At 33.5% G+C, this 70,760-nt stretch overlaps 3 protein-coding genes across 3 annotated transcripts; all 3 read left to right on the top strand.

Annotated features, from left to right (window-relative positions):
* Positions 1 to 10,403: 10,403 nt before the first annotated feature.
* LOC141333440 (ataxin-7-like protein 1) lies at positions 10,404 to 38,059 on the top strand. Its single transcript, XM_073838455.1, has 10 exons — positions 10,404 to 10,419; positions 12,004 to 12,187; positions 15,258 to 15,697; positions 19,471 to 19,553; positions 19,642 to 19,886; positions 21,969 to 22,149; positions 24,211 to 24,332; positions 26,927 to 27,581; positions 37,503 to 37,680; positions 37,938 to 38,059. The coding sequence occupies exons 1-10, from the start codon at positions 10,404 to 10,406 to the stop codon at positions 38,057 to 38,059; spliced, it is 2,226 nt and encodes a 741-aa protein (XP_073694556.1).
* LOC141333503 (zinc finger protein 800-like) lies at positions 37,591 to 55,360 on the top strand. The gene is made up of 6 exons (XM_073838523.1): positions 37,591 to 37,680; positions 43,277 to 43,397; positions 47,888 to 47,983; positions 48,152 to 48,295; positions 49,567 to 50,797; positions 54,388 to 55,360. Coding segments are annotated over exons 2-6 (1,569 nt in total). The 5' UTR covers positions 37,591 to 37,680; positions 43,277 to 43,300; the 3' UTR covers positions 54,389 to 55,360.
* Positions 55,361 to 56,596: 1,236 nt separating this feature from the next.
* On the top strand, positions 56,597 to 62,799 carry LOC141333439 (metabotropic glutamate receptor 8-like). The gene is made up of 4 exons (XM_073838454.1): positions 56,597 to 56,701; positions 58,970 to 59,765; positions 60,309 to 60,476; positions 62,767 to 62,799. The coding sequence occupies exons 2-4, from the start codon at positions 59,253 to 59,255 to the stop codon at positions 62,797 to 62,799; spliced, it is 714 nt and encodes a 237-aa protein (XP_073694555.1). The 5' UTR covers positions 56,597 to 56,701; positions 58,970 to 59,252.
* Positions 62,800 to 70,760: the final 7,961 nt, after the last annotated feature.

The raw sequence follows: 70,760 nt of genomic DNA, 5'->3' as shown, positions 1-70,760 counted from the left end.
ATTCTGAACGAAAGCATCATCTACCTTTTAAGTGTCTGACCACGACACACACAAGCAGCTGGTGTTAATACAGTTCAGCTCAGTTTTTCTCACTGTTAACATCAGCTGTAGCTCTCAGTGTTAGCGTGTGCGTTCTCAGTGTGTACTAGCGGAAGTGCGCAGTGATTCTGCATGGATGGTGGAGGAAAGCTCAGCCAATCTGACAGGCTCCTCTGAACACCGACGTCACAGATCTCTACCGATCATCAGCTTAAAACAAAGCTGAGTGACATAAAACTGGAGTTTACAACTGTTTAAAAAAGTCATAATCATGTCAGCCTTCATTGGCAACCTTGGTTAATAATTTATTGGGTCAGATGTGGGAAGAAAATCCCTCACATGCACCCGGAATCATTTACATGTCGCTCACGGCCCGTAAAATGATTATTCCATAAATAGTTCACCCTAAAAATTGAGATTTGCTGACAGTTTACTCACTCTGAGGCCACCCAAGATATAGATGAGATTGTTTCTTCATCAAATTTGGAGAAATACAGCATTGCATCACTTGCTCACCAATGCATGTGAATGGGTGCCATCAGAATCAGCTGCTAAAAACATCACAGTAATCCACACCACTCCCATCCATCAGTTAATGTCTTGTAAAGCCAAAAGCTGTGTGTTTGTAAGAAACAAATCCATCATTAAGACATTTTTAACTTCAAACCGTTGCTTCCAGCTGAAATATGTCCTTTATTAGTATTAAAAAAGTTGATTTATCTGAATCAGGTGATAAATATGCATGAATCAAGCACTGTTTACAGTCCAAATGAGCTCGAAACAAATATGTGGGTGGATTTTGATGTGACAACAAGTATTAATATAGACTCGTATTTTGGTCAGAAGCAAGAATTTAAAGTTAAAATCGTCTTAATGATGGATTTGTTTCTTACAAACACAGTTTTTGGCTTTGCAAGATATTAATTGATGAACTGGAGTGGATTATTTGTGGATTATTGTGATGTTTTTAGCAGCTATTTGGACTCTCATTCTGATGGCACCCATTCACATCCACTGGTGAGCAAGTGATGTAATGCAGCATTTCTCCAAATTTGATAAAGAAACAAACTCATCTACGTATCGCGATCATTTGATTTGATCACTCTGACGGCACCCATTCACATCCATTGGTGAGCAAGTGATGTAATGCAGCATTTCTCCAAATTTGATGAAGAATCAAACTCATCTACATATCGCAATCATTTGATTTGATCACTCTGACGGCACCCATTCACATCCATTGGTGAGCAAGTGATGTAATGCAGCATTTCTCCAAATTTGATGAAGAATCAAACTCATCTACGTATCGCAATCATTTGATTTGATCACTCTGCTGGCACCCATTCACATCCATTGGTGAGCAAGTGATGTAATGCAGCATTTCTCCAAATCTGATGAAGAAACAAACTCATCTACGTATCGTGATCATTTGATTTGATCACTCTGACGGCACCCATTCACATCCATTGGTGAGCAAGTGATGTAATGCAGCATTTCTCCAAATCTGATGAAGAAACAAACTCATCTACGTATCGCAATCATTTGATTTGATCACTCTGACGGCACCCATTCACATCCATTGGTGAGCAAGTGATGTAATGCAGCATTTCTCCAAAATTTGATGAAGAAACAAACTCATCTACGTATCGTGATCATTTGATTTGATCACTCTGCTGGCACCCATTCACATCCATTGGTGAGCAAGTGATGTAATGCAGCATTTCTCCAAATTTGATAAAGAAACAAACTCATCTACGTATCGCAATCATTTGATTTGATCACTCTGACGGCACCCATTCACATCCATTGGTGAGCAAGTGATGTAATGCAGCATTTCTCCAAATTTGATAAAGAAACAAACTCATCTACGTATCGCGATCATTTGATTTGATCACTCTGACGGCACCCATTCACATCCACTGGTGAGCAAGTGATGTAATGCAGCATTTCTCCAAATTTGATAAAGAAACAAACTCATCTACGTATCGCGATCATTTGATTTGATCACTCTGCTGGCACCCATTCACATCCATTGGTGAGCAAGTGATGTAATGCAGCATTTCTCCAAATTTGATAAAGAAACAAACTCATCTACGTATCGCGATCATTTGCTTTGATCACTCTGACGGCACCCATTCACATCCATTGGTGAGCAAGTGATGTAATGCAGCATTTCTCCAAATTTGATAAAGATACAAACTCATCTACGTATCGCGATCATTTGCTTTGATCACTCTGACGGCACCCATTCACATCCATTGGTGAGCAAGTGATGTAATGCAGCATTTCTCCAAATTTGATAAAGATACAAACTCATCTACGTATCGTGATCATTTGATTTGATCACTCTGACGGCACCCATTCACATCCATTGGTGAGCAAGTGATGTAATGCAGCATTTCTCCAAAATTTGATGAAGAAACAAACTCATCTACGTATCGTGATCATTTGATTTGATCACTCTGACGGCACCCATTCACATCCATTGGTGAGCAAGTGATGTAATGCAGCATTTCTCCAAAATTTGATGAAGAAACAAACTCATCTACGTATCGTGATCATTTGATTTGATCACTCTGACGGCACCCATTCACATCCATTGGTGAGCAAGTGATGTAATGCAGCATTTCTCCAAATTTGATAAAGAAACAAACTCATCTACGTATCGCGATCATTTGATTTGATCACTCTGACGGCACCCATTCACATCCATTGGTGAGCAAGTGATGTAATGCAGCATTTCTTCAAATTTGAGGAAGATACAAACTCATCTACGTATCGTGATCATTTGATTTGATCACTCTGACGGCACCCATTCACATCCATTGGTGAGCAAGTGATGTAATGCAGCATTTCTCCAAAATTTGATGAAGAAACAAACTCATCTACGTATCGTGATCATTTGATTTGATCACTCTGACGGCACCCATTCACATCCATTGGTGAGCAAGTGATGTAATGCAGCATTTCTCCAAAATTTGATGAAGAAACAAACTCATCTACGTATCGTGATCATTTGATTTGATCACTCTGACGGCACCCATTCACATCCATTGATGAGCAAGTGATGTAATGCAGCATTTCTCCAAATCTGATGAAGAATCTAACTTTTCTGGGGTGAAAAGTTCCTTTAAGAAAGTGTTTTGGTTTAAGTCATTGACATTTAACACAGTGAGGTTTTTGTTTGCCTTGAGAGAAAAAGCAATGTTTGGACCATTTTTTTTTTTTTTAAATAATCTCCTCTCAAACATTTAATCATGTTGTCAGATGTGATATTGATGCTTAAATGCAAAACAAAACCAGTCATAATTTGTTGAAATTGACAAAAAAAAAAAAAATCTGAAAGCTGAATATTGATGTATGGTTATGTTAGGATAGGACAATATTTGGCCGAGATACAACTATTTAGGTGCAAAAACATCAAAATACTGAGGAAATCACCTTTAAATTTGTCCAACTGAAATTCTGAGCAATGCATATTACTGATCAAAAATGAAGTTTTGATATATTTATAGTAGGAATTTTACAAAATATCTTCATGGAATCTGATCTTTACTTAATATCCTAATGATTTTTGGCACTAAAAAAAAAAAAAACGATAATTTTGACCTGTACAATGTATTTTTGTCTATTGCTACAAATATATCCCTGCTACTTGAGACTGGTTTTGTGGTCCAGAGTCACATATGTGAAGTGGTTTTAAGAGTTGTCATATTCACTGACTCTCTCTTTCTCTCTCTCGGCTGTAGATATGCTTTTGCATGGTCACGTCTCAACCCATGAGGATTTCAAACCCGTCGTTTGTGATGCCTGCATCAAAGTCGTTAAGCCTCAGGACGTCCTGACTCATTACGGTAAGTGTGTGTTGGCCAGAACGTGACTAGCTGACTAGCTGATGCTATCATTTGGACTGCTATGATACTGATTTATAAGGAGGATTTTATTCTAATTTAATGGTTTTATTTGAGTTCTCGTGTGCTAAAGTGCGTTATATTTCCGATATTCAGTTCAGAAAACCATTATGTGCTTTGAGTGATCTTTTGAGCATGTTTTGAGTTTATTGTGCATCTCAGTTCTTTTTCATTTTGAGAGAAATAAATGCAAAGAATGAGTTTTCGAAGCTGATATTAATGATTTAGAAAACTGTAAGTCTGATTGCTTCATTCACGTCTGGAGTGTTTTGAAAGTCTGTTCAAATCACTGACCTTGAGTATGAGCTGTAATAGTAGTTATGCTTGTCATAGTAGACAAACATAATTAAAGCAAAACCTTAATCCTATGGCTAGAGCTAAATATATAGATTATGTGCAAAGGGTATAATAGAGGTGTTTACTGATGTACAGCAAGAATCATAGAGTCATTTGCTGTTTACATTATTATATGTGTTGCATACCATAGTCTTACACCTGAGGCGTGTTAAAAAACAAGGCTGCTTTAATTTGATCAAAAAACAGTAAAACTGTAAGATTGTGAAGTATTACACTAATAGTCAAAAGTTTTGTAATGGTATAATTTGTAAGGTTTTTAAAGAAGTCTCCTCTGCTCACCAAGCTTGCAGTTGCTTGAACCAAAGTACAGCAAAACCTGTAAAATTCTGAAATATTTTTAGAAATGTAAAATACCTGTTTTCAATTTGAATATATTTTAAAATGTAATTTATTTTTGTGATCAAAGCTGAATTTTCAGCATCATTACTCCAGTCATCAGTGTCACATGATCATGATTTTTGTTTTTGGAAAGAAATTATAGAAATTAGTACTTTTATTATGCAATTATAGAAATTGGTAATTTTATTATGCAATTATAGAAATTCAAGGATGCTTTAAATTGATTATAATTTTTATTATAATTATAATTTATTGTAAAGACATTTATAATGTTACAAAAGATTTTTGTTTCAGATAAATGCTCTTCTTCTGAACTTTCTATTCATCAAAGAAACCTGAACAAATACTACTATTTAGCTGATTTCAACGGAATAATAATAATAAATGTTTTTGAGCAGCAAATAAGAATATTAGAGTTATTTCTGGAGGATCATGTGACACTGAAGACTGGAGTAATGATGCTGAAAATTCAGCTTTGAAATCGCACAAATAAATTGCATTTTAAAATATATTCAAATAGTAAACAGTTATTTTAAATAGTAAAAATATTTCAGATTTTTACCGTTTTTACTGTACTTTAGATCAAATAAGTGCAGGCTCTGTGACATTAAAAGTCTTACTGTTCAAAAACTTTTGACTGGTACTTTACAATTTGTGATAACTGTTTTATATTGAAATATATTTAAAAACATTAAAATATATTATATTTGTAAATCTTAATTACTCCAGTTGAAAAGTGTCATTGCAAATTGCATATTCAAATAATATTGTCATATAAAAAATATGTCATACGGATTTCTGAAGGATCGTGTAACGCTGAAGACTGGAGTAATGATGCTGAAAATTCAGCTTTGGTCACAAAAATAAATTACATTTTTAAAACATTCAAAGAAAAAATTGTAATTATATTTCATATTTTTTCTGTGTTTTAAAAACATTTTAGCTGTTTATTTTACCATTTATTCGATTTGAATAAATTCAAACTGTTTTTACTGTATCTATACTGTATTACAAGTAGGGTTGCAAAGAGGTGGAAAATGTCCATTACATTTCAGAAACATTCCAGAAATTGTGGAAACTTTCCAGGATTTTTTGGAATCTTCCAGGGATTTCCAGAAATTTACTAGAAATTTCCACCCCTTTGCAACACTAATTACAAGTACATTTATCTTGGTGTTTGTGGCTTTAAAGGGAGAGAGTTCACCCAAAAATTCAATTCATCAGTTTCTTTTTCCTGTTGAACACAAAATAAGTTATTTTACAGAATGCATGTAAATAAACTGTTTTCGGCAGCCATTGACTTCTGTAGTCTGGAAAAAAGTCAAATGGAAGTCAATGGCTGTTGGCAACATTTTTCAAAATATCTTCTTTTGTGTTACGATTTGATGACACTGTTTTCATCTTTAGTCTTTAAAAATTATTTTGCATGCTATTGTTCTGCTGAAAAACCATACAATGGCAAAAATTCTAAACCAAAAGATGTCTCTTTCGAAAAGCATCCTGTCCTGGGGCAGAAACGCTCCAGCAGTCCGTCATCACCGTTTTTCCAGCTCGTCTTGTTTACTTTCGTTTTAGCCTCGCTCGTCTTGTCTGCTCAGCTCAGATCTGTCTTTGGTCTTGTGCCCAGACCACGTGCGCTCACCGATTGAAGAGGTGTCTCTCTCGGCGGGAGGCGACGGTAATGCATGCTGGTTTACGGAAGGCCCGTTGGCAGCCCTCCCTCGCTCTCGCCCCCTTCTGACGCCGTTTTCACATAGCTGGCTTTCCTCTCTCATCCCTCTGAGAGAGTAGAGCTACGCGGCAGCTGCGGGGCTGCGAGGGTTCAGCGCAGGGGTCAACGACTCGCAGCTATTCAACTCAAAACACTGCAGCCAGAAAGAGAGGGCGGGATGCCTTCAGCCACACAGGAGGCATGCTATTCTATCGTGTTTTTCTCTTTCGCTTTCAGTTTTTTTTCTACTTCTATCCCCTCAACCGCCGCCGAGCAGACAGGCTGGGTAAGTGTGTCTCCCCCGACCAACATGCGAGTGTTATTCACAGCGGAAGCTTTTGATCGCCTCACATGTTTGCTTAGCTTTGGGTTTTGTGGGAATGTCGTGAGCAGAACTGGGCCCTCGCTAGTGGTCATCTTCCGGATGTAAACAAACGTAGCTCAGCTGCTGTCTGTGGATTCCTGTGGCCTGTCAGATACGGAGACGCTAATCTCAGACCACACACGCGCACATTGAGACATGTGTGAACCGGTTTTCAATGAGTGATGTCACTGCTACACACATTGTGTGTTATTTATTAGTTTTCGAAATGCTGTTTCATGCTGGGGCAATGTTATTAGACGGTGAAGTGTTTTGTAAGGTAATTATCGCTGTTGTTGTTGCATAGAGTTGTCGCAACTTGTTTGGAAGAGCTGTGCTAATGCTATTTCTGAGCAATCTGAATTTTATCAAACTTACAGAGTTGCATTGGAGGAGGGACCTGAGTCATATCTAGAGAGCAGAATATCACAGAGACTCTAGCTGCAGGACTCTTTTCACTTGGGCTGGTAACGAAAAAAAAAAAAGGTGTAGCAACCGCATAGCAACATCCTGAAAACCCTCAGAACACTTTAGAAGCTGCATAGCAACACACTAAAAACATTCAGAACGCTACAGTAAATACATAGCAACACACTTAAAAGCTTTTAGAATTCTCTGGAAACCTCATAGGAATGCACTAAAACACTCAGAACACCATAGCAACACACTAAAAATATTCAGAACACTACAGTAAATACATAGCAACACACTTAAAAGCATTTAGAACTTTCTTGAAACCTCATAGGAATGCACTAAAACACTCAGAACACCATAGCAACACACTAAAAACATTCAAAACGCTACAGTAAATACATAGCAACACACTAAAAAGCTTTTAGAATTCTCTGGAAACCTCATAGGAATGCACTAAAACACTCAGAACACCATAGCAACACACTAAAAACATTCAGAACACTACAGTAAATACATAGCAACGCACTTAAAAGCATTTAGAACTTTCTTGAAACCTCATAGGAATGCACTAAAACACTCAGAACACCATAGCAACACACTAAAAACATTCAGAACGCTACAGTAAATACATAGCAACACACTTAAAAGCTTTTAGAATATCTTTGGAAACCCCATAGGACTAAAACACTCAGAACACCATAGCAACACACTAAAAACCCTGAGAACACTTTAGAAACCGCATAGCAACCCACTACACACTAAAACCATTTGGAACACTGCAGCAAATGGATAGCTACACACTTAAAAGCATTTAGAAGACTCTGGAAACCTCATGGCTACACAGTAAAATCACTCAGAGCAGCATACCATAGCAACTGCATGGCAGCACACGTAAAACATTTAGAACGCTGTAGAAACCTCAGAGCAACACACTAAAAACACTAAAAACACCATAGCAGCTGCATAGCAACACACTTAAACCTATTTAGATCTCTGTAAAAACATCAGAGCAACACACTACAAACAATCACAACACCATAGCAACTAAGAACACCATAGCAACTGCATAGCATAGCAACACACTTAAACCCATTTAGAACTCTGTAGAAACCTCAGTGCAATGCATTAGAAACAATCAGAACCCCATAGCAACTGCATAGCAACTAAAAACAATCAAAACACCATAGCAGCTGCATAGCATAGCAACACACTTAAAATCATTTAGAGCACTATAGAAACCTCATTGCAACACATTAAAAACACTCAAAACACCATAGCAACTGCATAGCAACTAAAAATACTAAGAACACCATGGCAACACACCTAAATCAATTTAGAACTCAAGAAACACCATAGCAACGGCATAGTAACTAAAAACACTCAGAACACCAAAGGAACTGCATAGCAACACACCTAAATCCATTTAGAACTCTAGAAACCTCATAGCAACACATTTAAAAAATCTGATTAACACATTAAATCAACACATTAAATCAGAACACCATAGCAACTGCATAGCAACCATTAAAACCATTTAGAACACTCTGGAAACCTCATAGCAGTGCACTAAAATCACTCAGAACACCATGGCAACTGCATAGCAACACACTTAAAACCATTTAAAACTCTCTAGAAATCTCATAGTAGTGCACTAAAACACTCAGAACGCATAGCAACTGCATAGCAACACATTTAAACACTCAGAACACCATAGCAACTGCATAGCAACGCATTTGAACACCATAGCAACTGCATAGCAACACACTAAAACACTTAGAACACCATAGCAACTGCATAGCAACACCCTAAAACACTCTGAACACCATAGCAACTTCATAGCAACACACTAAAACCCTCAGAATACCATAGCAGTTGCATAGCAACACACTAAAACGCTTAAAGCACAATAGCAACTGCATAGCAACACACTAAAAAGCCCTGAGAACACTTTAGAAACCGCATATCAACACACTACACACTAAGACCATTCCGAACACTACAGCAAATGGATACCAACACATATAAAACCATTTAGAACTTTCTAGCGACCACATAGCAACACACTGAAACACTCAGAATGTTAAAGCAACTGCATAGCAACACACTACACAATAAAACCATTCAGAAGACTACAGCAAATGCATAGCAACTGCTTAGCAACACTTAAAAACCATTTAGAAAACGAATAGCAACACATTAAAAACAATCAGAACATCATAGCAACACACTTAAAGCCATTTAGAACTCTCTAGAAAATTTTAATATAACAATTCTGATTTTTTCTCTGAATTGCGTGATATAAACTCGTAATTCTGAAAATTCTGCATTTAAATCTCGCAAATTCTGTCTTCCTTTCTCAGAATTATGAGATATAAATGCGGAATTTTCAGAACTGTGAGTTTATATCACGCAAAAAAGACAGAATTGCAAGTTGTGCGATTTGATTTCTCGCAACTGCAGGATATAAATAATATTAAAAGTCGCAATTACATTTTCTATTTTTCGTTCAGTGGTGGATACAGGCTTCCATAGGCTGGCATGACCTCAGTTGATCTGAAAGAGAAAACTAACCACAGAATATAGCCCCTTGTGGCAGCAGTGAGAATTACACATTTGTGTTTGCATCCGTTTTGTATTTTGTGCATCGCAGCATCTTCTTAAATACACCATTAGTCTTCAGATGATTTTAGCAGCATCCGAACATCAGCATACCTGTGAACACGATGGACTTTGGTCTTTTTTATTTTTTTAGTCTCAGTCCACCTGCACGGGATACTCCTACAGCCGTATTGACACACCTGCTTCAAATTGAGACCAACCCAACGCTAAATTCCCCCTGCGCACAGAGCGGACGAGCCATTGTTTCTCTCTTTTGGTCGGCGGTCAGACTTTGTTGTGAGCGAGGGGTTCTCCAAACAGAGCCTCTGAAATCAGCTCTTTTGAGTCCTCGCGCACGGTGATGTGGCTCTTGGCTGAGTTTCCTCGGCAGACGAGACACAATGCAAAGGCCAAGGCCGGTTAGTGAGCTGCCAGATCCAGCCAGGAGCATTATTATTATTCACTTTGAAAATAAACAAGGACTTTTTATGTTTTTCAGTACAGTCATCTGGCTCAGTGTAGTGTTTTGAAACACTATACATCAATTATATGTTTGAAGGGCCCTATATTGTGTTGTGGAGTGTGTGATAATGAGTGTTTGTAATTGCAGGTAGTTGGGGAATAGTTGAACAGTGAGTAGAGAGGAGCGCGTCCACCTCGAGCCGCCAGAGCCATGCACAGCAAGAACCGTAAGTGCAATAACAGTGTCTTTTGTTTATGTGTGGAATCCAGTGTGTCAGTTTGAACTGGAAATGTACATTGAAGCAACATAAGTAGTGCAAAGATTTTAATGCACCACTGAGCGTGACGTTAAACTAGTTTCACAAACAGTTGTTGTCTCATGACTTGCTAGAGTTTTAGGAAGATAGCATTGATAGCATTTCTGAGCAAAAAATAGCGTTAGAGTTTGATTTATTGTGGTGGATCGGTTCAGATTTTCCATTTCAATGAATAATTTCAGAACTATTAATGTAGGTAAATAGTGCATAATAATAATAATAATAACAGTTTATTAATATTATTTAAATAAGATCACTAAATATTAATATTATTTTATTTTTTATTTTATTATTATTTTTTTTTTTTATTATGTAGTGCTATTGGAGCATATAAATTAAAAAATATTAGAGTTTGATTAATTTCTGTGAATCAATTCAAACTGTCCATTGTAGGTAAATAGTGCATAATAATAATAATATTAATAATAATTAATATTATGATTTAAAAAATAACTAAATATTATTATTTTTATTATGGCGTATGTAGTGTTTTGGTACATATAAATAAAGAATTATTTATTTAAAAAACAATATTAAACTAAACTGTGAAAAAAGTGTCTGTAATAATAATAATAATAATAATAATAATAATATATTTTACTACACACATGTAAGCGTGACTTTGTAGCTTATAAATAATATGATTATTTTAATAAAATAACAAAATATTTTATTTTATTTTATTTTATTTTATTTTATTTTATTTTATTTACTGTTGTACTGGTTCAAATAAAAAATGTATATGCTCCAGTAAAAGAATTAAAATATTATATTACACCAGTGAAAAACGGTGTGGAAAACATGTCTTGATTATTTTATTTCATTGTATTGAATTTTGCTTATTGGGAAAATAAAATAAAATAAAATAAACAAGTAGTAGTAGTAATAATAATAATAATAATCATTATTATTATTATTATTATTATTATTATTATTATTATTTAATTAAATAATTAAGTATTATTATTTTATGTGGCTTATGTAGTGTTATTAGTACATATAAAATAAAATAAAATAAAATAAAATAAAAATAATTAAAAAAAAAAACATAATGTGTATAAAAAAAGTGTCTGGAAAACTCTTATTTTTCATCTAGATTTTACTGTATTACACTTTAAAAAAAAATGTATTGTTATTTTATATTTTATATATTTTAATTTCACTACACCCCTTTGTCACATACTGTTTTCACTTCCTCGTAAACATGACTTAATTTTCACAGTTGGTTAACTTTCACTTTCATGCTTTTGAAACTACAGTTTCATTTTCAGCCTCGGATTCCTCAACACACATCCTACTAAAACTGTAAAAGTAAATCGGAAACCTCACAAAATTCTCATATTATTATATTATTGTTAATGTACTATGATTTAGGATGCACTTATGTTAATCTTTCATGTTGTATTAGATAGATAGTATATCATTTGGGACACAGCACTTCCTGTACAGTCTCCTGATCCTCTGACAGATGTATTGGTGTGTCCTGATCCTCAGAGAGGAGACACTGCTCACCCAGCAGCTCCAGGACGCCTCTGGTTCCTGTCAAGGCCAAGATGTCGGTGGGCCAGAGCGAGGTGGAGCCCCTTCCCTTCCGGGTTCCTCGCGATTACCCACACTCACGCTTCAGCAAGGCGCCGCTGGCCGTCTATCCGCCCAAAGGAGCCCGAGCCAAGGCCTGGTGAGCAAACATACAGTTGCAATCGAAATTATTCAGCCCCCCAGAGACTGCAGTATTTTACAAATACAAGCTTTTCTGAAGAAAATTGCATCTAGAGGAGTGTACTGGCATATTAAAAGTGACAATGTCAATATAAAGTGTAATGTTTTTGAGTTCTAGGATTTTTTGTCATAATTATTCAACCCCTATTCAACATTGCTGTTTTAAGTCACTTATTTTCATGACAGGGAACAAAATTCTCTTAAAACACAATTAAAACTTTAGAAACTTGAGCTGTTACACATACTGTACATGCATTTGTCTTGTTTCCAGCCAAAATATCTCAAAATTCTTAAATCAAGAAAAATTTTATAGACAAGTTTTCAGAAAAAAGTCAAAATTTTTGTTTAGTTTTTGCTTAGAACAAGCAAAATAATCTGCCAATGGGGTAAGCAAAAAAATATTATTTCAAACAGAAAACAAGGTTTTTTTTTTTAACCTCATTGGCAGATTATTTTGCTTGTTTCAAGCAAAAATGCATTTAATTTTGACTTGTTTTTCTGAATTTTTTTTACTCACTCATCTAGAATTTTTTTCTTGATTTAATTTTTAGATATTTTGACTGGAAGCAAGACAAAAAATCTAAGTAAGAGAAGCATTTCTTTCAGTTTATCAGTGATTTGAAAGCTTTTTCAGGCGAGGAATGGGTCAAGATTGCAGTAGAGAGGTGACAGAAGCTTCTAAGCACTTCTAAGCAGCGTTTATTGGAGGTTTTCAAGGATAAAAGATTCTGCACCAAATTTGACTTTTGGGGGTTGAATAATTTTGAACATGAACGTTTAGAGCCAATTAAATTTTTTTTTTCCCCAATATTCATCAATTTATACTCTCAGGATTACTCGAATGTGTGTTAATAAACTTTCTCCAATAGTAAACTGATGCCTTTGTTGAAATATTCTCACGAAATTTTGTTCTCTTCAGCAAAATGTCTTGCAGGTCAAGGGGGTTGAATATTTTTGATTGCAACTGGAAAATTGGAAATTGTACTCTATGCAAGTTCAATGCAAAAAAAAAAAAACTTTTCTTACTTAGATGTTTTGTCTTGTTTCCAGTCAAAATATCTAAAAATTCTTAAATCAAGGAAGATTTTCTTGACAAGTTTTCAGAAAAAACAAGTCAAAATTAAGTGAGCTTTTGCTTAGAACAAGAAAAATAATCTGCCAATGGGGTAAGCAAAAGAAATCTTATTTCAAACAGGAAACAAGATTATTTTTCTTACCCCATTGGCAGATTATTTTGCTAGTTTCAAGCAAAAATGCACTTAATTTTGACTTTTTCTGAAAACAAGACAATAATGTTTACTCATCTAGAAAACCCTTCTTTGTTTAAGAATTTTTAGATATTTCGGCTGGAAACGAGACAAAAAAAAGCTGAATAATTTCGATTGCAACTGGAAAATTGGAAATTGAACTCTATGCAAGTTCACTGAAAAAAAAAAAGCTTTTCTTACTTAGATGTTTTGTCTTGTTTCCAGCCAAAATATCTAAAAATTCTTAAATCAAGAAGGATTTTTTTAGACAAGTAAAAAATATTGTCTTGTTTTCAGAAAAAACAAGTCAAAATTCAGTGAGTTTTTGCATAGAACAAGCAAAATAATCTGCCAATGGGGTAAGCCAAAGACATCTTATTTCAAACAGAAAATAATATTATTATTTTTTTACCCCATTGGCAGATTATTTAGCTTGTTTCAAGCAAAAATGCACTCAATTTGGACTTGTTTTTCTGAAAACAAGACAATAATTTTTACTCATCTAGAAAATCCTTCTTGATTTAAGAATTTTTAGATATTTTGGCTGGAAACAAGACAAAAAATCTAAAAAAAAACACATTTTTTTGCAGTTTATCAGTGATCTGAAAGCTTTTTCAGGTGAGGAATGGGCCAAGATTGCAGTAGAGAGGTGACAGAAGCGTCTAAGCACTTCCAAGCAGCATTTTTTGGTGGTTTTAACGAATAAAAGATTTTGCACCAAATTTTACTTTTGGGGGTTGAATAATTCTGAACATGAACGTTTAGAGCCAATTTTATTTTTTTTTCATTATTCATCAGCTTACACTCTCAAGATTACTCAAATGTGTATTGATAAACTTTCTCCAATAGTGTACTGATGCCTTTGTTGAAAAGTTTTCACTAAATTTTGTTCTCTGCGGCAAAATGGCTTGCAGGTCAAGGGGGTTGAATATTTTCGATTGCAACTGGAAAATTGGAAATTGTACTATATATTTTTTAGACAAGTACAAATTATTTCAAAATTAGTCAAAATTAAGTGAGTTTTTGCTTATAACAAGCAAAATAATCTGCCAATGGGGTAAGCAAAAAAATATCTTATTTCAAACAGAAAACAAGATTATGTTTCTTACCCCATTTTAATAAAAATTCTTAAATCAAGGAGAATTTTCTAGACAGGTTTTCAGAAAAAAAACAAGTAAAAATTAAGTGAGTTTTTGCTAGAACAAGCAAAATAATCTGCCAATGGTGTAAGCAAAAAAGTATCTTATTTCAAACAGAAAACAAGTTTATTTTTCTTACCCCATTGGCAGATTATTTAGCTTGTTTCAAGCAAAAATGCACTTAATTTTGACTTGTTTTTCTGAAAACAAGACAATAATTTTTACTCATCTAGAAAATCCTTCTTGATTTAAGAATTTTTAGATATTTTGGCTGGAAACAAGAAAAAAAATCTAAAAAAAGAAAAGCTTCTAAGCACTTCCAGGCAGCGTTTATTGGTGGTTTTAACGATTAAAAGATTTTGCAAAAGATTTTAGAACAAGCTAAATAATCTGGCAATGGGGTAAGCAAAAAAATCTTATTTGAAACAGAAAACAAGATTATTTTTCTTACACCACTGGCAGATTATTTTGCTTGTTTCACTCTTTTTCATTTGCTTTTTTGCCTCTTCTAGAAAATCCTTCTTGATTTAAGAATTTTAGATATTTTTGCTGGAAACAAGACAAAAAAAAAATTACAAATCTAAGTAAGAAAAGCATTTTTTCCAGTGTTCAGGACTTAAAACACACGTTTTCTATTGTCCAGCGTGTCTTTACCTGTGGTGAGTCTGGAGAAGATGCCGTGTTTCAACCGATCGGAGGGAGCGCACATCAAAGTCAACTCCACGTCTCCCACGGCGGGTTCTTCTCTCTCTTTCTCTTCCACGTCTTCCTCTCCATCCTCCGCTCCTCTCAAGTCCTCCTTGACGTCACCAGCATCTCACAAGAACCAGGAGAAGTTCCTGAACGGTCGCGGACCCGTGACGCCTCGCTCCACCACGCCCCCGTCGCTGATTGACAGGCGGCCCAGCCCGTCACGGTCGCCCTTGGAGAAACGGCCCGCCTCCTCACCCTCCCCACAGGACAGGAGACCCGCCTCCTCCACGTCTCCATCCCTATTGGACCGGAGACCCATAGTCCCTCCTTCTCCACCGGACAAGAAGCATCAGAACGGAGCCAAAGGCGGGCGGCACCGGAGAGTTTCCGGTGAGTAACAAACGGATAATATGTCTTTTGTTCTGAGGCTTGTAGATTTGCAGTAGATTTAACTTAATTTTATCCAGCAGGATTTGATTGGTTAGGAGAAGGCGGGGCTTTGATATTATTGGTTGATTTTATTTTTCTCGGCCTGTATGGCCTTGGTGATGTCATCAGAAAAGAAAAGGCATTTCATTGAGTGGAATTTGCTTAAAAAATATGTTAAATGAAAATTAAAGAATAGATTTGTTTTCAGTACTATTGTTAATTTAAACTATTAAAATTATTTGTAATTAAATAAAGCTGAAATAAAATCAAATATAAATATTATAGGTAAAACATACATAAAAGTTCAAATTAAAAATGAATTTGCTTAATAAAGTATAATTTAAATGGCAATTTGTTATATTGTACTGTATGTTCTATGTGGTTATAAGCAATGCTTTTTTTTTGTTATTTTAAACTATTACAAATATTTTGTCTTAATAAAATATAGCTAAAATAATATACATACATATATATATATATATATATATATATATATATATATATATATATATATATATATATATAAATATTTGAAGGAAAACAAGGAAATTCATTTCTATTTGTATGTTTAATAAAACTAAACATTGGTATTTTTAGTATTGTCATGTATATTGTAAAGCTAAAAATATTTAAAAAATCATTAAATCATTTTCATTAATAAAAAAGTGAAATAAAATATACATTAATATTATAAGGACGACTTAAAAATGATAATGTGCAATGTTAAAATAAGCTGAAGTACTAAAATCACTAAAACTAACAATAAAATAAAATAAAGCTATATCAAAAACTATAATGAAATTAAAAACTGAATATAAAATAATTCTGTTAATTAAAATATAGTTAAAATAAAATATAACTATTATAAGAAAAACTTAAGCAAATTAATTTCTGTTTTTCGTTTTTTGTTTAATAAAAATTAATTTTAATGAAAATTGTTTTCCTTAAAATGCTAAAAATATTAAAAATGACTTTCATTTTCAAATTATTTCATTGATAAAAAAGCTGAAATAAAAATATGCATACATATTAGAAGGAAAACTTCAAAATTAAAATGTAAAATAATGTTAAAATAATAAAATATAGCTAAATTTAAAAATAAATCAATATTAAATAAATATATTCATATAAATATTAAATAAATATTTGAAAAAACGAATTACATAAATATTAGCAGGAAAACTTAATGTATTTTTTTTTAAATTAATTTTAAATATAGCTAAAATAACAAAAATATTAGAAGGTAAACTTACAAATTAATTTCTATTTTTCATTTTTATGTTTAATAAAAAATAATAATGTTAATGAAAATAGTTTTTCTTGATATTTTAGTACTGGCTTTAGTACTGGTTAACAAACTAAAAATATAAAAAAAATATTTTTTGTTAATAAAAAAAATTACTTAAAAAGGTGAAATAATGCTTAAAAGAAGTAATAAAATAAGCTGAAGTACTAAAATCACTAAAACTAATGCTGAATTAAAATAAAGCTAAAAAAAATGAATATAAAATATAACAATTAATGCCAATTACAAAAAAATACATAGCTAATTCAAAATAAATAAATGCAAATAAGTCCCATCATCTGTTTCCAAACCCAAGTTCTGTGGTTTATGGTCTGAAGCATGAATGTTTAATCATAACTAGCCTCCGCTAACTGATTATCATTGAGCAGAGGGTCAGTCGTCTCTCTCTCTCCGTGTGTTGTTTACTGGGCTCTCGCCCCGGCGGAGGTTTGATTTATGCTGTAATTGGCTGCTTTCGGGCGCCAGATCCTCCGCTGCGTCCAGCAGCCGCCACAGTCGCTCACGATCTATTACAGAGAGTTTGGGCTAGTTTCAAGTGTTTATGCAAGCTCCGGATAGCACCGTGAGCTGGACTGCAATGTTTGATCACGATTCTGCATTTTAAAACAGCCTTCACCACGATTTCTCAGAAACAAAAGCTCAGGTCTGAAATATGCTCCTAATCAAACTCACTGTCTGCATAAGAATGGAAATGATTAGAGTCTCTTGCGCAAAAGAGATATTGAGTGAAAGCAGTGATGTTTATAGTAATATACAACTAGACGAACTTTAGGTTGCTTGAGAAAGCCTAGCTTGAAAGTTTGAAGCGGCTGTAAAAGCTTAAAGGTTTTAACTTTATATAGAAATATTAGATGATTATCTTGTTGCTAACATGATTAGAATGTAGTTAGCATAACTCTAACATTTTCCTAGCATGTTTAGCAAGTTTCTAGCATGATTAACTTGTTACTTGCATTATTGGCATGTCATTAGCAAGTTGTTAACGTTTATAGCAAGTTATTAGCATGTTTCTAGCATGATTAGCAAGTTACTAGCATGTCATTAGAATGTTTTTGACATGATTTGCAAGTTGCTAGCATGTTTCTAACATGTTTCCAGCATGATTAGCAAGTTGCTAGCATGATTAGCAAGTTGCTAACATTTTTCTAACATGATTAGCAAGTTGCTAACACGTTTTAACATGATTAGCACATTATTTACATGTCATTAGCATGTCTGACTTACTAGCATGTGTCTAGCATGATTAACAAATTTTTAACATGATTAGCAAGTTGCTAGCATGTTTCTAGCATCTTTAGCAAGTTGTTATAATGTTTCAAGTATGGTTAGCAAGTTGGTAACAGATTTTTTTAGCATGATGAGTAAATTGCTAGCATGTTTCTAATGTGTTTCTAGCCTGACTAGCAAGTTGCTAGCATGATTAGCAAGTTGCTATAATGTTTCTAGCATGATTAGCAAGTTGCTATAATGTTTCTAGCATGATTAGCAATTTGCTAGAATGTTTCTAGTATGGTTAGCAAGTTGCTAGAATGTTTCTAGCATGATTAGCAAGTTGCTAGAATGTTTCTAGTATGGTTAGCCAGTTGGTAACATGTTTCTAGCATGATTAGTAAATTGCTAGCATGTTTCTAATGTGTTTCTAGCCTGACTAGCAAGTTGCTAGCATGATTAGCAAGTTGCTATAATGTTTCTAGCATGATTAGCAAGTTGCTATAATGTTTCTAGCATGATTAGCAAGTTGCTAGAATGTTTCTAGTATGGTTAGCCAGTTGGTAACATGTTTCTAGCATGATTAGTAAATTGCTAGCATGTTTCTAACATGTTTCTAGCCTGACTAGCAAGTTGCTAGCATGATTAGCAAGTTGCTAGAATGTTTCTAGCATGATTAGCACGTTATTTACATGTCATTCGCATGACTGACAAGTTACTAGCATGTTTTTAGCATGATAAAAAAGTTGCTAGCATGATTATCAAGTTACTAGCCTGATTGTGGTTGCTAAGCTAGGCTAGATAGTTAAATAGATTAGACATAGTTGAGAGAAGCATAGATATATATATATATATATATATATATATATATAAATATATATATATATATAAACGTAGATACCGCATTGGACCGCTCCAAGCACGTAGATGCGTCCGCCATATTGGAACAGTCCAAACGCGGCATGAGTCTCAAGGGATTCTGGCAGTTTAAATTTGAATTTTGACAGTTGGAGTTTGAATAGTGTTGGCTCATTTAAACAATCCCTCAATGTAAGTCTATGGGATTTCTATGATTTTTAATCTTCAGTTTTATGAAAACTACAAGTTGGATCAGCCTGAAAAGATAAAGCACACTAAGTGAGATCAGTCTGAAGAGCTAGGCTGAGTTTGGTGGTTCTCAAGTCAAACTAATACTCTTATATTGTGTTTTGTTGTACAGGGAGAGTGTTTGATCCTAATAAACACTGTGGGGTTTTGGACCCAGAGACAAAGCGGCCTTGCACTCGATCTTTAACTTGTAAGGTTAGTATCGTAACTCATTCGTCTGTTATTTGATTTAATCTGGTCATTGATGACTGGTGATGTTCATAACTGTTTGTGTTTGCTGTAGACTCACTCTCTGACCCATCGGCGAGCCGTCCCGGGACGGAGGAATGACTTCGACATCCTTCTAGCGGAGCATAAGGGACGGCCGAAGGAGAAGGACACGGGGCAGAAGAAGGAAGTTCAAGCAGGCAGCCAATCAGCACAGGTCACACAGTCACATGACACAACAGCCAGCCTATCCACAAGCTGTACCAATGCCAAGACCACGCCCACTCTCAAACTGCAGCTGGCCAATTCACACTTACACAGGTACAGGACGCTTTTGTTTTCTTTTATACTGAAGTGCTTTCATTCATAAGAATATATATCAGAAAATATATCTATAATAGACTTTTTTTATTTATATTTTTTCCCGACATATTTATACAGAATTTTTAAATATACATATTTTTAATATTAAATGGTAATAATACATTTTAATAATATTAATATTTTAAATAATAATACATATTTATTTATTGAACTTAACTGATTTTTGTTAAAATAATGTTAAAATAAAATATAAATATCATCACTATCATATATTATCATCATATTTTCAGTATTATAGTATGAAGATGAATAATTATTAGAGGGACAACTTAAAATAAAAATTGGCAGCTAAATAAAATAAAATAAATAATATAAAAATAAATAAATAAATAGTAAAATTACTAAAACTGGAAAAAAAGTTAAGGTAAAAGCCAATTCACAATATTAATAAATTAAATAAATAAAGTTAAATATAAAAAATGTGTATTAAAAAAACAAGAATATTTAAACAACCTAAAAAAAAACATTTTTATTGAATATTAAATATAAATATTTTTAATATTAAACAATGTAAATATATTTTATTAATATTAATGTTTTAATTGCTATTTTAATACATCTTAATAATATTTTTAAGTGATGGTAAACTTTGAATTGTCGAATGAAGTTCTGAATTTATTTATTGAACTAAACTTTAGTTAAAATAATAAAGTAAAAATATAAATAACATAAATAAAATAAAATATAAATATTATCACTATCATATATCATATATTTTCAGTATTATGGTATGAAGATGAATAATTATTAGAAGGACAACGTAAAATTGGCAACTAAATGAAATAAAAAATTCAAAATAAAAAAAATATTAAATGACTAAAACTGGAATAAAAATGTAAATATAAAAATAAAAGCCAATTATTAGTATTACATTAAATAAATAAAGTTAAATAGAAATATAAATAAGGCAAAATTACAAAACAAAATGGCTAAAACTTAAACAAAATTTTAAACAAAGAAACAAATTAAAATATATTGAATACTATAATGGTATATAAATAAGACTGCAAAATAATAATTTAAATGCGAAAATGAATAAAACTGGAAAAAATATATTTTACTATAAAATAAATAAATAAATTATAGTACAAAAATTATTAGAAAGGACAGCTTAAAAATAAAATTTTAATTTAAAGTTTAAATAATAAAACTACTAAAACTGGAAAAAAGATGAAACATAAAATTAAGAGCCAATTCAAAATTTTAATAAATTAAAAAAAAAATAAAGTTAAAAAGAAATATAAACAAGGAAAAAGTACTAAACAAAATTACTAAAACTTAAACAATATAAAAATGAATAATGTTATAATGGTATATAAATAATAATAATTTAAATGCGAAAATTACTAAAACTGGAAAAAAATCTAATATTTTAAGAATAAAATAAATAAATAACAGATAGTTTAAACTTGGGAACTAAATGAAATAAAATAAGATAAAATAATAAAATTGTTAAAACTGGAAAAAAGTTCGATTAAAATATTAAATTAAAGTTAAATTAAAATAGAAAAATACAATCCAATTCAAAATATTAATAAATGAAATAGATAAAGTTAAATAGAAATATAAACAAGGCAAAAGTACATAAAATTACTAAAATTTTAAACTAAGAAAAAAATTATTGAATACTATAATGGTATATAAATAATACTTCAAAATAATAATACAACTAAAGTTTAAACTGAAACAGCAAAAGATTGTGTAACTAGTATAAAGATGTATTTTACAGAAAATTATGCAATTATGCAATAAAAAATGCGTAAGTACTAAAAATACTAAAAACTAATACTAAAATAAAATAAATTAAAGCTAAATATACAAAAATAAAAAATGACAAAAGCACATTACACAATTACCAAAACAAATGAAAATTTAAATAAATACATAATTAAATTAAATTAAATTTAAAAATACCTTAATATTAAAGTATGTAAATAATGCTAAAATCTAACTCACTTGATTCTTTTTTTAAATCTGAAAAATGTTTTTCCTCGAGTTTAATGAGTGTTTTATTTTCAGAGCGTCTGGCGGTGCAGTCGTGTTCAGCTCTCCTCCCGTTCCTCCTCCTGAACCTGTGCCCAGCTGGCAGCGCTGCAGCGGAGACTCGCGTCTGTCCAGCGATGAAGGAGAAACCGACCCCCCTGAGGAGTCCGAGAAGCTGCTGTGCCACTATTCTCCACACCACCCACAACCCATGAGTGTGAGCGGAAACAAACCACTACAATACAACATTTGGGACCCTGTATATTGCTGTTTATGCATATAGCATTTAAAAAAATGGAGTAAGCCTCCAAAGGCAAAGCGCAGTAACTACACATTTGGTTAAAATTGAGTTAAGGCTTAAAATGGGCTTTGTGACAACCGTTTTGGCTTGTGGCAAAGTCTCCTGGTACAATTTTGTCCCGTTTCAGAGAAACGCGAGTGTCAAAATCGCAGTAACTACAAAATCCAAACTAATACCATATATGTGACCCTGGACCACAAAACCAGTCATAAGGTTAAATTTTACAAAATTGAGATGTATACATCATATGAAAGCTCAGTAAATAAGCTTTCCATGGATGTATGGTTTGTTAGGATAGGACAAAATTGGCCGAGATACATCTATTTGAAAATCTGGAATCTAAGGGTGCAAAAAAATCAAAATACTGAGAAAATCACCTTTAAAGTTGTCCAAATTAAGTTCTTAGCAATGCATATTAATAATCAAAAATTACATTTGGATAGGTTTACAGTAGGAATTTTACCAAAAATCTTCATGGAACATGATCTTTACATAATTTCCTAATGATTTTTGGCATAAAAGAAAAATCAATCATTTTGACCCAGGTTTTGTGGTCCAGGGTCACATATGTGATGCCAAAAATCATTAGGAAATTAAGTGAAGATCATGTTCCATGAAGTTTTTTTTTGTAAAATTCCTACTATAAATATATCAAAATGTAATTTTTGATTTGTAATATGCATTGTTAAGAACTTAATTTGGACAACTTTAAAGGTGATTTATATTTAAAATTTAACCTTATTGCTGGTTTTGTGGTCCAGGGTCACATATGTCTTAAGTCGCTGGGGTATATTTCAGTGTTGTTTTTGACAACCATCTTAGATTTAGTCTTAGTCTTAGTCTTTTGGACTAAAATGCTTCTTAGTTTTAGTCAAATTTTAGTCACTTCTATATGTGATAGTTTTAGTCCAATTTTAGTTGACGAAAAGTCAAAAAGGTTTTAGTCTAGTTTTAGTCAAAAAAAGGGAAAAAAGTAGTCTTTTAACAAATTAATGTAGGTCAGTAAGTATTTTGCAGTTGGGTAGTGTCACTTATAAGTTCTGAAAACAGCAGATCTATAGTTCAACACAATGTGAGCTTCCGGATCGACTATTTTCACCAATAATTACAATAATGAAGGAATGTTTTAGAACATAAAAGACAAACAAGGATGGAATGCTAAAACGGCTTGCCATACTAGTATAGCAAAGAGTATTTAATGCTAAAACGGCTTGCCATAGCATCAGATACATTTTAGGTTTTAATTGGCATGCACAATAAGCGGAAATGTCATGCATTTTAAACGTCTGACGGACCACCCACTAACATTTCCGTCTATTCTCGTCTCGTCAACGAAAACTCACACACGTCTCGTCATGTTTTAGTCATCAACGAGCCATTTTTATCTCGTCATCGTCTCGTTATCGTCATGAAAAAAAGTGGCGTCAACGAAATGATTTCGTCATCGTCATCGTTGACGAAAACAACACTGGTATATTTGTAGCAATAGCCAAAAATACATTGTATGGGTCAAAATTATTGATTTTTCTTTTATATCAAAAATCATTAGGAAATTAAGGAAAGATCATGGTCCATGAAGATTTTTTGCAAAATTCCTACTGTAAACCTATCCAAATGTAATTTTTGATTAGTAATATGCATTGCTAAGAACTTAATTTGGACAACTTTAAAGGTGATTTTCTCAGTATTTTGATTTTTTGCACCCTTAGATTTCAGATTTTCAAATAGATGTATCTCAGCCAAATATTGTCCTATCCTAACAAACCATACATCAATAGAAAGCTTATTTATTGAGCTTTCATATGATGTATATATCTCAGTTTTGTAAAATTTAACCTTATGACTGGTTTTGTGGTCCAGGGTCACATATGGTGTAAAAATTTTAAAGGCATTTTTCTCAGTTTCAGTGTTGCCGTAGTTACTGCACTTTGCCTTTGTAGGGCAGTATTGTGAAAATGCATTGTCTCTCGTCTTTAGTGTTGTGCGTTCAGCAGTCGGTTGATGGGACGGGGGCATTACGTGTTCGACAGACGGTGGGATCGGGTGCGGCTGGCGCTCCACTGCATGGTGGAGAAACACGTCAACTCTCTCATGTGGAGGTGAGCGTCCCGTATGAACCACAGTTATACGTTTGTCTGTCTGCTTGCACAACTATGGCTTCATTTGCTCAGAATTTACGTCTTCACTTGTTTTTCCGTCATTTAGGAAATCACAAATTAATTAAATATTGTGGTCGTATTTCACCACAAAATCAAGAGAATAAATAATTTGCGTTAAGATATATAAAAATATATTGCATTGGTATTAGGACAATTTATTATTGGCATAGAAATATAGCCACCTTAAATTGTTGCAATGCAAAAAACCTTACTGTTCCCTAAAATGGACTTGATTTTCTTTATGCAGATTTTTTTTTATAATTAAAAATATTTTAAATAAATAATTACATTTTGTTATAATAAATATTTTTAAATAATATTTTTAAAAGTTTTTTTTTTTTCTAGCATACAATATATTCTCTATATATGTTTCCATTAGATGTATTTTTCTGATTATAATAATAATAATAATAAAACTAAAAACTAAATAAAAAAACCTTACTGTTCCCTAAAATGGACTTGATTTTCTTTATGCAGATTTTTTTTATAATTAAAAATATTTTAAATAAATAATTACATTTTGTTATAATAAATAATTTTAAATAATATTTTTAAAAGTTTGGATTTTTTTTCTAGCATACAATATATTCTCTATATATGTTTCCATTAGATGTATTTTTCTGATAACAATAATAATAATAATACAACTAAAAACTAAATAAAAAAACCTTATTGTTCCTTAAAATGGACTTAATTTTCTTTATGCAGATTTTTTTTTTATAAATAACAATGTAATATAAAATGTTTTAAATAAAGTAGATTTTTTTCCCCCATAATAAATATTTTTAAATCTTACTGTTCCCCAAATAAGCTTAATTTTCTTTATGCTGATTTTTATTTCCACCCCAAAATCATAAGAAATTAAGTATATTAAATATATTCCTGATGTTTTATTCTGTCATTATTACACAAATATTTAAACATAAATAAATTATGATTCTAATTATAACATTTGTTTAAACAAATAATTATACATAAATGATTGTATTTTTTATTGATCATATTTAAATATTATTAAACTGAATAATGTCATAAATGTGATTGTTGAAAGACTTTTCAAATATATATATATATATATATATATATATATATATATATATATATATATATATATTATATTATTAAATATTTTCATTATGCTTAAGCAAATTCACAAAAAATATATGTATTTATAATAATTTTAATTATTCCATAATCAAGAGGAAAATATTTTTCATTAAAATATATAAAAATATATTGCATTGGCATGTGGACATTTGCATTAACAGTTATTCTGTTTAATAATAATTAAAAATATATATTTTGTATTGGCATTAAAATGTTACAATGCTAAAAAATCGTACTGTTTCAAAAATAGGCTTATTTTTTTACGCTGTATATTTTTTTCTTTACGCTTATAAATTAAATCTATTTTTATATACAGTATTCATGATGTTTTATTTTATAACATTACTAAACAAAAAAATAAATGTAAATTATTATGTTTTATTAATCATATTTACATATTATTACATACATATTATTAAAATAAATAATGTCATAAATATAATAAATAAAAATGATTATTAAAATGTAATTTTAAATATAATTTTATTCTGATTCACATATTTAATTTTTTTTTTTTTTTAATGTTTTACTGTTCTCCAAAATAAGCTTAATATTCTTTAGGGTACATTTTATTTTCTCCTAAAAATCATAGGAAATAAAATTAATCATCTTTAATTGTCTTTGTTTAATACTCTAATTTATTAATAATCATTTTAAACACTGTTACACTTAATAATGCCATAAATATGATGTTGAATAATGGTAAATAAAAATTTAAATAAATAAATATTGTATTAGTAAATAATTTATAAGGCAGTTAAGCACATTTACAAATAATATTTTTTTAATTCATTTTTTATTTATTTAACTACATTCTCTATAACATCTGACACAATTCATGTTTAAAAATGTATCAAAAATATATTCATAAATATATATACAGGGTGGGCCATTTATATGGATACACCTTAATAAAATGGGAATGGTTGGTGATATTAACGTCCTGTTTGTGGCACATTAGTATACTATTCAAGATACTAATGTGCCACAAACAGGACATTAATATCACCAACCATTCCCATTTTATTAAGGTGTATCCATATAAATGGCCCACCCTGTGTGTGTGTATATATATATATATATATATATATATTTTTTTTTTTTTTTTTTTTTTTTTTTTTAATTTTTTATGTTTTTTTTTTTTAATTTATTTATTTATTTATTTTTTTTTATTTTTTTTTTATATTTTTTTTTAATATAATGCAAATTTAAATGCAAACAAAAATATTTTTATCGGCATTGTTCTAAGGTGAAAAATGACCCAGATATTCTCGGTGAGATTTTGGGCTGAAATGAATAAAAATTAACGTTAAGGTTTCACAAAGGCACAGAACATTTCTTTCAGTTTGTAAATGCACGTCATTTAGGTTAACATGCCACATGGCTTCCTGCCACACACTGGTGATGTCATATCCTGTTTGTCACAGAAAAGTCCCCCTAGCCGTGGAGAGCATGACGAGTCCGACTGAAGTTTCTCCCCTCGGCTCTCCATTCGTCCCCAACCACGCGCTCGCGGCTCCTCTGGACGGCGTCTCCATGGTCTCGTATTCCACCTCTTTCTCTCATAACGGCGCTGGGGTTTTCTGCATCCGGGACCCCCAACCCGGACCCAGACCGCAGCGGAATAAACCGGCCAAACCGCCCAAAGCCTCAGGGGACGGAACGGCATCTAAAAAGCGGAAAGCGCCTCCCGCCTCTGAGTCACGAAGGAGCACGAGCAGCGGGAACAGCTACCATCTGCCATTGGGTGCGGCGCACATCAGTAACGGGACGGCGGCCCTCAGCGTTCGGGCCAAGCCTCGGCCGGGGGGCCAGGGGCCGAGAGACCAGGACAGGTACGGGAGCGTGGAGCTGTCCCTCCCGCAGGCGCTCACCGGGGATCACGGGGCCGTCTCGTCCCACAGCCCGCTGCCCCACGCATCCTCTGATGGGAGGAAGAGGAAGAGCTCTGGATCGAGCGCTGGCAGCGACAAACCCAGCAAAAGCACCAAATCCACAGCACTGGACGGGATATTCAGGAAGAGCAGCAGCGGTTTGCTGTCGTCCGTCGCCGAAACTGCCCACAGCGCCCTGCCCAGACAGGTAAAACACACTCCAGAGAGAATTTTTAGCAGGACATGATGATAAAAAATGCAGCATGTTTTTTCAAAAAAAAAAAAAAACCGAAAAAAGAGAAAAAATATTTTGCAATAGGTTATATAAAAATATATTGCATTTCATTTAGGCATTAACAGCTATTTAGTTATATATTATATTGTAGGAAGAATATATTATAAAGAAAAATATCTTATACAATGTAAGGAATTTCAATATTGTGATTTGCAGACCTGGAAAATATTTATAATATTTCAAAATTAGAATATAATTTTTTTTTGTATACTATAAACATTAAATTTAGTAATGTATAAATAAGTTTTAATGGAAATAAAAATATTTATATAAATTAGAAAAATGCTTATTTTTTTAGAAAAATATATTTTATTCTAAATTCATATATATTTTGTAATAAATAATAAATATTGTTAAAATATTTTGCAAAGTTCAGATTTGTGTAATGAGTGTTTTTGATAGCAAACATATATTCTCTATATGTTTTTATTATATGTTTTTTACTATTTTTTCTGTTTTGGAAAAAGATTATAATATTTTATATATGTATATATATAATATATTATAATATTATAAAATATGGGTATTATTTGTTTTATTTTTAGATTAATAATAAGTTATTTAAAATAGAGAATTTTTCTAGTGACCATAAATGATTTTTTTTCCCAAAAAATCCTGAAATTTAGAACTTTTCCTAGGAATAATATATCTGTTATATAATATAATATAATATAATATAATGTAATGTAATGTAATGTAATGTAATGTAATTTAATATAAAATAATATAATGTAATATAATATAATATAATATAATATAATATATATATTATATTTTTTCTATTATTTTGAGAATTTTTCCTTAATGTTTGACAAAAACCATGTATAATAAAAAAAGGTATATTTATTAATAATAATAATAATAATATAGCAATTTACATTTAATAATTTCCTAAAATATAACCACGTGCAAAAACTCTTTAATAAGAAATTAAATATATTACGATTTATTTGAATTATATATTTCTAACATTATTTTCAAACATTTAAAATTATAAGTTATTTAAAATCATGTTTTTTTTTAGACTAGCATAGACTAATAATATTTGTATAATTTAATATATATAATTCTATATATATTTTTCATGTTTATATTCAAAATATATATTATTTGGAAAAGTTATTTAAATTCAATGCATTTTGTGACTATATTTTTCTAGTGTTTTGTTATTTTTTTTTATCATTTATGTAATTGATTTAAAATCATGGAATTTTCTAATGACTATATTTTTTTTTTTTCTAATTTTGTGTGCTGTAGTTATAGTTATAGTTATAGTTCCACAGGTATAAGAACCTTGGAAATGATACTTTGATACTTCCTACATTATTTCCGTGCATTATTTGCATTTTACTTTCATCTCATGAATGTCACTTTCAGTCTTTGCCTGCAAATGTATGCAAACCTACTAACCACTGACCTATTTTGTAGCCCAAGGTCCCTCACTGATGCAGTGTGAGTTTGAGAAGAGCTCCGGACGTCCTGCGAGGGCTGCAGACGTGGGACGCCAGCACTGTGTCTGTCCTCCTGCCTTTATCCCACCGCTGCCTCTTATCTCTCTACGGTTGAGTCGAGTCCTCCTTTCCGGCTTCTTCCGTTCCGTTCCCATTAGGATTAAAGGCTTCATCTGCCAGTCTATCTCTCGTTTCCTTTCAGAATCACACGAATTTCAGTTTCTTGCAAATTCAGATTATGATTTAACCACGTTTCAGACATTCAGCGATACGGAGTTTTATTTTTGTTTTCACGTAGATGAAGGAACACCCTTCGGACTCAACCGTGTCGATCTAAAGTGCACTTAATTTCATGTGTGAACTACGTACAAAGGAACGTTTCAAACAAGGGAATCTTTTACAGACGCTTTTTCGGCAAGTTGTATTTTTCTAAATTGGATGAATTCAGGTTTTTGAGTATTTCTTTTTTTGTTTTTGTGGATTGAAAACAAACAAACAAAAAGCCAGGACTCGCATCCCCTGTTGTAAAGCGACTTTTGTATAATAATTTATCCTTTATTAATTTTCTAACTGACCTGATTTAGTGCTTCACACAAGTTGAGCAGACGTATATTTGTATGCCATTTTAAAGGTTTAAAGTATTATAGAGACCCTATTGTTGGAAATGTGTGTACATATCTTTTATTATAATTGTTTTGTTTTGTATTTATTGTTAGTGTCTCTCAGAGGTTCAAGGATTTAGTGCTTTCTATCTTCCTCAGTCGGATGTTTCTTTATAGACCTACAGATGGTTGCTTATGAAAGGGCCTTGTTTCATTTATTCTCTGATTCTGTTTTTAAGGAATACTTACTGAAACCATGATGTACCCGCAGGATCCCAGTCTTTTTTTAGAGGAAAGGTACATTGCTGTGAGCCAGTATTGGCAGTCGGTCGAGGTCTGTTGCCAATTTTGTTTTTGTAAAGATGTTGTTAGGTCATACATGCACCTTTTAGTGTTTAACCGTCGGAAAAGAAGACCTTCTCAAAGAGTTAATGAAGAAATGTTTTCTGTTTACTGACCATTTCCACTGAAGTACTAAAGGACTCAAGGATTAAATTGATCAAAAATGCTGTTCTTTTGAACTTACTATTAAAAAAAAATCATTTTCCAGAAAAAAAAAATTTTTCAAGCAGCAATTCGGCATATTAGAATGATTTCTGAGGGATCATGTGACACTGAAGACTGGAGTAATGATGCTGAAAATACAGCTTTGCATCACCGAAATTAATTACAGTTTAATTTATATTCACATGGAAAAAAGTTATTTGAAATGTTAAAAATATATCACAATTTTACCATTTTTACTGTATTTTTGATCAAATAAATGCAGCCTTGGTGAGCAAAAGAAACTTTTTTAAAAAGCGAAATATTTTACCTATCCCAAATTTTTTGAACAGCACTATAAGTGTTCCTGGCCTCATTTTGCAATTTTTTTTTTACGCATTATAATAAATTATATGGCAATAATATGTCACCATGATAGATTTTTTTTAAAGTCTCTCTGAATATTCAATTTGACAGCATTTCGTGTTGAGATCAAAGGTGAAGTGCGAAGAATTGCACAGAGTTGCCAAATAATGACTATTTCTGAACAGGTTTCTAGATCGTTTTGGTTTTGCATTGAGACATTTGTCATAATTTACTATTATGATCCATTTTATCTTGTTTGTTCTCTGAGAAGGTCTTCATCATAGCTTAAAAATCCTAGTATTTAAAGGAATGGTTAACCCGAAAAAGAACATTTTCTGAAAATGTACTCTTCCTCAGGACATCCAAGATGTAGATGAGTTTGTTTCTTCATCAGATTTGGAGAAATTTAGCATTTCATCACTTGCCCCCAAACGGATCCTCTGCAGTGAATGGGTGCCATCAAAATGAGAGCCCAAACAACTAACAAATCCACCATATGGACTCATTATGGACTCTATTAAGGGAAAAATGTCTTAATAATGGATTTGGTTCCTCAAAACACACAGCTTTTGTCTTCTCAAGATGTGAACTGATGGACTGGATTGGTGTGGATTTCTGTGATATTTTTATCAGCCGTTTGGACTCTCATTCTGACGGCACCCATTCACATGTATTGGTGAGCAAGTGACGCAATGCTGCCTTTCTCCAAACCTGATGAAGAAACAAACATTTACATCTCGGATGGTCTCAAGGTTTTCAGCAAATTTGTCTGAACTGTTGCTTTTAGGAGCCACAACTCCTGTAAAGATCTCTTTTGCACTTTTTGTTGTTTTTTTCAGGATAATTTTGGTTTTGCATTAAGACATTTGTCCTAATTTACAATTATGATCCATTTTTGCGTTTATTCTCTGAGAAGGTCTTAGTCTTAGCTCAAAAATATTAATATTTAAAGGAATAGTTCACCCGAAAAAGAAAATTTCCTGAAAATGTACCTCAGGACATCCAAGATGAAGATGAGTTTGTTTCTTCACCAGGTTTGGAGAAATGCAGCATTGCACTCTTAAAAACAAAGGTGCTTCACGATGCCATACAAGAACCTTTTTTGTCTAAATGGTTCCTTAAAGAAACTTTAACATCTGAAGAACCTTTCAGCTTCACAAAAGGTTCTTTGTGGCGAAAGAAGGTTCTTCCGATTATAAAAAGGTAAGAAAGAGATGGTTCTTTAAAGAACTTTTGACTGAATGGTTCTTTGTGGAACCAAAAATGGTTCTTCTATGGCATCGCTTGAAGAACCTTTTAAAGCACCTTTATTTTTAGGAGTGTATGTCACTTGCTCACCAATGGATACCATGCAGTGAATGGGTGCCGTCAGATTTAGAGTCTAAACAGCTGATAAAAGCACCTTAATATTATGGATTATAGATAGTTAAATATGTCTTAATTTGACTTGATTTGTTTCCTACAAGATGTTAATTGAAAGACTGGAGTAGTTTGGGTTACTTGTGAATTATTATGATGTTTTTATCAGCCGTTTGGACTCTCGTTCTGACGGCACCCATTCACATCCATTGGTGAGCAAGTGATCCAATGCTGCATTTCTCCAAACCTGATGAAGAAAAAACTCACCTACATCTCGGATGGCCTCAAGGTTTTCAGCAAATGGGTCTGAACTGTTTTAAGAAGCCAGAACTCCTGTAAAGATCCCTTTTTCACACTTTTAGTTTTTTTTTTTTTTCAGGATTTGAGTACTCTTTTATTTATATATTTTAAAAAAGTATTGCTATATGAATTTCTAAGGAGAAATAATTATGTATAGTTGTTCAGACTGTGCAAAGACAATACGCTCTGTGAACCCAGCTTGTGTTTGCTGTGAAGGCTCTTTACCCCTGATTATTACCGTGTTGCCTTGCTGCCAATGCGAAACTGTCCGTAGGTCAGCTACCAGAGCTAGAAACCAACCCCGGATCCCTTCCACACCATGTTTTATGGGTGAAGTGCTTCCATGTGGATTTGGCGCTGTAATGTTTCAAGGTCTTTTTATCGTCACAAAGAAGAAAACTGCCTGGATGCAGCTGTTCGGTTACATGTTTTGCCTTTTTCCCATTGCACGTCAATCGTTAGAGATTATTCTATGGAATTATTGACATAATAATATATATATTTTTTCAGAATAGCGTGAAGGACCACTTAAGTGAACCGAATGAATCAGAATGAAATTGTAATACAGTCATGATATAATCATGGTACCCCTTTTTGACCTTATGGCTCTTTTTTTTTTCCACTAGTGCCACAAATCTCTGTGTACTACAGTTCATCAACTGGAAATGTTGAACTGCAACTAAGCTATGAAGTATTATTATTATTATTATACAGAAACACGTCCCTCTTGTAGAAATTATTGAATGTCACCATTGGCATAGTAGTGCAATTTTTATTTATATATTTTTATTTCTTTTTGTTTGTTTTGTACTTTTACATTTTACTTTTAATTTTTAAAATTATTTGTATTTATTTTATTTTTATTTTTTTTATTATGGAAGTCTATTTCTTTCACAGAATTAAGAAAAAAAAATTGCAACTTTTAATCTCGTAATTCTGAGTTTATAGCTCACAAGTAGAATTTTGTTTCATGGAATTTTGAAAAAAAAAAAAAAAGTAAAAATGGCAAGATATAAACTCTTGACTTTAATTGCAATTCTGCAAGATGTTTTGAATTGCAATATGTATTGTAGAATTGTGACTTTATATCTCGGATTTTTCTTAAAATTTTCACAATTCTGAGTTAATATCTCCCAGTCAGATTTAGATTTTTTTTGCAATTTTGATACAAAAGTCAAACTTGCAAGATTTGCAATTGCAATTTTTACAATTATGAGTGTTTAATTGGAATTCTGAATTTATATCTCACAATTTGGATTTTGTATCTTGCAATTTTTGCTTTGTTTCTAAAAAAAAAAACACACACAATTCTGACTTTGTAATTGCAATTCTGAGTTTATATCTCACAATTTAGATTTAGTTTCCCGCAATTTCGAGGAAAAAAGTCAAAATTGCAAGATATAAACTCTCAGTTCTCACAATTCTGACTCTAATTGCAAAAACAAGAGTTTTATGTCTCACAATTTGGATTCAGTTTCTCACAATTTTAAGAAAAGTCAAATTTGCAAGATATGAAATCTCAATTTACACAATTCTGAGTTTATATTTCACAATTCAGATTTTGTTTTTCGCAATTCTCAGAAATAAAGTCAGAATTGCGAGATACAAACTCAATTCTCACAATTCTGAGTTTATATCTCACAATTTAGATTTTGTTTCTCACAAGATTTTGTTTCTTACAATTTTGAGAAAAAAAAGTCAAAATTGTGACATCTAAACTTTTTTGCAATTCTGGGTTTATGTCTCACAATTCGGATTTTGCTTCTCGCAATTTTGAGAAAAAAAGTTAAAATTGTGAGATATAAACTCAATTCTCACAATTCTAAGTTTATATCTCACAATTTAGATTTTGTATCGCAATTTTAATTAAAAAAAATGCCTATTTTTACAATTCTGACTTTTTAGTCGAAATTCCCGAGTCTCATAATTCGGATTTCTCCCAGTTTTGAGAAAAAAAGTACAAATTTTTACATTCAGAGTGTATTTCACAATATTCGGCAGAATTGTGAGAACTGAATTTATTTCTCGTAGTTTTGACTTTTTTTTTTTTAGTTGCAAGATATAAATTCAATTCTCACAATTCTGACTTTAATTGCAATTCTGAGTTTATATCTCACATTTGGATTTTGTTTCTCACAATTTTGAGAAAAGTCAAAATTGCAAGACATGAAGTCTCAATTTTTACAATTCTGACTTTTTATAGTCAATATCTGTCAGAATTGTGAGAACTGGATTTATGTCTTGCAGTTTTTTCTTTTTTATCACAATTGATTTTATTATTGCAATTCTGAGTTTATATCTCACAATTTAGATTTTGGACCTTTTAATTGCAATTCTGAATTTCTTATTCTTATTTCTATATTTAATTAAATTTTTATTTGTTTCGTAGTTTTTAATTTTACTTTTCTTTATTCGGTATTGTTATTATTTATTTATTTTGGTTTGCATTTTATTCCTGTATTCATTCAACTTTTTTAAGTAGCTTAATGGCTGATTTTTCAAGAAATGGGGTGTGATTCCAATCATCATTGTTTTAATTTGAATAACTGTATATTGTAAGCTACATTTTCGGTTACACATTGAACTCAGAATCACACGCAGAGTTTTCTGTGAAAGACACACTCTTGCTTCCACGTCAAGCGATATGAATTAATTCTGTAATGTTCTCCATTCTGTTCAGTTGGTCTACTGATGTGTATTGTTGGATGTGTGCATACTACTACTTTGCCATTATTAGTGAATGTCACTGCTATCTAGATGGTTTGTCATAACACTGCACAAGCTTATTCCCAAGCACATCACATCTCCTGTCCACAGATGCGTATAATGTAGATGTACTCTAGAGCCACACCTTCAGTGCTTCGATGTGACCCAGCCATAACAATTGTAAAGATTTCTAAGGCCTTATTTTTATACCTGGACTCTCTAAATCTGACATAAGAGGTGTTCATAGGCATTTATCTCATTCCTAAGACGAGCTCCTGTGTCCTTTATACAGTTTGTGTCCTGTTGGCCCATGTGTTCTCAATGATATAGATGTGTATTTTCAGGTTTGATGATATTTTGCATTTCAGCTGTTACAGAAATACATTTTTCTTACCTGCTGACTTGTGTTCTTCATTTGAGATCTATCTATCTATCTATCTATCTATCTATCTATCTATCTATCTATCTATCTATCTATCTATCTATCTATCTATCTATCTATCTATCTATCTATCTATCTATCTATCTATCTATCTATCAAAAAACTTAAAATAATAAATTAACGCTATTAGTTATAATGATATATAATATCTATCTATCTATCTATCTATCTATCTATCTATCTATCAAAAAACTTAAAATAATAAATGAACGCTATTAGTTATAATGATTATAATATCTATCTATCTATCAAAAAACTTAAAATAATAAATGAACGCTATTAGTTATAATGATATATAATATCTATCTATCTATCAAAAAACTTAAAATAATAAATTAACGCTATTAGTTATAATGATATATAATATCTATACATCTATCTATCTATCATTCAAAAAACTTAAAATAATAAATTAATGCTATTAGTTATAATAAATATATAATATCTATCTATCAAAAAACTTATAATAAATCAACGCTATTATATAATAAATAAATAGTTAATATCTATGCTATTATAATAAATCTATCTATCATCTATCTATCTATCGTTCAAAAAAACTTAAAATAATAAATCAACGCTATTAGTAATAAATAAATAGCTATTAGTTATAAATAAATAGTTAATATCTAGGTTATTAGTTATAATATATCTATCTATCTATCTATCTATCTATCTATCTATCTATCTATCTATCTATCTATCTATCTATCTATCGTTCAAAAAACTTAAAATAATAAATCAACGCTATTATATAATAAATAAATAGTTAATATCTATCTACGCTATTAGTTAGCCTATAATAAATATATAATATCTATCGTTCAAAAAACTTAAAATAATAAATCAACGCTATTAGTTATAAATAAATAGTTAATATCTAGGTTATTAGTTATAATAAATCTATCTATCTATCTATCTATCTATCTATCTATCTATCTATCTATCTATCTATCTATCATCTATCTATCTATCTATCTATCTATCTATCTATCTATCTATCATCTATCTATCTATCTATCTATCTATCATCTATCTATCTATCTATCTATCATCTATCTATCTATCTATCTATCTATCTATCTATCTATCTATCTATCTATCTATCTATCTATCTATCTATCTATCTATCTATCATTAGTTTTGCGGCCTGCGTTTGACGTGCACGAGCAGGAGTTTATAAGTTTATAAACAACAGAGAAGCGCGTTCTCATATAAAAGAATTTTCGCGCGGGAACTCGGGTGGCGGTTTCCTAGCAACGCAGGCACCTGAGGTCAGTGTTTACATTATATTCATTTATTTTTTCGGATCCGATTAATGTGCATCTAAATATTGATCATTGATCATTGATATAAAAAAAAGTTCGTTTTATTAGGCTAAATAACATCTTAATATTATAAATATCGATAGGCCTACTACATGCCTAGTTAATTAGCTAAGATTTTATAGCAGTCATAAAATCTTACATTTATGGAAGATATAGCCTACATTTCAGAAAAATCAGTATTTAAAATCTTTAAAATGCACTTTAATTGGGCTATTATAACTTAAAACTAATATATATATATATATATATATATATATATATATATATATATATATATATATATGGTCGTACAAATAATAATAATAATAATAATAATAATAATAATAACTGAAATAAATTTAAAGTTGATTAAAAAACTGCAGTGTTTATATACAGTACAGACCAAAAGTTTGAACACACTTTCTCATTCATTTGAATGACAAGGTGTGTCCACACTTTTGGTCTGTACTGTACATAAACACTGCAGTTTTTTAATTAACTTTAAATTTATTTCAGTTAACTTTAAAATGCATATGCATTAACGTATAATGATTAAAAATAGATTTAATACAAATATATAAAGAAACTTTTTGAGTTCGTATGCATTCATAAAAAAATCAACTTCTGTCAAAAATGTCCTTTATTTTTTAGAAACTTTACATTTTGTTACGTAAATGTATTTGCATTGGCATTTGCATGATGGTCAAAGTGATTTACTGTAAACCTATTAGTCCTGGATTAATCTTTTTAAAGTTTAAATGTCTTCAGTGATAGTTCGCGAATCAACTCTTACGCGACTCGAACACGTAACCTCTCAGAGCGGCCCAGATCTCGAAGCACTAGGTCACGGCACCCAGATAGATCTCCAGTGTTTGCTCAGTCGGGCACGTGCATGTGCTGGAGAGTCACATTCATGCGCGTGGAGGCGTCACACACCATCCAAGAGCTCTGAGAGTCAAAGTCGAAGTATCTTCCGGGAATCTACGGATTATATCGGTAAGAACAGTCAGAGGCTTCGTTTAAGCTTCAAAAGCTTTGATGAAACGCGTTTTAAACACGTAAAAGCGTCGCGTTTCCTCTCCGAACGCGGTTGTTTTGCAGAAAATGGCGTCTTGGTTTTGTTGTTCGGTGTGTGGATGGCGAAGAGAGGGCTCGGTTTCGATTCCGCGTGTGATTACGAAGGCTTTCGAAGGCTGATTAGATTCGCATGACGGTTGTTAACCATATTATTTGTGTTTGGTGCTGATTTTCAGCTTATGTGAGGCAGGAGAGTGCGCGCAATGGCGCAAGGCTCTCCAGCGCTGCGCGCAACGACGAGCAAAGCGCAGCGGTTCGAAACTCACGGTCGGCTTGTTTGGGTGTCGATGGATTGTAAAGTTCATTTTGCGTGTTTGGTGACGTCTTTTAAGCTTTTTCACATGCGTCATCTCCCTTTGTGGTTTTCAAACGCGTTGTAAGAGGTTCTTCCTTAATTGTCTCTTGTTCGTTCGCGTCAACTTTAGTTTCAAGAGCGTTTGTGGATGAATACTAAAAATTGACTCAAGTCAGAGTTTGGATACCGTGACAACACTTTAATCAAACAAAGCTCGGAGTAATGCGCCAAAACATACGAGTTAAAGTGTAAAACTAGTTTTCCACATGAATATACGTGCTTTAGAAGTAAGTTGTAAAACTAAACTTCTTAGTGTCCTCATTACGTAGTTTTGGAACAAGCCAAATGCTAAATGAAAACGACAATCAGGAGCTGATTTATTATAAATGTTTGACACGTGAGTAGCCTACAGTTGTTTATAGATTGATTGATTGATTGTCAGCTGTGTTCACGCTTAAGATCTGCAGCAAAGTGTTAATTATTGTCATTTAATACAGAGCACATTCTTTAAAGTAATAATTTAAGTAGAGTAATGAAGGACAACTTTTCTTGGACTCAACAGTATGCAAGTCTTCAGGAGATTTTGGGCATTATGTGTTCACAAGTTAGTAAATATGCAGATTTAAAGTGATGTAATCACTCATGTGATGTCTTAATTATGGAACTATTGTTATATTAGATTATTTTATATGAAAATGTCAAAACATACAAGAATGCTTAATGAATGGCAAGCCATTGATTTTTTTGTATTTGTTAAAACTTTTGTTTCTAAACAAAACAGTTTACACAACTCTCAAAAATTTCATTATAAAGATGAAAAACAGCTAAAAATAAAAACTTACTAAATATTTAAATCTTAAGTGATGTAATGACTCCAAATGTGCTTCAGTCATGAATCTATTATATTTTGGTATTATTATACTATGTTGTATTAAAAGACAAAACATTTAAGTATTTTTAATGAATGGAATACCAACGTTTTTTTATTTATTTATTGAACTATTTGTTTATAAACAAAACACTTACAATTTCATAATAAAGATGAATCTAAAAGTAAAAAGTTAGTAAATGAGCAGATGTTAAGTGATGACTCATTATGTGCTTCCTGTGATGTTATAATCATGAAACTTTTATATTAAATATTATATTTTATTAAAATGTCAAAACATGTAAGTATGCTTAACGAATGGTAAGCCAGTGATTTTTTTGTTTATAAACAAAACAGTTTACAAAACACCTAAAATTTCATAATAAAGATGAAAAACATCTAAAAATAAAATGTTAGAAAATAAGAGGGTGAAACTTTTATATTATGTATTACAAAGTCAAAACATTTAAGTAAGCCAGTGACTTTTTTTAGGCATTTATTTGACTTTTTATTTATAAACAAAACATTTTAGACGACACTTAAAATTTCATAATACAGATGAAAAACCTTTAAAAAATAAAAAAAAGTAAATAAACAGGTGTAAAGTGATGCGGTGACTCATAATGTGCTTCATGTGACGTCATAATCTTGAAACTTTTATATTATAATACAAAATGTCAAAATATTTAAGTATGCTTAATAAATGCTAAGTCCATTTTTTTCAATATTTATTGTACCTTGTGTTTATAAACAAACAATTTACATGACGCTTAAAATTTTATAATAAAGATGAAAAACATCTAAAAAATAAAATTTTAGAAAATAAGAGGGTTTAAGTCATGTAATGACTCATTATGTGCTTTCTGTGATGTCATAATCGTGAAACATATTATATTAAAATGTCAAAACATTTAAGCATGCTTAATGAGTGGTAAGCCAATTATTATTATTATTTTGCATTTATTCGTTTGTTTGTTTATAAACAAAATAGTTTACAAAACACTTAGAATTTCATAATAAAGATATAAAACATAAAAAAATAAAAAGTAAGCAAATAAACAGATGTAAAGTGATGTAATGACTCTTAATGTGCTTCATGTGATGTCATAATCATGAAACTTATGGAGCCAATATTTTTTTTTAAATTTATTGGACCTTTTGTTTATAAACAAAACAGTTTACAAAACAATTACAATTTCATAATAAAGAAAAATAAAAACTTAAATACGCAGATGTCAAGTAATATAATGACTCATAATGTGCTTAATGTGACGTTATAATCATTAAAAACGGTCATATTATAATATATTATATTAAATTAAGTTGCAAGAAACATATTTTTGTTACAGAAAATTACAAATTTGGGTAAAATACAAAATAAAATTATTTTTTTTTTTTTTTCTTATTTTTCAATATATTTAGGTACAAGTTTGAAGTGCAATACTGTAAATCTGTTATACAATAGTAGTTAATATGTGGTCCAATAGAAAATTCAATCTATTTCAATTTTTTTTTTTTTTTTTTTTTTTTAATGAGGAAAAGTCATTTTTAAGACCGTTTAAAGTTATTGTACTCTTTAATAAATAAAATCTAAAATGATTTTTTTTTTCTTGTTTAAATCACCCAAGGGGGCAGAAAAGTTTCCATAAACAAATCATCCAAACAATGAGCAAAATCTGACAGTGTAGGTTGACAGATGTTGTTGAGACGTTCAGAGCTTATTTTTAAGGATGTTAATAATTTCAATACGGGCTCTGAAGGCTTGTGAAGTGGATGCTAATTGACTTCTGATTGTTTAAAAAGCTTTAGTAAACTGTAAACAACACTAATATTCAGATTAGTGGTTGATCAATATGGGCTTTTCAGTGACAGATGATTAACATTTTACTCCTTGATTCTGGCTAGTTCTTCGTTATTGCCTCTTTGACATCTTGACATCTTTCAGTTTTCAGTTGCTTTTCAATCAAACTCCAGCAGAGGGAGACACTTAGAGATCTTGTTTAAAGGGATAGTTCACCCAAAAATGAATATCCTGTCATCATTTCCTCACCCTCATGTCGTTCCAAACCTGTTTGACATTGGTTCTTCTGTAGATCACAAATGCAGATGTTTAGTAGAATGTTCATGCTGCTCTTTTTCATACAGTAAGAGTGGATGGTGATCTTTTGAGCTCCAAAAATGACCAAAAGAGCAGCATAAACACATCTTTACTAATTGTTTGCTGCATTTCAAGTCTTCTGAAGCCATATGACAGCTTCGTGTGAGAAACTGACAAGAACTGAAGAAGTCATGTTCACTCAAAATCAGCATGATCACAATTTTGGATCTGATTTTAAACTTTTTTTCTTTTATTATATGATGTAAAATACCAGCAAATTGAATTAAATGATTAGAAAGATTATAAACACTATAAATGTGTATTTTAGCTCCCCATCACTCCACAACAAATCCCCTAAATGTAAGCGTATTATGGTTACAGTTATTCTAAAAAAAATATATAAAATGATATAAAATGTAAACTTCTTTTTTTTTTTTTTGTAAGTTTTGCATTAGTTATCACATCATGTTATTTATCGTTTAAAAACTATTATATTCTGGAAAATATGGTACAGTTTATTTATTTAAAAGATGCAATGTCTGACACTGCACATAGACTGATAAATAATAATTTTATTTAATGTAATAATTTGATAAATATACTTTCATAAAACTGTATTGTTTTAATAGATAGTGATTACAAGAAATTCCTAACAGTATAATACTATAACACTATAAAAAAACATTTTTTATGCTCATCTAGGCTGCATTTATTTGATCAAAAATACAGAAAAAAATAATATTTGAAATATAATTACGATGTAAAATAACGTTCTTCTCTTTTAAAATACATTAAAAATCTATTTTATTTCTGTGATCAAATCAGAATTTTTTAGCATCTTTACTCCAGTATTTAGTGTCACATGATCCTTCAGTAATTATTCTAATATGTGACCCTGGACCACAAAACCAGTCTTAAGTCGCTGGGGTATGTTTGTAGTAATAGCCAAAAATACATTGCATGGGTCAAAATTATTGATTTTTCTTTTATGCCAAAAATCATTTGGAAATTAAGTAAAGATCATGTTCCATGAAGATTTTTTGTAAAATTCCTACTGTAAATGTATCAAAATGTAATTTTTGATTAGTAATATGCATTGTTAAGAACCTAATTTGGACAACTTTAAAGGTGATTTTCTCGGTATTTTGATTTTTTTGCACCCTCAGATTCCAGATTTTCAAATAGATGTATCTCGACCAAATATTGTCATATCCTAACAAACCATACACCAATAGAAAGCCTATTTACTTAGCTTTCATATTATATATACATCTCAGTTTTGTAAAATTTAACCTTATGACTGGTTTTGTGGTCCAGGGTCACATATGCTGATTTATTATCAGTGTTGAAAACAGTGCTGCTTAATATTTTATTGGAACTTATGATACTTTTTTCAGGATTCTTTGATAAATTAAAAGTTTAAAAGAACATAATTTATTTAAAATTGAAGGGTTTTCTAACAATATACAGTTCAGTACATTTGTATTGTTTCTCTTTTTGAAAGAAATTAATACTTGAAAAAGTGAAAGCATAGATTTACATTGTTGGAAAATATTTCTATTTTGAATAAATACTGTTCTTTTTAACTTGTTACTCATCAAAGAATCCTAAAAAAATATCTCAGGATTCCCAAAAATATTAAACAGCACAACTGTTTCCAACATTGATAATTAAATTAATAAATCAACATATGAGAATGATTTCTGAAGGATCATGTGATGCTGAAGACTGGAGTAATGACTGATGAAAATTCAGCTTTACATCCCAGAAATAAATTATATTTTAAAGTATATTAAAATAGAAAACTACTATTTAAACTGCAAAAATATTTCACAATATTACTGTTTTTTTCTGTATTTTTAATCAAATAAATGAAGCCGTGATACGCATAAAAGTCTTCTTTAAAAAAAAAAAAAAACAGTTTTGAATGGAATTTTGAATTTAAATTTTAGAATTTTGAATTGCAATAATATTTCATAATATTCAAATAAATGGAACTTTGAAAAGCATGAGAGATTTCACACAAACATTCAAAATCTTACTGATCCCACAGTTTTGAGTGGCAGTGTATATATTACTATGTACAAAAAAGCCTGCTTTAAATGACATGACAGAATGAATGTATGGCTTTCTCAGTGGTCACTGTACTTTAATGCCTTTTTAAGCTGGATTTAAAGCTGTTTGTCAATATATCATATCGTTAGGGTATCTAGACTCCCTATTTATCGCTCTGCTATTCTCTCTTACTCCACAGAGACACATTTGAGGTGTTTTGGAGATGGAGGAAACCCCAGCCAATGAGAAGTGTTGTCAAACGGATGAGCTCACAGGTGAGGCCTTTGTTCCCGGACCTGACCATGCGAGCAAGACGCCAGGTAAGCATCCGCTTTTCTCCTGTCTATTAAATTTTAAATGAATGCTACATGTAAATGAAGTCTTGACCAATGGGATCCATTGTGAACGGTCCACATGAATGGACATAATCCGGACAAGAGTAAATGCATTTTAAAAGCGGCCCATCGGCTCTGATCCTTCCCTATTAGAGGATTACAGCAAATTCCTTCATGGCCTGCTATTGTCCTTCACTCAGTAGGGGTCACAAGAGTCTGTGACCCTAAAAGAGAAGAGGTCACGCCCCTCCCCCTCAGCCTTTTGCTGTAATGGAAGATAGGTTTACACAAATATACATTAACTAGTGTGAAATAGTAACTTCCATGTAAGCTTACTGAAAAGTGCAATTTGTGAAAAGCTTTATATTTTTTGTCTCATGTTCTGTGATGTTTGTAATTGTAGTATGATGCTGTGTTTGTGTGGGGATGGTGACTGAAGCATTGATTGAGCTGCTCTTTGCCCCATGATACTGGGAGGCCAATAAGCCACGCCCCCTGTGATGATGAGCGGGTTCAGGGGTGGGGCTTGGGGTTTGTCTGAAAGCAATAGGATGTAGCAGTTTCACTTCCTCTTTACTTTTTCATGCTTTGTTTTTTTACTAATGGCAGAAATGAATTTAACTCTTGTATGCTTTGAACATTAATTTTGAGCATGCAAAACTAAAATGAATGAATAAACTAACTTTTATATATTGTAACGAAAGAAAAATAAACTTTTTTCCCCTTTTCCCTCCAATTTGCATATCATTTAGCTGATTTGCTTGTATAATCTTAGCAGTGTTATATTAGTATTGATTATATACTATTATAGTGTTTATTGCTATTTTAATAAGCGTTTTATTTTTTATATTTGCACTTTTTTTCCCTTTTTTAATTTTAAAAACAAAAACTTTTAGTAATTTCTTATATTTTATTGTATATTTTGGATTAACGTGTAAATTCAAAATAATTAAACTGTAATTAAACTGGATTTATAATTATATCATTTTTAATAAAAAAAAAAATCTGAATTCTGAATTTATTGTTCTCATTAAATTTTTTATCTTAGCTTTTGCTTATTTATGTGTTATTTTATTTTATATTTTGAATTAACTTTTAAAATTTAATTTTTGATTTACGTTTTAGTATTTTTCATTTTTATTAGACTTAACATTTTTCAATATTCTTAATTCTGAATTTCTGAGTTCTTATTTAAATTTTAGCTTTTTTAAGCTTTTTTTAATAGAACATTTTAGTTCTCACTTTAATTTTAGCTTTTAAATTAGCTTTTTTTTTAAATATATTTTCTTTTTTAATTTTTATTTTAGTTTTGGAATTTTTTCTTATATAGTTTTTAGTAGTTTTGTCATATTTCTATATAGCTTTAACTATATACCAGTTGTAGTTTTAGTAATTTTAATACTTAAACATATTTATTTCAGTTTGCTGATAAGGTAATATTTTTTAAGTGTATAATATGTTATATATATTTTATTCTTGATCAATTTACAATGAAATTACTGAAATATTTAATACCAGCGAGTGAGTAAATCAAGTTTTATTTACCAGCCAAAAACAATTTTTCTATCATCTAGCAAAATGTGCAAAATTTGGAGCCTTGTGTACAGACCAAACGATTTATGGAAAACTGATGCACAGACCATCAAACCAGCAAACGTCAGTCAGCAGTATCCAAACGGCGTGTGTGTAGGTGTGTGTTGACTCCCACCTCCTCACCTAGCCGTCCTGACATTGGCAGATTTCCGGCCGTTCCTCTAGGAAATTCCCTCACACAGTCATAAAACACCTCCAATATAAGGCGAGTCTCTGAGGGTCGCTGTAAACACACCACTGGGCCCTGCTGGCTGCTCCAGCCATAAATTCACCAACATCCCCATCATCAATCTCCCCCTGATTTGGCCGCTTTATCCACAGCTGTGTTCATGCCCCGTATCTTCACACACGATTGATTTGTCACCTCTTCACGTAGTAAGAGTTATTGTCTCCCACTGGATATCTGTTCCCATATAGCTCTGTTGATGGAAAATGCTGTTTTAGAGGCATTTTAGATAATCGCTTTTGTATCATTTCTAGTTTTTAAAGACAATATAAGGGTTAGGGTTCGTATGAGCAATTATAGTGATATTTACCATTGCCATTTAGTTTAATTTTAGTTGTAGTGAGTTGTATGTGCTTTTTGTTTATTCGTTTTAAAAAATATATATATTTTGAATTGGCTTTTATATTTTCAGTTTTCATTTTGGTTTTAGTAATTTGTTAGATTTTGATTTTTTTTTTTGTAATTTGCTAGATTTTTTTTTTATTTTATATTTTGAATTAACTTTAGTTTTATAATTATTTTTTTTAAATTTCAGGTTTAGGCATTTATGTGCTTTTCTCATTTTTTCATAGTCTTAGCATTTTTTTTATATTCTGAATTTTTTTTGTTCACATTTAAATTTTATCTTAGGTTTTTGTCAAATTTTTCTTTTTTTTTTTAGATTTTGAATTAGTTTTTGTTTTTATAATAGTTTCCATTCTAGTAAATTGTATGTAATTAGATTTAGATTTAAATTATGTTAGCAAATAAAAAAAATCTTATTATAGTGTTTATTAATGTTTTTATTTTTCAGCCTACTTTTACTTTCACTTTACTACATTTCCTAATTAAAATGTATACTTTTACTCCGATACATTTCCCGAAGTACTGTATATTCGTAACTTACTACAAAATAGTCCGAAGTCAGGATCTCGAGATGTAAACTCCCAACTGTGAGAAAAAAGTTTTTTTTTTCTTAATTTTGCAAAACTGTATATAAAAAATGATCTCACAAAAGTATTGCGTTCTATCTAGAAAGTGTTTGCTCAAAAAGATTTTGCATTTGCATTAAAATCACCTCTTTATTTTTTGATTAGCTTTTGTTTTTATTTTAGTTCAGTTAGGGTTAGGGTTTAGTTGTAGTGACTTGTATGTGCTTTTTTAAATTCGTTTTGGCTTTTATATTTTCAGTTTTCATTTTGGTTTTAGTTTTAGTAATGTGTTAAATTTAGATTTTTTTTTTTGTAATTTGTTAGATTTTTTAATTTTATATTTTGAATTAACTTTAGTTTTATAATTTAATTTATTTCAAAATAGTCATTTATGTACTTTTGCCATTTTTTGTAGTCTTAGCATTTTATTTTTATTTTTATTTTTTTTGTAATATTCTGAATTTTTTAGTTCTCATTTTAATTTTATTTTAGGTTTTTGTCAAATTTGTTTTTTTTTTTTTTTGTTAGGTTTTGGAATTCCGTCACAAATGTTTTTGTGAGCAAACACAAAGTTTATAAACCCAAAAGAGATAAAAAGTCAGAATTGCGAGATAAAATTCACAATTCTCTGAAATGTGAGTTTGTATTTCGCTATTCTGATGTCATTTCAGGAAATTCTGGCTCTTTTTCCCAGAATTGCGTGATTAAAAAAACGAAGTATTCTGACTTTTTTCTCAGAAATTGTTGATATAAACTCGCAATTGTGAGATATAATTTTCCTCTCAAATGTGAGTTTGTATTTCGCTATTCTGATGTCATTTCAGGAAGTTCTGCCTTTTTTCCCCCAGAATTGTGTGATTAAAAAAACTCAATATGACTTTTTTTCTCAGAATTGGGTGACATAAACTCACAATTGTAAGAAATAAAGTCAGAATTGCAATATAAACTGATAATTCAGACATTTTTTCTCAAAAATGGCTGATAAAAACTTGCAATTGCGAGAAAAAAATTGACTTGTTCTTTTACTTTCAACACTTAAGTACATTTAAGATTAAATCAATATACATGGGGGGGATACACGAAAAAACAATTTCTGTAATGTGTGTATTTTTGTTTGGCTTTGGCTTCAGCCAAGAATTTTCATTTTGGTGCATCCCTAAATAAAAGTCCTTTCTGTAGTAGCCTCCACAAACTAGAGCTTCATTAATCACCACCTTGAAATATTGGCATACGTATCCCAAACACAAGAGATATTATCCGATTTATCCAGTGGAGAAATGGAGATGTGTATTAAATCAAAGCTTTTGTTTCAGAGCCAGACGTTTTCGCAAATACTCATCTAGACATTCGCAGGCAGCAGCCATCAATAATGCAAACTTTAATAAAGTCTCATTTAGAAAGCACAAGCTGAACCTCTGAATGGATATGACTCATATCGGCGAGATCTGCCATCCAAAACATACTGGCGTGAGCACAGCAAACTAGACTTCAGATCATCATTTCTGTATAATGAGTTTGTCTGGAGAGGATTATTCAAAGAGATTCAGCCTGACGGTCTGTCATAAGTGTTAATAAGAGAGATAAGCAGCATTGCAGCTGAGGTACGTGAATAATTGGTTGAGTTTTCTGTCATGCAAAGGAAAAGCTGTTAGTGTGAGTCATTTTAGAATGATTCAAATGTGTAGTATGCATACTGTAAATAATTCATTGATACATGAATACACTGTTTTTTTTTTTTATTGCAGTTCATTCCACAGAACCCGGAGATCCTCCTTTGCTCCAAACGCCGCTGCTCACCTCCAAATCTGGCATCCATCAGATCATTGAATGTTTCTGCACAGGTGCTGTGTCTGTTCACAATGTTACCTAACCTCTGTTTCCTCTCTTTATGATCGTAGCCCAAACTGTTTGAATGAAACGGAAAGTATGTGTAAAATTTAAGCCCTGTTGCCAAAGCGTTGACAGAATCCCAAAAAGTCTAACCACTGCCCTCTTGTGCTTCTTTGCAGGTACTGCACAGCTGAAACACATTCTCCTCAAAGAGGTGGATACGATTTTTGAATGCAAACTGTGCCGCAGTCTCTTCCGTGGCCTTCCCAATTTAATCAAGCATAAGGAAATTTACTGTTTCAGTCGAATGCCTGAAAATGATGGTTAGTATAGCAATGCATTTCTACTTTTCATTCTCTAAAAGACCATTGTTGAATTTGCCCTGAGAATTTTCATTGGCGTGTGGCCATAAAGTGGAACTGGTGATTGTTATTCTGGCTGTGTTGTTTATTTTCACCACTTAAACTGATTTGGGCCTTTAAGACTTTAAGATTTGGCCTTTTCACCTGAATCAACTTTATGTTGATAGTTAAGATTTCTTTCACTGATGAACAAAATACCATTTGTGCTACTGTGCCTCTAAGACCTCCATAAGTGAATTTGATTGGTTAAACTATGTATACTAACTGTGTTGAATGATCCACAGCTGTGTTTTTGTTTAGTGATAGTTGTTCATGAGTCCCTTGTTAGTCCTGAACAGTTCAACTGCCTGCTTGTCTTCAGAAAAATCCTTCAGGTCCCACAAATTCTTTGGTTTTCCAGCTTTTTTGTGTATTTGAACCCTTTCCAGTAATGATTGTATGATTTTGAGATCTATCTTTTCACACTGAGGACAACTGAGGGACTCCTATGCAACTTTTACAGAAGCTCGAAACGCTCAAGAAGGAAACACAATGCATTAAGAGAAATTTGAAGATCAGCGTAAATGTAACTTATTTTGTCTTCTGGGAAACATTTAAGCATCTTCTGTAGCTTCTAAAGGGCAGTACTAAATGAAAACATATGATATTTAGGCAAAATAAGAAAAATGTACACATCTTCATTCTGTTCAGAAGTTTTCACCCCCGGCTCTTAATGCATTGTGTTTCCTTTTGGAGAATCATTAGCGTTTGAACCTTTTGTAATAGTTGCATATAAGTCCCTCAGTTGTCCCCAGTGCGAAAAGATGGATGTCAAAATCATACAGTCATTTTTGGAAAGGGTTTAAAAACACAAAAATGCTGAAAAACCAAAGAATTTGTGGGACCTGAAGGATTTTTCTGAAGAACAACAGGCAGTTGAACTGTTCAGGACTAACAAGGGACTCATGAACAACCATAACTAAGCAAAATTAAGAATGAAGTGTATGCAAACATTTGATAATACATTTTTATAAACTCAACAATTTTCTGGACTATATGTAAACATATTTTATGTGAAATATATTATTCAGGTCAGTACTAACTAAAACATTACATGCATTTTGTATAATCCCTCTAATTTTGGAAAAATAATTAACATTTTGCACATTCTGCAAGGTGTATAAACTTTTGAATATCAAAAAACAAAGGAATTCCTATTTTCCGTGATAACTAAGATTTACTTCCGGTTCCAGGCCTTTCTGGAGATGGCAAAAAGAGCATGAAAGAACTTCTTGAAGCCATCTATCCCTCTGATAAAGAGGAATATGTCCTGAAACTGGAGCCCATTGCCGGAAACCAGAATGCTGTGTACCAGTACCTGTCCAAAGATGACGACTTACCACCTTCATCACGGACCAATAACCACATGACCACAGACGGCTGGAGACACTACCACTCCAACAGCCAAGAAACGTACATGGAGGAAGTCCGGTTGGAAGAGGAGGACAACAATAGCATTGATGAAGAAGATGAGAGTGAGAAAATTGGCAAGGGAGAGGATGATGCAGAAGAAAACAAGGGGCATCAGGATAGTGACCCTGAGGAGCCAGAAGAAGCAGGTCACAAAGACCTTGCCTCTTGCAAATGCAATCTCTGTAATAGGACGTACAGGGTTCCAGGACACCTTAGGAGGCACCTTCGTACTGTTCACAAGATTGCATCCTCCGGTTCCACAACCGGCGACTCCAAGAAAATGCCCAACGGTAAAGTTCCAGATAATCCCAACACTAGTCCCAGCTCTTCCTCTGACTCCCCGAGCCATAAAGAAGACAAAGTCCCATCCAAGGCTGCATTCTCGATAGGCTTTGACTTTAAGGCACGCTTCTGCAAGCTCTGTAGACGGACCTTCAGCTCCGTGCAGAATCTGGAGAAACACATTGAGTTGCACACAGACAACGGCACAGACTTCTTTGTCAAGTTTTACTGCTGCCCGCTTTGCCGCTACAAGACACGCCGCAAGAGAGACGTCCTACGGCACCTCTCAGAGTTACACAAGAAGAAGTCCTCCTACCTGAGCAGGATCTCCCAGTCGCTGGAGAGCTACGCCATCAAGAAACCAGCGGAGGTTGTGATTAACAAAGATGAGGCGAGAGATCAAGGTCGACAAGAAGAAGTGAAACTCCATCACAACCACACTTCGCCATATGTGACACGCAGGAACTTGCCTCCAAAAGCTCCTGGCATAAAGGGCAAAAAGACCTCGAAGACTGGCAATAAGGAGCGCCACAATGACAAAGTGACCCATAACAAAAAATTAAAGCCTACTAGCCCAAAAGGGAGTGCTACCAAGAAATCTCTGCACGTGTGCAACATCTGTGGGCAGAGCTTTAAAAAGACAAGGTACCTGGGGTTGCACAAGAGAAGCCACCTGAAATCCGCAACCAGAAGTGCAGGTATCAGAACAAGATCCAAGGTCATGCTTTGGTGAGTGCATCTGAATCAATATGCTACGCAAACTCTGTTACAAGCCCTAGGAATCAAAACCTCTAGGATAGGTTACTGTTTAAAACGTCACCTCATAACTTTTTGGCAAGGTTCTCCCCAAGTTAAGTTGATCACGTGTGTGCTTTCAGATAGAGCAGCATTTACTACACAGAGCCATTGATCACTGACAAGCGCAAGCTTGATGATATCCTCTGCATGGTTTTGCACAGCTTGTCAGTGAACAACAGCTCTGTGTAGTAAACGCTGCTTTATCTGAAAGCACACACATGATTACAGAACTGATTAATACTGATTACAGAACCGGCTTTACTGACAAGATGTACATGTGGTATTGCATGCGATTTATCCTGCAGCCCTACTAGAAACGTTTGAGTAAGGGATGCACCGATATCAGAGTCGGCCGATAATGGCTTTAAATGTAAATATCGGCATTGGTCCGATATGAAAAATGATGCAGATATGTCTTGCCGATAAGCATTAGATCACATTAGCAGTTTGGCTTATTTTTGATGCAAAGTTTTGCCTGAATGATGATTAGATTTACTGTTTTGGATCGCTGCATAACCAAAATTAAAAATAATTTGCTTATAATTTCCGCACAGGATAGACTTGGTGTTGTTTCCAAACAAAAGGAAATATATCGGTATCGACATTGGCTGTCGGTCAAAATGAGTTGGAAAAATATCGGCATATCAGATATCGGCAAAAAAACAATATCTTGCATCCCTAGTTTTAGTTGGATGTATGTCTAACAGTCTTTAAATGTTACTACTTTCAGAGTTCGGAATGTTCAGAGAACATTCAAAAGTAACATTCCGAAACATTCAGAAATGTTTTTTTAACTCAACGGGAAAGTTAGTAAAATATGTTCTTAGAACATATTTTGTTGGTTTTAGAGAAACTCAACTACGGACGTTACCAAGTTGCTAAGTTAGCAACTACATTTTGGAGCAATGCATAGCATAAACAAAGTATTATTTTCAGTTCTTCAAGATATTGAATAAATTACTAGTGTTTATTGTTGACATTTCTCCTGCATTGATCACCAACTTCCACTTTTCACTTCGCTCATCAATGCAATTTGCAGTTGCCTTCTTGGCCAAAGATACATCCAATTTTGACTTCCAATTTTGCCAAAACATCTTCGAAGTCAGTGTTATGCTACTTGCCTTTAGTCTCAATCCTGTTGCTTAGTTGGGAGTGAGTTTATGTTGCCTTAAAAGGCTGTTCAGGTAGACAGTTCACTAGTTTGTGTGCAGCTGTTTCCTGAAAGGAATTGTGCTTGGTTGGCGGATTGCTGCAACAGCCTTGCTGTTAATGAATGAGAGAAATCCCAGGGTGGACTTCCTGCACGGAAGAATGAAGCATGGATGCCACAGCAAGGCCCAGGAAATTAGACCGCCCCGGTCTCACCTCAAGGTTTAAAAAGCCCTTGGGTTGCCGGTTGAGCAGTGAGGGGGGCTTCTTTAAGAAGCAATTAAGATAACTCACCCGTGTCCTTGGAAACAGCGCTCGCCTCAGCCGGGTTGTATTAATCACGTCGCTCAGTCACAGGACCGGAGAGACAAGAAAAGCTCTCTGATCTTCAAATAAGGGTGACAGAGTTGCCTTGGGTATCTATGTCCATTTTTTGACTTGCTTTTTTCCCCATTAATGCCTCAGTGGTGAAACTCCATATGTCACTCTGACAGTTAGCATTTCACTTGTTCCTCTGGGTCCTTGTGTTTTTCCCTAGGTTGCAGTAATTTACATGTAACATGAAAACACATGAAGGCTGGATTACCGCCCGCTCCCTGTCGACATGTGGCAGAGAGTTACTTAAGTGATAATGAACTAGAGTCTGTGTGCATTGTGGCTGAAAACCATTCAGCGGCTCATAGCCTCTTATACCTTTTCCTAGGTATACACAGTATATCGGTAGCGTATCGGTTATTGACCGATATCATTTTTATTATAGATTTTTTACATTTTGTGTTTTTACATTTAGATTAACTTAAAATAAGATAAGGTGAAATTAAAGATTTATTAAATAATAATTCAGTAATAATAACAATGTTAAAAGTTATCTTTAGCCAATTTCAAAATGAATATTGGTTTTCATTCCTTGCTTGTAGAATTTTTAATTTTACATTTTAGTGTTGGATTTTTATTTTATATTTTATTAACTTAAAGTGAGATAAAAGGGAAGGAAATGTTTAAAATTAATTTAATAACGCTCTTAAATATAATCTTTAGCAAATCTCAAAATAGTTTTTTCTTTCCGTATTTGTAGAATTCAAAATGGTTAATTTTACATTTTGGTGTTGGATTTTTTAAATGTATTAACTTAAGGTGAGATAAATGGAAAGGAAATATTTTTAAAAATTTAATGACACACTTAAATATAATCTTTAGCAAATCGCAAAATAAATATTGTTTTTTCTTTGCGTACTTGTAGAATTCAAAATTTTAATTGTACTTTTTAGTGTTGGAATTTTGTACATTTATTAACTTAAAGTGAGAAAAGAGGAAAGGAAAAAATTTAAAATGATTTACAACACTCTTACATATATTCTTCAGAATATTGCAAAATGAATATCGGTTTTCATTCCGTACATGTAGAACTGAGAATGTTTAATTGTACTTGATAGTGTTGGATTTTTTTTGTTTATTAACTTAAAGTGAGATGAGGGGAAAGGAATATTTTTTAAAAAAATAATTGAATAACACTTTTAAATATAATCTTTAGCAAATCTCAAAATAAATATCGGTTTTCATTCTGTACTTGTAGAATTGAGAATGCTTAATTTTACTTTTTAGTGTTGGATTTTTTTTTTGTGTATTTACTTAAAGTGAGATGATGGGAAAGAAGAAAATAAAAAATAATTTAGTAACATTTTTAAACAAATTCGTTAGCATATTTCAAAATGAATATCGGTTTTCGTTCCTTACTTGTAGAATTGAGAATGTTTAATTGTGCTTGTTAGTGTTGGAATTTTTTAAAGTTTATTAATTTGAAGTGAAATGAGGGGAAAGGAAATATTTAAAAATAATTTAACACTAATAAAATCTTTAGTTTTGGATTTTTTGTTTTGTTTACTAATTTAAAGTGATATAAGGGAAAGTAAATAGTTAAAAAATAATTTAATTTGAATTTAATTTTTATTGAAACACTTTTAAATAATTTTTTTTAGCAAATCTCTAAATGAATATCAGAATTTAAAATGTTTAATTTTACTTTTTATGTTGTTTTACAAATAGTATAAAAAGTGTGTCTATACTACAACATTTAGTATTTAGCATATCAGCTACTTAGTATAACATGAAAGTAATTATCGGTTTACTACTAAAAGCCAGAATTTTTTTTATCGGTGCATCCCTACTATAAAATGGCTGTTTAAATCAGTTTAACTGACCATGAACTAACAAGGTACTCCAAAACAATTCAAAGAATATCATGGTATATGGTACATAGTATGGTATTACCATGGTACATGGTTGAGACATCTTGAGAACTGTGTACAAATCCTTAATAATATTATGATACTATTTTGTATCCCTTTCTATCACTTCCTATCTCTCTTTATTAGATATCTTCTGACAGCAAACTGGACTTGCAGCGACTGTGGAAAGACTGGACAGTGAGAGTGACAAAGAAAATCGAATGGTTAAAAACTAAAGGAAACAGTGCTGTACTACAAAACAGACTTTAAACCATATGTAGGGTATAAGAAACCCTCAGAAATGTGTGCTTGGGCTTTTAGGAGCTTTACCATCATCCACACAGGAGAATGTATGTCAATGTAACGGTACAGTATTTTCAGCGGCACCCTATTAACCATTTATGAGGGGTTCTGACCACTCTCAGATATAAGACCAAATACATATGCTTTCCATTCCCCCGCTGCCATCAATAAGATTTGACGTTTCCCTCCAAAACCAGCCAGACGATTGTTCAAGGATCCCGATGTAGCAGGTTTAGCCTCAGGTTGAGCTTCAAGGCACACATGCTCTTGGTGAGAGAGGGCACTGAACTCCTGCAGACGGCAGCTGAACGGCGGCTATTGACACCCATCAGGCTCATTGGTATTCAGTGCAGTCGTATGGGGTAAGATCTGGATGTCTTTTTCTATCACTGAGAAAACGGTGGACACCGAAGACCACTGGAACATCGTGAACTCAAAATCTACTTCAGTTATATTACGGGAAAGGGATCTTTTATGTTTGAACAAGCACATCCTTTGAAAAAGACGGCCAGTTGTCCTTAACTGGAGGCAAATGTTAAATGCTTTCTATGAGATCTTTTTAGTTCTTCAATTAATTAATCTCCTATCAGTTTTAAATGCTTTTTACGTTATGTATTTCTCTCCTTATTGTCTATTAACATTTTACAGAAAGGTTAACAGGTCTTCTCAAGGATTCACTGTGCAAATCTGTAGATCCAAGTTTCTTTTTTTTTTTTTTTGCCGTCCGGAGGCTTGACGGATAAAAGTTGGTAGAAGTTTTATTTCGAATTGTTAACATGAATGTATTTACCAACAATAAACTGAGAAAATGACTGTGCATTTATATATATATATATTTTTTTTAATGCATGTTATCATATGTGACTCTGGACCACAAAAACCTCTTAAGTAGCATGAGTATATTTCTAGCAGTAGCCAAAATTACATTGTATGGGTCAAAATTATATATATTTTTTATGCCAAAAGCCATAAGGATATTAAGTTAAGATCATGTTCCATGAAGATACTTTATAAATTTTCTATCGTAAATATATCAAAACTTAATTTTTGATTATTAATATGCATTGCTAAAAACTTAATTTGGACAACTTTAAAGGCGATTTTCTCAATAATTAGATTTTTTGCACCCTCAGAATGCACATTTTCAAATAGTTGCATCTCAGCCAAATATTGTCCTATCCTAACATACACCAATGGAAAACATATTTATTCAGCTTTTAGATGATATATAAATCTGTTTCAAAAAATGTGGCACTTAAGACCAGTTTTGTGGTCCAGGGTCGCATATAACATATAATGAAAATACAGTTTTACATGAAAAAATGAGTTTTTAAATGTATTATTAATTATAGAAAGGCTAAAGATGATTAAAACCCAAAGAGTGATGTAAATAATTTAGGTTGTGCTAAATGGCAGGGAATCCTTGTCATAATTTGGTGAGTGATCAAGTGTTTTTACACCACTAGAGGGCAATAGTGCACTATTTATAAACCTTATAATCTGTCCAAGTGAATTACAGCCAAAATCTGACGTTCACCAAAATCTGTTTTACTGTTTGGAAATACAAGTTCTATTTCTTTTGACTTGGATAGTAACAGATGGAGGATCCAAAATGGCTAAAATAATGGTTGAATAGATAAATATGTGCCATTACGCGCTGAAAAGTGTTAGAAACTATTAGTAGCTGTTTGCATGACTCACTGAATTAATAAACTGATCAATTAATTGTCCGTTGAGGTTTAGGATCTAAAAAATGATGCGTAAGATGACACCAGATATCATCATATTTTGGTCATATTTGACTGCGTTAGCATGCAAAACCAGTGTTAATGAGCTTTAATGCAGTTTGTAGAGGTAGGTAGTCTATTTATTGCATCTAAATATTCACGTTCCGGCGTTTACCCTTTCTTTTATTCATGCACTTCTGCGTCTATTTTTGTGCACAAGAGGGGGTGTTCCCTTAATCATCCTGAGCAAACGTTCCTGAGAATTTTCTTTTTGGAATGAGAGCATGTTTCATTTAAGATTGCATGTGATGCACGAAAGAGAGGGAGCGAGAGAGTGTGTGAGTGAGAGAGCAATCACATTCACAGGGAGGATTTTGGTGATGCGCTGTTCATTTCAGCACCACAAACCAGCATCTGAGAGCAGAAAGAAGGTAAGATCTCACATCTACTGCACTTCCATGTTAGTATGCTTTAAAACAGTACTCTTGTGCTACAAGTATCATACTGTTAAAGCAAACACGGGTTGAAATGCTGCTCATGAATATGTTTCGAAAACTGTCAGTGATCCAAAAGATAATTGTGCTTATTGTGAAACCTAAAGGAATGTTACAGTTGTTTCTGTAGAGCTTACTTGTGTTTTATTAGATGACAGCTGTCACTTAAAATCACTTTGTTTCAGAAACAATAGTTGCGCTTTTAATGAGACAATACTTGCGCATTCGTGATGTCTATAAAGAACGAGAATGCAGAGGCTGTGTTGATTAGACAGTGTGTGAATCATTGCATTGCATTGCATCAAAGGAATGTGCGTAAATGCACACGCATGCATGCATGCTGATTCATACACATGGACTATTGTACAGTTTATTTCTTTTAGAAATTCAGACGTGCGTGCTTAATGTATAGGCGGTGATTTTTTTTTTAAAACGTCTTTCTCTCATGAGCAAATTGCAGTCCATAAACTCCGGCTATATGTTTTTTTGAACAAGCATACGCTTGTTTTTTCCAACTACAGTTGTGAGAGAGAGCATGAGAGCATGAATTCCTATGAGACAGGTTCTCCTGGTGGAAATATAATGGGATCTCCAGTAGAAGATGGTTCTGCTTGACACATACTGATTCGTGTAAATTAAAAAGAGAAATGGGACACACAGCGTCTGCCAGGGTAATAACTCCATCTGTCTCTGATATAACGACAGAGGAGAGGGAAGACCCGAGCTCTCATATAGGGATTAATTCGTGCAAACTAGTGGAATATTAGGCTGAAACAAATCTAATTATGCATATGCACATATACTATCATATATGCAAATGCCTTTTGATTCGAACACGCTAGAGAAACCAATGCGCACTGGTCTTCCCCGAAAATAGCCATTGGAATAGAGCCGTATGAAATACAACCGAACAGAAAAGCAACATTAGGACTGTTAAGAGTGGGTGGGAAATGTTGTTTTTAGGGTCATATAAAGTTAAAAGTAATATCCATGGATAATGATAGGGTCTTTCCTGCGTGATCTATAGTGTCTGGGTTAGTGTGGGAATTTCAGTGGCATTTGTGACTCACCAGGAGGGCAGAATCACACTTGGATGTGTGTAACGGACTTCCTTTACGTTGTGGAGTGATGCTCTTGGCGCACGGAGGCGGCAGATTGCGCAGCATGTGTCTCTCGGAAGCGCAAGGCTGTGCGTAACCGCGCTCGTTGCGCGTAATTTAACGATGGCTCTCCAGTCGAGAGCGGGGATGTGGAGGTGTTTCACGAGAGGTTCTCTCTGTCTCGACTCTGTGAAATGTTTCAGGTGTTTGATGTGTGCCAACAACAGTGTAAATTAGCAGCCTTCGTTTTGGAGCTTAGTGGGGTTTGGGTAAAAAGAAAGAAATGTGGATTGATGTAGGATAGCCCACAGGGAAAGACAGAGTGCTATATTTACATCAAAAGCATATACACTTTTTTCTATGCCTAAGTACATTTTATGGGTCTGGCTTCTGGTCTCATTCATGTCCAGCTATTTTTAGCTCTATAAAACGGCTTGTTTTGCTGCTTGCAAATTGCAAATTGGTGTGACTTACCATGGTATTTTAATGTATTATCTTAATTATGAACACACTGGTTTGCAGTGCAAGCAATGAACTGGAAGTGTCACCCATAGGCTTACTTCCACCTTAACGAAAAGGTGAAAACTTCTCCCACAAAGTTAATGTCAAATGCTTTTAAATTGAAAAAATAAAATAAAATAATGCATAATATCAGTATTCTAAACATAACATTAAAATTATTACTGTCTATCTGCATTGGCCCACAGTCCTATATCCGTGCATTCTGACAAAAACTGTTGTGAGGATCAATCTGCCATAACTCCTCTTGATTACCCTTTGTCCCACTCCATTCCACAAAGCTGAACTGTAAAAATCAACCCGACAGCTCCATTGTCCACAAATAGACACATTTCCTCTCACTGGAAAATGTCTTTGGTTGTCTATGCAAATGTGAGAGAAGCCGTCCTTGATTTTTTTTTTTTTTTATTCAGTGAGGCAGAAATGAAAGACCACACTGAGCTCCAAATGACTGTGATGTAATTTCCTCCCTGTCAAGATGTCCGTATGTTTGATGAGTTTGCTTTGTTGCTTGCATATATTGTGTCTGATTCATGTTTGGTTTTCTCTTTGTGCAACCACTCACACAATGTTTTCTTTTCTTTAGATGCTTCTGAAGATGTGAGAGTTTTGAAGCTTGGCACTTGTTTACTTCTTGTCTGACGGTTTTGCATGTCCTTATATCACCTGTTACTTGTCACATGACATGTACGGCGGAGGTTTTTGCCCCATGAGAAATTCCTGTGGCCACACACCAAATGGTCAGAAGGCACGACTTCAGCTTTGAAATGGGCATGGATGTTCCCGTCCACCTGCTGCCCCATTAATCCTCAATCCCACCACCTGGAATTTTCGGAGCTACACTTTCTCACATTGTCCCCAACAACTCTATGGATATGGATCTTGTACGCATAAGTCGGACTCAATACCAGCTCCTCCTCTTTCTCTGCTACTGGTTACCGGTTTCCCTCCAGCGGGTGGAGACGCCACCTATTGAGTACGCCCACTCTATCCGTCTGGATGGCGATATTATCCTCGGTGGCCTGTTTCCGGTTCACGCCCGGGGTGAGCGTGGCGTTCCCTGTGGGGAGTTAAAGAAGGAGAAGGGTATTCACAGACTGGAGGCAATGCTGTTTGCCATCGACCTTATCAATAAAGACCCAGAGCTGCTGCCCAACGTGACGCTGGGTGCCCGTATCCTGGACACCTGTTCGCGGGACACCTACGCCCTGGAGCAGTCGCTTACCTTTGTACAAGCTCTAATTGAGCGTGATGGTTCGGATGTACGCTGTGCCAACGGAGACCAGCCCATATTTGCCAAGCCAGATAAAATCGTTGGAGTCATTGGTGCGGCTGCCAGCTCTGTCTCCATCATGGTCGCCAACATCTTGAGGCTTTTTAAGGTAAGCAGACTTACCTTGTCCTTCTTGGGATTGGTTTTAAGGTGCATCCACTGGTTCTTGTCAGTGGTGGATGTTGCACAGTAATGGATTTAGAATGGTGCGGGTCTGATTCCTAAAATAAAGACCAGCCCATACAGTTACTGCCAATGATATAACCTTCTGAGATGTAGGAGTGGGGAGTAGCCTGTAATTGTTGGTCAAATGGTCAATCATAGTGGTCAGTCGAGACAAGCCCATATTTGCCAAGTTCAACAAATTTGCTGGGGTCTTACCAACATTATAAGGCTGTTTGAGGTAAAAGGGTTATATAAGAGGTCTAACATTGCCCTTCTGGGGACTGGGAATGAGCGAAATGGGGTTACAGTGTAGTTTAGCAGCTAACAATCTGTTCTGGGCATTGAAAGGGCATAGGTTGAAAACTACATCCAAGACCAGCTCATATTTCCTAAGTTCCACAAAATTGTTGGGGACATCATGGCAAATGTGTCTTGATTGTGTTTGACAACATTATAAGGCTGTTTGATGTAAGCAAGGTCCCATAAGTGGTCTAACCTTGCCCTTGTTGGGCCTGGGAATGGGGCAGTCAGTGTAGTTGTTAACAGTGCCCAGCCCATATTTGAGACCAATCGAGACCAAGCCCGACACATTTTTTGGGGACACTGGGGCATATATGTCTCCATCATGTCTGATAACTTCATGAAGCTGTTTGAGGTAAGAAGAGTTCTAACACTGCTGATCTGGGGCTTGGGAATGGGGTGTAGTCTGTAATGGTTGTGAATACAACTACAACCAAGACCAGCCCCTATTTGCTAAGTTCCACAAAATTGTTGGAGACATCATGGCAAATGTGTCTTGATCATGTTTGCCAACATTATGAGGCTGTCTGAGGTAAGCAAGGTCCCATAAGGTCCCTTGGAATGGGGTATAATCTGTAGCTTTTGTGAATTGGGTTCGAAAGATGTAGGTTACAAAACTACAACCAAGACCAGCCCCTATTTGCCAAGTTCAACAAAATGGTTGGAGGTCATCACGACAAATGTGTCTTGATCATGTTCGCCAACATTAAAACCTCACAACATTATGAGGCTGTTTGAGGTAAGGTCCCATAAGAGGTGTAACATTGCCCTTCTGGGGCCTGGGAATGGGGCAGTCTCGTGTTTTCAATGGTAGTTATAGTACAGTGTAGTTGTTAACAGTCTGGTCTGGGCATTGAAAGGGTGTAGACTGAAACCTACAATCGAGATCAGACCATATTTGCCAAACCCGACAATTTTTGGGGACACTGGGATATATGTGTCTCCATCATGTTTGTTAACTTTATGGGACTGTTTGAGGTAAGAAGGGTCCCATAAGAGGTCTAACCTTGCCCTTCTCCGGCCTGGGAATGGGGCGAAGTCTTCAGCTGTTGTGAATAGGGTTACAATGTAGTGTAGCTGTTAACAATCTGGATTGGGCATTGAAAGAGTGTAGGTTGGAAATCTAGACAAAGAACAGGAGTCATTATGGCAAATGTGTCTTAATCATGTTCGCCAACATTATGAGGCTGTTTGAGGTAAGCAAGGTCTAACATTGGTAGTTTATAGTACAGTGTAGTTGTTAACTGGTCTGGGCATTGAAAGTGTGTAGATTGAAGCCTACAATCGAGACCAGCCCATATTTACCAAGCCTGACCAAATTGTTGGGGACATTGGGGCATATATGTCTCCATCAAGTTTGCTAACTTTAAAAGGCTGTTTATAGGCTGGGCATTGAAAGGATATAGATTGAAACCTACAACTGAGATCAGCCCATATTTGTCAAATTTAACCAAATTGTTGGAGTCATCATGGCAGATATGTCTCTATTATGTTTGCCAACATTTTGAGGCAGTTTGAGGTAAGAAGGGTCACATAAGAGGTGACCTTGCCCTTCTCCAGCCTGGGAATGGGGCAGAGTCTGCAACTGTTGTGAATGGTGGTTATTAACAATTTGGTCTGGGCATTGAAAGGTTATAGATTAAAACCTACAATCAAGACCAGTCCATATTTGCCAAGCTCGACAAAATTTTTGGGGACATTGGGGCATATGTGTGTCCATCATGTTTGCTAACATTTGAGGTAAGCAGAGTCCCATGAGAGGCGAACCTTGCCCTTTTCCAGCCTGGGAATAGGTTGTAGTCTTCAGCAGTTGTGAATGGTGGTTACTGACAGTCTGGTCTATCCAATGAAAGGTTGTAGATTAAAAACCTACCAATTGAGATAAACCCATATTAGCCAAGTTTGACAAAATTGTTGAGGTCATCATGGTGGATGTCTCCAACAAGTCTTATAAGTGGTCTAAACTCGCTTTTCTGGGGCCTGCGAATGGAGCGTATTCTGTAGCTTATGTGAATGGTATTTGTTAAGTCTAGGCAGGGCATTGAAGCAATCTAGATTGAAACCTACAATCAGCCCATATATGCCAAGTTCTACAAAATTGTTGGGGTAATCTTGGCAGATATCTCTCCATCCTGTTTGCCAACATTATGTGGCTGTTTGAAATAAGCAGAGTCTGTCTAGCCTTGCCCTTCTTTGACCTGGGAATAGGGCAAAGTCTGCAGCTGTTGTGAATGGTGGTTATTAACAGTCCGATCTGGGCATTGAAAGGTTGTAGGCCGAAACCTCCAATTGATACCAGCCCATATTTGTCAAGTTCGACAAAAATCGCTGGGGTCATCATAGTGAATGTGTCTGCCTATGATGTTGTTCAAGGTAGGGAGGGTTCTATAAGTGGTTTAAACTTGCCTTTTTGGGGCCTGTGAATGGGGCATAGTCTGTAGCTGTGGTGAATGGTGGTTATAGTACACTGTAGTGGTTAAGAATCTCAATTGGGAGCCAAAAGATTGTAGGTAAAAATGGCACAAGAAGCAATTTGTGGCTATTATATCCTTGAGCAAAGTACTTAACCCTAGGTTGCCTGGGGATATTGTCCCCTCGGTATGTGCAAGGCAAGTCTCTTTGGATACATTTCTTGTCTTTTCCAGTTGCTCTTCATATCCACGGGTGACCTCACGTAACTCGAACTACAGTTGTTTGAAATATGTTGTGACAGAGTGTGTGTGCATGTTGGCCAGGAAGAATCTCAAGGCAGGATGATTTCGGCGAACGATGCCACCCAAACTCTATTATAGTCTAAATGTACGTCTCCCTACCCAGCAGGAAGATCACTGTTTCAGGGAAAATACAACTCCAGCATTGCTATGCTTGTCAGTGGAAATTAAGGGAACCAGGGGGCTTTTTCTCTGCCATTGTTTATGGATGTAAACAGCTAAAGTTTAGCAGTGGCAACCTGTTACAATCTAGTCTTTGCTAGAATAACACCACCTCTAGGAGATTCCAAGAATCCTATACTGGTCCCATAAGGAGTTAAACACATATCTGTGGACTGAAGTTCAAGTGGCCTCTTGACAACAATAGATTTTTTTACTCGGTCATGTTTAATATGCGGTCTGAATAACACTTCTGGCCGACTGCTCATTGTAGTTGTCATAGGAACAACTCACGGCCGCCCTGTGCCAATTAACCACACAATGTTAATGAAACTCTCTGCTGTTTATGCCACACTCATTAGCTGACCATGATTTGACTGATTGATGTAGACACGTTGTGCCGAACGACCCATCCGCGGTAAATGACGCATGTCCCATACTGCAAGCACAGATCTTTTTCTGTAACACCATGTTAGCTGTCAAGACTTTGATGTCAGGAAGAAATCACGCTAAACGCGATTAGACATTGTCTTGGGTGTTGAGTATGTAAATGTGCATGTGGCTGCGTAAGTGCTTGGTCAAGAAAAAAAATGCTACCGACGTGACGTGGCTGGCTGCTATAGTAGTCCTATACAGCAACAGTGCCTCATTATTATTTATGAGAATCTGTAGCCTTATCCCTTTGGCGTTTTTCAAATGTTCAGAAGCACTGGCTGAGAATGTATTTGCTCGCTAGTCCACAGAGTTTCTGGAGTTATGGACTGTGGCTCATTTGAAACTAGATGCAGTCTGACACCTGGCATCACAAACGGCGTTCATTTCCTACTGTGAGTGTGTCAAAAGATCAGACCAATTATCTAAGGATATCTGTTGTGGAAGCCTCTATGTTTGAAAAGATTGCAGAGTTATGAATTGTCGTGAAAACTGACTTGTGCTGAAATGGGGGTTTCATCAGTGGTGGACAGTACTTATAGATTTGTGTACGTCATCCACCACTGAGTTTCATGACACTTTAAAAGAGTAGTTCACTTTCAGAATAAAAATTTACAGATAATGTTCTCACCCCCTTGTCGTCTAAGATGTTCATGTCTTTCTTTCTTCAGTCGTAAGGAAATTATGTTTTTTGAGTAAAAGAATTTCTCTCTATATAATGGACTTCTATGGTGCTCCCAACTTTGAACTTCCAAAATGCAGTTTAAATGCAGCTTCAAGGTGCTCTAAATGATCCCAGCCGAGGAAGAAGGGTCTTGTCTAGCAAAACGATGGGTTATTTTCTAAAAACATTTGCCAAGCATTTGAGGTTAAAAAGTACATAAATTGTAATTTCTTTTAGAAAATAACTCGTCGTTTTGCTAGATAAGACCTTTTCTTTCCTTGGCTGTGATCGTTTAGAGCCCTTTGAAGCTGCATTTTGGAAGTTCAAACTCGGGGCACCATAGAAGTCCATTATATAGAGAAAAATCCTGAAATGTTTTACTTGAAAAAAACAATGAGTAGCTCAGCAAGATAAGCATTTGAGATTAAAAAGTATATAAGTTGTAAATGTTTTTAGAAAATAACTGATCATCACAAAATATTAACCGTATCATCATTGTCATGTCATTGTTACTCCGATTTATGGCCATTTCTATTATTTTGGAACATGCTAATACTACCTATACTGCTACTACTACTTATACATTATTATTATTATTCAGATTGTCTTGTTCTCATTTCTCATTTATTATCATTGTTGTTGTTTTTTTGTTGTTTTTTTGTTGTTGTTAGTATAGTTTTTTGTTTGTTTTTGTTTTTTGTTGGTATTGTTTCTGTTGTTGTTGTTTCTGTTTCTGCATTTACCATGTATGTTTTTGCACTCCAAATAAAAAAAAAAAAAAAAAAAAAAAAGAAAATAACTGATCGATTTGCTAGATAAGACCCTTCTTCCTCGGCTGTGATCGTTTAGAGCCCTTTGAAGCTGCATTTTGGAAGTTCAAACTCGGGGCACCATAGAAGTCCATTATATAGAGAAAAATCCTGAAATGTTTTACTCGAAAAAAAACAATGAGTAGCTCAGCAAGATAAGCATTTGAGATTAAAAAGTATATAAGTTGTAAATGTTTTTAGAAAATAACTGATCGATTTGCTAGATAAGACCCTTCTTCCTCGGCTGTGATCGTTTAGAGCCCTTTGAAGCTGCATTTTGGAAGTTCAAACTCGGGGGCACCATAGAAGTCCATTATATAGAGAGAAATCCTGAAATGTTTTACTCAAAATACATTGAGTAGCTCGGCAAGACGAGCATTTGAGATTAAAAACTATATAAGTTGTAAATGTTTTTAGAAAATAACCAATCATTTTGCTAGATAAGACCCTTCTTCCTTGGCTGGGATCGTTTAGAGCCCTTTGAAGCTGCATTTTGGAAGTTCAAACTCGGGGGCACCATAGAAGTCCATTATATAGAGAGAAATCCTGAAATGTTTTATTTAAAAAAAAAAACATTGAGTAGCTTGGCAAGGCGAGCGTTTGAGATGAAAAAGTATATAAGTTGTAAATGTTTTTAGAAAAAAACCAATTGTTTCGCTAGATAAGACCCTTCTTCCTTGGCTGTGATCATTTAGAGCCCTTTGTGGCTGCATTTTCAAACTCGGGGGCACCATAGAAGTCCATTATGTAGACAGAAATCCTGAAATGTTTTACTCAAAATACATTGAGTAGCTCGGCAAGATGAGTATTTGAGATTAAAAACTATTGTAAATGTTTTTAGAAAATAACTGATCGTTTTGCTAGATAAGACCCTTCTTCCTTGGCTGTGATCGTTTAGAGCCCTTTGAGGCTGCATTTTGGAAGTTCAAACTCGGGGGCACCATAGAACTCCATTATATAGAGAGAAATCCTGAAATGTTTTCCTCAAAAAACACAATTTTTTACGACTGAAGAAAGAAAGACATGAACATCTTGGATGTGTATTTAAACTACTCCTTTAAATGTAACATTGAAAACATTGATCTTGATAAGTGCTTAACAGCTGTCATTCTATTAGCCATTGAAAACACTTACATGTATGTGAATGACCGTATATAGTGCCTGCATCCCTGTGAACAGTGGTTGATGCCAGCGGATAGCGATTCTGAATGGGACAGATGGAGTTCCCCGGCAGAACTCCTGTTTAGGTAATCGCTACAGCATTAGCATGCCTAGCGAGAGGAGGGCCACAGGCTGTTAGTCCCCTGATTTCCATTCCTCTGACGGTCCCAGCGCACTGCAGGTGCAATTCAGATGCAATTCATCGGGGAGGTGATTTATCAGGGCAACCCTGCAGGTGGGGTCTCGCCACATGAGATTTCTGAGGGCTATGAAGTGCCTCCATTTGGCAGAGTGAAAGAGGAAGGGCTCATACTCGCACACACATAATGCCATCGTGTAATATATTCACTGTAAGATGCAGTAAGCTACCTGGGTGTCTTCGAAGGCAGCAACCACATACAGGCGTCTGATCCAAAGTGCATTGGCACACAAATAGCACTACTTGCTGGAATGCTAAACTAATAATGTGGTAATAAGCCAAATGGCTAATATAAGTTAAATGCAGAAATTGAGTCAAATTGTCAATTTGCAATCCAATGCATTCTGGGATTGCTTTATCAGCAAGTACTTGTAAAGCTGCTTTTTAACTTATCAAAATGAACAAACTCTTAAGGGGGGAGACACTGCAGGCAAAAACGCAGTTTTTTCATGCACCTATCAAGTTTGAGATTTTGGGCTGTGTTTTTTCAGACTAGTGGAAAGAAAACATCCAAAAAACACTATTAAGTGTTTCTTTTATAGCACTTTATCTATGTGTCAATAGATTTCAATTACAATTCATATTTTTAAAGGCATTTTCTCAAAATTAGTTTTTTCTCCTACACTGAGCCATAAATCTCCACTTCAGTAACACTTACACACACCAAACTTTGCATTTTTATTCCTGTCTATATTCTAAAGGTTTTTACAGAGGGATTTGTTCATATATAATTTACTTGATTTTATACAACATTTTATTCCCCCAAAAATGGTAAAAAATGTGTTTCCTGTCTGCTCTAAGTTTTTCTGAATTATGTTGTGACAAAATGAGATACCCAAAATTCCCTCTGTAAAAACTTTTGACTCTTAATATGTCAAAAAAAAATTAAACAAGCGAAACTGACGTCATCCAGGGTTTAGATTTTAGTACTAGAAATGTATGCAAATTAGCACATATTTCATTAAATAATGCCTTATTTGCATTTTAGAAAACTTGTAATGCAAAAATGTTTGGAATTATCAATGTAATCAATCAACTAAGTAAGGTGATAACTATTAGTTTTTTGTTTTTTTTTACCCTATTCACCTGCAGCGTCTTGCTTCAAAAAAATAGGTTCTTTATTGGCATTGATGGTTCCATGAAGAACCTTGAACATGCATGGAACCTTTCAAATGCAGAAAAGGTTCTTTAGATTTTTAAAATGTTCTTCAAAATGGTTCTTTTAAGAACTGTGCACTGAAAGGTTCTTTGGGGAACCAAAAATGATTTTTCCATGGCATCACTACAAAAACTTTTGGAACCATTATTTTTAAGAGTGTAGAAGAAGGCTTACGTTTTGGAACAGATGCCAACACTTCCATTTTCTCTGGTGGGATGTTGTTTTTGGTTGCTAATTAAGATGCTTGTTATGGCTTGGTGTGTGACGGTGTTTCACTGCAGCCTGTTCTAATTTATTTAACAATATTTAGCAATATTACATTCAGTGCCAAACAATCAACATGCATATTCATGAGTTTGGGCTGCGACGTTCATTGTGCATTCAGATTGAACTCTTTCAAGACAGACTAAAATAATAATGATTTCGCTGTGATTGTTGCAATCATTTATTTGCAATACAAAAAGCAGTTGAGAACGGGATTTGTGTTGTAACTAGAGTTTCCATGTAAACAAAGCCCTTCTACTGAGGGGATTTAAATTTTATGAGCTTTTTAAATGTGCAAAAAACTTGGTTGGGTTCTTGTCAATCCTTAAAGGTTTCATATAATGAGTAGGCCTAGACTCAAAAATAAAGGTGCTTATAAGATGCCATAGAAGAACCATTTTTGATTCCACAAAGAACCAACTCTTTCTGACCTTTTTATAATCTGAAGATTCTTCTTTCGCCACAAGGAACCTTTTGTGAAACAGAAATGTTCTTCAGATGTTAAAGGTTCTTTATGGAACCATTTAGACAAAAAGGCTTCGTGAAGCACCTTTATTTTTGAGAGTGTAGGCCTAGCTGTCGTATTGTTTTTGCACATCCTAACATTGTTCAGTTTTTGCAAATAGCACACTACTAGGCCTCTATTATGACAAATAGATGACTTTTATGACCGGCTTTTATCGAGACTCATTTCGGCGTTGTGAGTAAAAGGGCTCTGGATGGTTTTTGACGGCGATGTGCAAAATACGGCTGGATCAATAGAGCGTCAGTCATAATTGTGTTGAAACACACCAACCTTTGTGTTTCTGAAAGCTAGATTCAATTACAAGCCACAGGCATTGAGATTACTTGTTTATCCAGTAGCAACATGTCGCTCTGTCCATTCAGCCACGGCGGCTTTTACTTGAGGCTTTGCCCAGATGTAAGAGAACAAAGGTAAAATCACGTCAGAGTCGTGCTGAGAGCTAAATTGGCGAGTGTAAATGTTTTTTATAAATTCGCTCTGCATCTCAGTTTGAAGTTAAAGAGAAAGACTAATGCGCCGCATTTCGGCGAGAACAGCCCGTGAATTATGAATCGATTTTGTGCTTCATTACTCTAGAAAGACAACAATTAGATTAAAATGTAATTAACCAACAGATGCACATTATGTTGGGTTGAGTCAGCGAGACCGTTATCGTTAGTCTCTGCGTGTTTATAGAAAGGTCAGAATCAACCGCGCTCTTCCGCACCTTATTTGGACCATGAAATGCACCACGGCATAAATCACTCGCCTGGCACTGCGCTATAATGGATTGTGTAATGAAGTTGGCATTTCATAAAGTTTTTTTTTCTCCTCTTATTGAACCAGCGCTCTTAAGTTAATTTCAGCAGATGGGTTTTCTTGCATGCTGAAAATCATTGGCATCGACGCATGAGGCCAATAAACCTTTGCACCTTCCTAAATCTATTAAATTGCATCTTTTTGGCTCGGACTATCTGTGCACGAACGAATGCATGTGTTTTACACCATATATAGTGCTGGAAATTAAATGAGAAAATGCATTCATAAGCATGTGGTAATGCCTGTTTATAAATAATACAGTGAACTTCACAAATCAAAGTTATTTTGGAACTTTATTATAAAGGCTCTTTTTTGGCATCTGTGGTTCCATTAAGAACTTTTGCACAAAAGATTCTTTGACGTAATGGAAAAAATTGCTTCTGATTATTAAAAAGCTCCAGGAACTATGAATGGTTCTTAACTCTTAAAAATAAAGGGTTTTTTTTGGAATTGATGGTTACATGAATAGTGAATTTTCTTTGTACAAAAAGTTCAATACTTTGTAGAGGAAAAAAGGCTCTTTAGATTATTTTAAAGCTCTTTACACTAAGAAAAATGGTTCTTTTAAAAAGTTCTTTGAGGAGCCAAAAATGGTTATTTACTTTAAAAAAAATAAACGTTCTTAATTGACATTGATGATTCAATGAAGAACCTTTAACATCCATGGAACCTTTTCATTGCACAAAAGGTTCTTTTCATTATTAAACAGCTTCAGGAACCAAAAATGGTTCTTAACTCTTAAAATAAAGGCTCTTTATTGGAATCAATAGTTACATGAAGAACTTTAACATCCATGGAAACTTTTCATTGCACAAAAGGGTCTTCTAATCATTAAAAAGCTTTAGGAACCAAAAAAATGGTTCATAACTCCTAAAAATAAAGGTTCTTTATTGGAATAGATGGTTCGATTAAGTACCTTCAACATCCATAGAACTTTGCACAAAAGGTTCTTCTGATTATTAAAAATCTCCAGGAACCAAAAATGGTTCTTAACTCATTAAAATAAAGGTTCTTAATTGGAATCAATGGTTTCCTGAGGAACCTTTAAAAAGCTCCAGAAACCAAAAATGGCTCTTAACTCTTAAAAATAAAAAATAAAGGTTCTTAACTCGTAAAAATAATGGTTCTTAATCGGAATAGATAGTTCTTCTGATTATTAAAAAGCTGCAGGAACTATAAATGGTTCTTAACTCTTAAAAATAAAGGTTATTTTTTAGAATGGATAGTTAGAATATTTAACACGTATGGTACATTTTCTTTGCACAAAAAGTTCAATACTTCATTGTGAAAAAAGCCTCTTTAGATTATTAAAAAGCTCTTTACACTAAGAAAAATAGTTATTTTAAGAAGTTATTTGAAGAACCAAAAATGGTTATTTACTCTTAATTGACATTGATGGTTCAATGCTGAACCTTTAACATCCATGTAACCTCTTTATTGCACAAAAGGTTCTTCTGATTATTAAAAAGCTCTTTACACTAAGAAAAATGGTTCTTTTAAGAACTGTTTGCTGAAAGGTTCTTTGAGGATCCACAAATGATCTTTACTCTTAAAACTTCTTAACTGACATTGATGATTCCATGAAGAACCTTTAACATCCAACACTCTTTAAAATAAACGTTCCACATTGGATTTTTTGCAGTAATGCTATAGAAGAACCATTTTGGCAACACCCATTGGCAACATCATTATTTTAAGAGTGCATTAGTTGACATTTCTATCGTTGTGCAGCATTTAATGCCATACTGTTTTGGTCT

The sequence above is a fragment of the Garra rufa genome, chromosome 4, assembly GCF_049309525.1.
Source record: "Garra rufa chromosome 4, GarRuf1.0, whole genome shotgun sequence".
Classification (NCBI taxonomy): domain Eukaryota; kingdom Metazoa; phylum Chordata; class Actinopteri; order Cypriniformes; family Cyprinidae; genus Garra; species Garra rufa.
This window is presented reverse-complemented; position numbering and strand designations above follow the sequence as displayed.

What these genes read in the sequence shown, in the direction of transcription:
- LOC141333440 (XM_073838455.1), top strand. An exon ending in GCGGCACCGGAGAGTTTCCG is followed by an intron (nt 15,698 to 19,470) that starts GTGAGTAACAAA and finishes TTTGTTGTACAG; the next exon opens with GGAGAGTGTTTGATCCTAAT. An exon ending in ACCACCCACAACCCATGAGT is followed by an intron (nt 22,150 to 24,210) that starts GTGAGCGGAAAC and finishes TCTCGTCTTTAG; the next exon opens with TGTTGTGCGTTCAGCAGTCG.
- LOC141333503 (XM_073838523.1), top strand. Translation starts at nt 43,301, where the DNA reads ATGGAGGAAACCCCAGCCAATGAGAAGTGTTGTCAAACGGATGAGCTC. An exon ending in CATTGAATGTTTCTGCACAG is followed by an intron (nt 47,984 to 48,151) that starts GTGCTGTGTCTG and finishes GCTTCTTTGCAG; the next exon opens with GTACTGCACAGCTGAAACAC. An exon ending in TCGAATGCCTGAAAATGATG is followed by an intron (nt 48,296 to 49,566) that starts GTTAGTATAGCA and finishes TTCCGGTTCCAG; the next exon opens with GCCTTTCTGGAGATGGCAAA.
- LOC141333439 (XM_073838454.1), top strand. Translation starts at nt 59,253, where the DNA reads ATGGATATGGATCTTGTACGCATAAGTCGGACTCAATACCAGCTCCTC. An exon ending in ACATCTTGAGGCTTTTTAAG is followed by an intron (nt 59,766 to 60,308) that starts GTAAGCAGACTT and finishes AGGTCCCATAAG; the next exon opens with TGGTCTAACCTTGCCCTTGT. An exon ending in ACTTCATGAAGCTGTTTGAG is followed by an intron (nt 60,477 to 62,766) that starts GTAAGAAGAGTT and finishes TGTCTTTTCCAG; the next exon opens with TTGCTCTTCATATCCACGGG.